Genomic DNA, 72,089 nt, shown 5'->3' with positions numbered 1-72,089 from the left:
GTTGAGGCGTCTGTTTCTCAATGCTCTTCTTTTCGAAAACAAGGACATTTCTAAGTGACCCCAAACTTTTGAACGGTGGTGTATACAGTGGGGAGAACAAGTATTTGATACACTGCCGATTTTGCAGGTTTTCCTACTTACAAAGCATGTAGAGGTCTGTAATTTTTATCATAGGTACACTTCAACTGTGAGAGACGAAATCTAAAACAAAAATCCAGAAAATCACATTGTATGATTTTTAAGTAATTAATTTGCATTTTATTGCATGACATAAGTATTTGATCACTTACCAACCAGTAAGAATTCCGGCTCTCACAGACCTGTTAGTTTTTCTTTAAGAAGCCCTCCTGTTCTCCACTCATCATCTGTATTAACTGCACCTGTTTGAACTCGTTACCTGTATAAAAGACACCTGTCCACACATTCAATCAAACAGACTCCAACCTCTCCACAATAGCCAAGACCAGAGAGCTGTGTAAGGACATCAGGGATAAAATTGTAGACCTGCACAAGGCTGGGATGGGCTACAGGACAATAGGCAAGCAGCTTGGTGAGAAGGCAACAACTGTTGGCGCAATTATTAGAAAATGGAAGAAGTTCAAGATGACGGTCAATCACCCTCGGTCTGGGGCTCCATGCAAGATCTCACCTCGTGGGGCATCAATGATCATGAGGAAGGTGAGGGATCAGCCCAGAACTACACAGCAGGACCTGGTCAATGACCTGAAGAGAGCTGGGACCACAGTCTCAAAGAAAACCATTAGTAACACACTATGCCGTCATGGATTAAAATCCTGCAGCGCACGCAAGGTCCCCCTGCTCAAGCCAGCGCATGTCCAGGCCCGTCTGAAGTTTGCCAATGACCACCTGGATGATCCAGAGGAGGAATGGGAGATGGTCATGTGGTCTGATGAAACAAAAATAGAGCTTCTTGGTCTAAACTCCACTCGCCGTGTTTGGAGGAAGAAGAAGGATGAGTACAACCCCAAGAACACCATCCCAACCGTGAAGAATGGAGGTGGAAACATCATTCTTTGGGGATGCTTTTCTGCAAAGGGGACAGGGCGACTGCACCGTATTGAGGGGAGGATGGATGGGGCCATGTATCGCGAGATCTTGGCCAACAACCTCTTTCCCTCAGTAAGAGCATTGAAGATGGGTCGTGGCTGGGTCTTCCAGCATGACAACGACCCGAAACACACAGCCAGGGCAACTAAGGAGTGGCTCCGTAAGAAGCATCTCAAGGTCCTGGAGTGGCCTAGCCAGTCTCCAGACCTGAACCCAATAGAAAATATTTGGAGGGAGCTGAAAGTCTGTATTGCCCAGCGACAGCCCCAAAACCTGAAGGATCTGGAGAAGGTCTGTATGGAGGAGTGGGCCAAAATCCCTGCTGCAGTGTGTGCAAACCTGGTCAAGACCTACAGGAAACGTGTGATCTCTGTAATTGCAAACAAAGGTTTCTGTACCAAATATTAAGTTCTGCTTTTCTGATGTATCAAATACTTATGTCATGCAATAAAATGCAAATTAATTACTTAAAAATCATACAATGTGATTTTCTGGATTTTTGTTTTAGATTCCGTCTCTCACAGTTGAAGTGTACCTATGATAAAAATTACAGACCTCTACATGCTTTGTAAGTAGGAAAACCTGCAAAATCGGCAGTGTATCAAATACTTTTTCTCCCCACTGTATATATATTTTTTATCCAAGCACAGGAGCCTGCTCTCAATGTTCAAAATACACCAGAGAGCATAATTTAGCCACAGAGAATCAATAGTTTCTAAAAATATATATACTGTTATAACAAGCACATACAGGTAACTGCCAAAATAAAGGAAACATCAACAAAATGTCTTAAAAGGGTGTTTGGCCACTATGAGCTGCCAGAACAGCTTGAATGCGCCTTGGCATAGATTTTACAAGTGGACCTAAACCATGCCAGGAAAATTCACCCCACACCATAACATATTATTTGTATCCCTCATTTACTCAAGTGTTTCCTTTATTTTGGCAGTTAGGTTGCCTACAGTCGGGAAGGCCGCAATTTGGCCTGCATGCACGCCAAATCTACAGCTTGTTGCATTGTGGTCATAGACAAATAATCTATAGAAGGGTTTTGGAACCACTTACCAGTGGCATGTATTCGTGGATGCCAAGGGAAGCCAGGATTCCACCCAAAAATTACCAAGAATAACATTTAAAAAATCATAATTGATCTTTCTTCTCTCTGTGTTTCATAATTGTCCTTCAATTCGCAAGAGGCTGAACGTATATTACAGGAGAAAGCATCAGAGTGAGCGAAACAGCGCCCCTCTGTCTCTCTATGTGTAGGCCATCTATTTGATGCTGTCTAGTCCAAATGAGTATGACATTGTTGCCGCCCGTAGTGTTGAAGGCAAGGGAAGCCAGCGAGCATTTTGCCTCCCTTAAAAAAAATGTTTGAGCTAAACTGAGCGAGCTCTAATGTGAATGGTCCTGGGGCACCCAAAAATGTGTCAAGGGAAGCCAGCTTGGATTTTTTATTCTACCTTTATTTAACCAGGTAAGCCAGTTGAGAACAAGTTCTCATTTACAACTGCGATCTGGCCAAGATAAAGCAAAGTAGTGCGATAAAAACAACAAACACAGAGTTACGTATGGAATAAACAAAACGTACAGTCAATAACACAATAGAAAATCTATACACAGCGTGTGCAAATGTAGTAAGTTATGGAGGTAAGGCAATAAATAGGCCATAGTGCAAAATAATTACAATTTAGTATTAACACTGTAGTGATAGATGTGCAGAAGATGATGTGCAAATAGAGATACTGGGGTGCAAATTTGCAAAATAAATAACAATGTAAATAACAATATGGGGATGAGGTAGTTGGGTGGGCTAATTACAGATGGGCTGTGTAGAATTTTTTTTTTTATAATGTATGCACTCACTAACTGTAAGTCGCTCTGGATAACAGCGTCTGCTAAATGACTAAAATGTAAAATGTAAATGTTCAGGTGCAGTGATCGGTAAGCTGCTCTGACAACTGACGCTTAAAGATAGTGAGGGAGATAAGTGTCTCCAGCTTCAGAGATTTTTGCAGTTTGTTCCAGTCATTTGCAGCAGAGAACTGGAAGGAATGGCGCCCAAAGGAGGTGTTGGCTTTGGGGATGGCCAGTGAGATATACCTGCTGGAACACATACTATGGGTGGGTGTTGCTATGGTGACCAATGAGCTAAGATAAGGCAGGGATTTGCCTAGAAGAGATTTATAGATGACCTGGAGCCAGTGGGTTTGGCGACGAATATGCCAGCCAACGAGAGCGTACAGGTCACAATGGTGGGTAGTATATGGGGCTTTGGTGACAAAATGGATAGCACTATGATAGACTACATCCAATTTGCTGAGTAGAGTGTTGGAAGCTATTTTGTAAATGACATCGCCGAAGTCAAGGATCGGTAGGATAGTCAATTTTACGAGGGCATGTTTAGCAGCATGAGTGAAGGAGGCTTTGTTGCGAAATAGGAAGCCGATTCTAGATTTAACTTTGTGTGAGTCTGGAAGGAGAGTTTACGGTCTAACCAGACACCTAGGTATTTGTAGTTGTCCACATATTCTAAGTCAGACCCGCCGAGCGTAGTGATTCTACTCGGGCGGGCGGGTGCAAGCAGCGTTCGATTGAAGAGCATGCATTTAGTTTTACTAGCGTTTAAGAGCAGTTGGAGGCTACGGAAGGAGTGTTGTATGGCATTGAAGCTTGTTTGGAAGTTTGTTAACACAGTGTCCAATGAAGGGCCAGATGTATACAAAATGGTGTCGTCTGCGTAGAGGTGGATCTGAGAGTCACCAGCAGCAAGAGCGACATCATTGATATACACGGAGAATAGAGTCGGCCCGAGAATTGAACCCTGTGGCACCCCCATAGAGACTGCCAGAGGTCCAGACAACAGGCCCCCCGATTTGACACATTGAACTCTATCTGAGAAGTAGTTGGTGAACCAGGTGAGGCATTCATTTGAGAAACCAAGGCTATTTAGTCTGCCAATAAGAATGCGGTGATTGACAGAGTCAAAGGCCTTGGCCAGGTCGATAAAGACGGCTGCACAGTACTGTCTTTTATCGATCGCGGTTATTATATCGTTTAGGACATTGAGCGTGGCTGAGGTGCACCCATGACCAGCTCGGAAACCAGATTGCATAGCGGAGATGGTACGGTGGGATTCGAAATGGTTGGTGATTTGTTTGTTAACTTGGCTTTCAAATACTTTCGAAAGGCAGGGCAGGATGGATATAGGTCTATAACAGTTTGGATCTAGAGTGTCACCCCCTTTTGAAGAGGTTGATGACCGCGGCAGCTTTCCAATCTCTGGGGATCTCAGATGATACGAAAGAGAGGTTGAACAGGCTAGTAATAGGGGTTGCGACAATTTCGGTGGCTAATTTTAGAAAGAAAGGGTCCAGATTGTCTAGCCCAGCTGATTTGTAGGGGTCCAGCTTTTGCAGCTCTTTCAGAACATCAGCTGTCTGAATTTGTATGAAGGAGAAGCAGGGGGGGGCATGGGCAAGTTGCAGCGGAGGGTGCAGAGCTGGTGGCCGGGGTAGTTGTAGCCAGGTGGAAAGCATGGCCAGCCGTAGCAAATTGCTTGTTGAAATTCTCGATTATTGTAGATTTATCGGTGGTGATGGTGTTTCCTAGCCTCAGTGCAGTGGGCAGCTGGGAGGAGGTGCTCTTATTCTCCATGGACTTTACAGTGTCCCAAAACTTTTTGGAGTTAGTGCTACAGGATGCAAATTTCTGTTTGAAAAAGCTAGCCTTTGCTTTCCTAACTGCTTGTGTATATTGGTTCCTAACTTCCCTGAAAAGTTGCATATCGCGGGGGCTATTCGATGCTAATGCAGTATGCCACAGGATGTTTCTGTGCTGGTCAAGGGCAGTCAAGTCTGAGGAGAACCAGGGGCTATATCTGTTCTTAGTTCTGATTTTTTTGAATGGGGCATGTTTATTTAAGATTGAGAGGAAAGCACTTTTAAAGAACAATCAGGCGTCCTCTACTGACGGAATGAGATCGATATCCATCCAGCATACCCGGGCCAGGTCAATTAGGAAGGCCTGCTCGCTAAAGTGTTTTATGGAGCGTTTGACAGTGATGAGGGGTGGTCGTTTGCCCGCGGACCCGTTACGGACGCAGGCAATGAGGCAGTGATCGTTGAGATCCTGGTTGAAGATAGCGGAGGTGTATTTAGAGGGTAAGTTAGTCAGGATGATATCTATGAGGGTGCCCATGTTTACGGATTTAGGGTTGTACCTGGTAGGTTCCTCGATAATTTGTATGAGATTGAGGGCATCTAGTTTGGATTGTAGGATGGCCGGGGTGTTAAGCATATTCCAGTTTAGGTCACCAAGCAGTACAAACTCTGAGGATAGATGTGGGGCAATCAATTCACATATGGTGTCCAGGGCACAGCTGGGGGCTGAGGGGGGTCTGTAGCAAGCGGCAACAGTGAGAGACTTATTTCTGGAAAGATGTATTTTTAGAAGTAGGAGCTCAAACTGTTTGGGCACAGACCTGGATAGTATGATAGATCTCTACAGTAGATTGCAACTCCACCCCCTTTGGCAGTTCTATCTAGACGGAAAATGTTGTAGTTGGGGATGGACATTTCTGAATTTTTGGTGGCCTTCCTAAGCCAGGATTCAGACACTGCTAGAACATCAGGGTTGGCGGAGTGTGCTAACGCAGTGAATAACTCAAACTTAGGAAGGAGGCTTCTGATGTTAACATGCAGAAAACCAAGGCTTTTACGGTTACAGAAGTCAACAAATGATAACTCCTGGGGAGTAGGAGTGATACTGGGGGCTGCAGGGCCTGGGTTAGCCTCTACATCACCAGAGGAACAGAGGAGGACTAGAATAAGGATACGGCTAAAGGCTTTAAGAACTGGTCTTCTAGTGCGTTGGGTACAGAGAATAAAGGGGGCAGATTTCCGGGCGTTGTAGAATAGATTCAGGGCATTATGTAAAGACAAGGATATGGAAGGATATGAGTACAGTGGAGGTAAACCTAAGCGTTGGGTAACAATGAAAGAGATAGCATCACTGGAGGCACCGATTGAGCCGGTCTCAGCGTGTATGTGGGGTGGAATAAAGGAGCTATTTGAGGCAGTTTGAGAATGACTTGGGGTTCTATATTGAAATTGTATAATAAGAACTAACTGGAACAGCAATAGGCATGGCATATTGACATGGGAGAGAGGCATAAAGCAATCACAGGTGTTATTAGAGAGAGCTAAGACAACAACTGGTAATGGCGATGAAAGCTTGGGCTGAGGCTAAACAGATAAACAGGACAGGGTACCGTGTAAAGGAACAGTCCAGCAGGCATCAGCTGTTCAGCTGAGTGATCATAAGGTCCAGTGAACAGCAATATGTGAGTCCGAGAGCAGTTCGAATTGGTGCTAAAGCACAGCGAGCAGGAAGCACGGCTGTTGTTTGCGTGTGCTAGCGGGCCGGGGCTAGCAGATGGATCTTCGTGGTCGTCGCAACGGGAAGCCTGTTGAAACCACAGTTGATTACGTCGGCAGACCAGTCGTGATGGATCGGCGGGGCTCCGTGTCGACTCTAGGAGGTCCCGTCCGGTTGACAGAGAGGTAGATAGCCGGGAGATGTGCCTAACTCGAGGCTAGCTCAAGGCTGATTAGCCAACAACATCCATTTGGTTGCAGCTAGCTAGTTGCGATGATAAGATGTTAAAGGTCCAGTGATTTTGTGATTCCGGCAGAAAATCTGATACGTTCTGGGTCGATAACGCGCTGTGCAGACAGTGCAGAAAATAAGTATTTGGTCAATAACAAAAGTTTCTCAATACTTTGTTATATACCCTTTGTTGGCAATGACACAGGTCAAACGTTTTCTGTAAGTCTTCACAAGGTTTTCACACACTGTTGCTGGTATTTTGGCCCATTCCTCCATGCAGATCTCCTCTAGAGCAGGGATGTTTTGGGGCTGTCGCTGGGCAACACAGACATTCAACTCCCTCCAAAGATTTTCTATGGGGTTGAGATCTGGAGACTGGCTAGGCCACTCCAGGACCTTGAAATGCTTCTTACGAAGCCACTCCTTCTTACGAAGCCACTCCTTCGTTTGGGATCATTGTCATGCTGAAAGACCCAGCCACGTTTCATCTTCAATGCCCTTGCTGATGGAAGGAGGTTTTCACTCAAAATCTCACGATACATGGCCCCATTCATTCTTTCCTTTACACGGATCAGTCGTCCTGGTCCCTTTGCAGAAAAACAGCCCCAAAGCATGATGTTTCCACCCCCATGCTTCACAGTTGGTATGGTGTTCTTTGGATGCAACTCAGCATTCTTTGTCCTCCAAACACGACGAGTTGAGTTTTTACCAAAAAGTTCTATTTTGGTTTCATCTGACCATATGACATTCTCCCAATCCTCTTCTGGATCATCCAAATGCACTCTAGCAAACTTCAGACGGGCCTGGACATGTACTGGCTTAAGCAGGGGGACACGTCTGGCACTGCAGGAATACTTATTTTCCACCATAATTTGCAAATAAATTCATTAAAAATCCTACAATGTGATTTTGGTCACACGTGGTCCTCTGTAGCTCAGCTGGTAGAGCACGGCGCTTGTAACGCCAAGGTAGTGGGTTCGATCCCCGGGACCACCCATACACAAAAAAATGTATGCACGCACGACTGTAAGTCGCTTTGGATAAAAGCGTCTGCTAAATGGCATATTATTTATTATTTATTTTCTGGATTTTTTTTTCTCAATTTGTCTGTCATAGTTGACGTGTACCTATGATGAAAATTACAGGCCTCTCTCATCTTTTTAAGTGGGAGAACTTGCATAATTGGTGGCTGACTAAATACTTTTTTCCCCCACTGTAAATACCAAAAACTACCTTTTACTTTTGGACGAAATCTGTTCCTGCATCAGTTCTGCCATATAGGCAATAGGAACTGAAGCAGTCTCATTCCATACTAAACATATGCAAGAGGGCCATAGGCTTCAGAATTGTTTTTATACCTAATAATAATATTTATCAGTGGAGTTGCATACATTCAGAAAACCCTAATGCTGTGCACATACTTAGCAAATTTTTTCTATCTAGAACCTAAAAGGGTTATTTGGCTGTCCCCATATGAGGACCCTTTGAAGAACCCTTTTTGGTTCCAGGTAGAACCCTTTTGGTTCCAGGTAGAACCTTTTTGGGTTCCCTGTAGAATCCTTTTCACAGAGGGTTTTACAGTGGCTTGCGAAATAATTCACCCCCCTTAGCATTTTTCCTAATTTGTTGCCTTACAACAAATTAAAATTGATATTTTGGGGGGTTTGTATCTCTGGGGCTTTTCAGAACAGGTGTATATATACTGAGATCATGTGACAGATCATGTGACACTTAGATTGCACACAGGTGGACTTTATTTAACTAATTATGTGACTTCTGAAGGTAATTGGTTGCACCAGATCTTATTTGGGGGCTTTATAGCAAAGGGGGTGAATACATATACACGCACCATTTTTCCGTTATTTTTTTCATTTCACTTCACCAATTTGGACTGTTTTGTGTATGTCCATTTTATTTAAAAAATATATTTTACCTTTATTTAACTAGGCAAGTCAGTTAAGAACAAATTATTATTTACAATGACGGCCTACACCGGCCAAACCCGGGACGACGCTGGGCCAATTGTGCGCCGCCCTATGGGACTCCCAATCACGGCCGGTTGTGATACAGCCTGAAATCGAACCAGGGGGTCTGAGATGCAGTGCCTTAGACCGCTGCGCCACTCGGGAGCATGAAATCCAAATAAAAATCCATTTAAATTACAGGTTGTAATGCAACAAAATAGGAAAAACGCCAAGGGGGATGGATACTTTTGCAAGGCACTGTACATGGAACCCAAATGGGTTCTACCTGGAAACAAAAAGGGTGCTCCTAAGGGAATAGCCAAAGAGACCGTTTGGAACACTTTTTTCTAAGAGTGTACTACTGTGTGTTGTGTGTACATTCATGAGCTCTAATGAATGTGCTTTTAGAGGTAAAAGAGTGGACACGTCACGTGATCATTATAAAAGAGATGCAGTAGTGCCAAGGGGGCATGAACTATAATCCAAGATGTAGTGATAACACACACACCTCCCCCACGCACCAGAGTGTTCTTTTGCTCTTTAAGTTCAAGAGCGGTGCTATGGGTTTCATTCCATGGTGGGATGCCACTTTATTACACTGTTCCCATGAAAGATGGTGGTCCACTAATATGTGTGTGAGGAAGAAAAGACCAGTGAACAAAGCAGGGCTCTCCTCTTTGACTCTATATGGATAAATACCCCAAGGTGCCAAAGGAAATGAGGTCACTCTGTAATATCCACAGCAGCTGATTGCAGAGCGGCCACATTTAACTTGAGGCTTCATCTGCATAAGATAAGATAAAGCCACCTAGTATTTCCACTAGCCACTGGCTTCTGTAATGGTTGATGCTTGTCAGTTATGCAGTGCCAGACCAGAACAGTAACGTAAGTTACCAATACGCAAGAATGTAATTGTCTTGGAACATGTGTTGCAAACATGCAGGATAGGTAGCCAAACTTTATCTATGGCTCTAAAGCAATACTGTTATGGATCATCATCTTTGTTTGTAACATAGACACGGACAGGGAGATGAAAGGGGTGAGGGGTTTAGGTCTACTGTTAGTATGGGTGGAATCAACCAGTCTTACAAAGCAACCCAATGAGATGTGTACTCTTTTAGGATATAATTGTTTGGATGAATAAGTTTACAAGTCAGGGAATGCATGTGTATGGGCTACATTTCACCTCCTGCCTAGATCAGAGTTGTCTTTCAGCGACTTCACTGCCATCTTGTGGATAATTGTTTGTGTTTTAGTACAGACGGGACATCCCCAGCTGACAGCAGAGATCGGAGTCAAGCATAGAATCCTCAAGACCCAGATCAAGACCTAGACCTGACTAAGACCCAGACCTGACCAAGACCAGACTTGACCAAGACCAGACCAAGACACAGCCTCTTGAGACAGAGAGACCTACAAGACCCTCTTTATCAAGACCAAGACCAGTTCAATTGTGGAAAGACAAGACCCAGACTTAGACCTAGAGAGACCCAGCCTGATATCAAGACCAAGACTCTTGACCAGCATGGCCATTTATAGTAGAAACACGGTCAAGATTAGTGAAAAGGGGTGACATCCTCAGTTCCAAAAGCTCACCAGGCTGTTGTTCATCTTACTAACAAAGAGGTGTAATGGGTTTGCACTCAAAAAGATGTCGCATAAAGCTTACTAAATTACTCAATGTTTTTAATTATTTTCACTGCATCAGGGATAGCGTACACAGATGTTTCGGCTTTACAGCCTTCTTCAGTGTGTAGGTACAATTTTCTTTGAATTCAAAACAGTATTTGTAAAGAACAACAGATGAGCAGCAGGTGCTTCTAATCAGGGTTGCCACTCATCTGCCAATCAGGGATGTGGCTTTTCTGGTCTACCTGTATACAAATTAGTCACAAAGAAATACAGAATGATAGGGTATGGGAGCAGGCACGAAGGGCAACTCACAAATCAATCATCTTGCTGCCACAAGGGGACACTGTTTCACAATACAATGTGATGGTGCAACTAGCAGTTCAACCTCTTGAAAATCTGATTCACTCTCTCAGACAGTGATTTATTCTCATGGTAACACCAACACACCTTGCATCCTGTTAGTGTATTTGAATAATGATATGGGATTATGGGTATAGTCTAAACAAAATTGTTTAAAGCTGCAGTTAAATGTTTTTTTAAGTGGCCAACCCTGGTTTTAGAGGGCTGCGGTGGAGACAACTTTTGTTCCTGCTCAGCACTACTAACAATTTATTGAAATAATCCACTAACCATGGTCAATTGATCATTTATTCAGATGTTTTAAAGCTGGATTGGAACAAAAGACTGCACACACTGTGGTTCCTCTGGTCCTGGTTTATCCACCTCTGCTGTAGAGCAAGGAGTTACTGCTCCTGGAGTGAGGGAGCAAAGGGGGTAGAGTAGAAAGAGAGACAGAAGAAATGGATATAGACAGAGCATCGAGAAAGGGTGGAGAGAGATTGTGAGGGAGAGAGAGAATGAGGTATCTCATCCCTCAGTGGGAAGACCATGTAACCCCTGAAGGAGCCCTAAAGGAAATTCAATAGAAGCATATTGGGCTGTCTGTGCATCTCTCTCCACCCTGTGGGACCCTGTGCACATTACACAGGCATCACACACACACACACACACACACACACACACTAGTCAGTCCCACGTGGAGGTCATGTTCTCTTGGGAGCATAATGAGTACCACAGTGCTAGCAAGGCACTCATTTAAACTCTCCATTCATCTCACACATACACACATACTGGGGATGCTATCACTTACTGCTAAAAGAAAGCACAGCAAAGCTGGAACCTTAGTGATGGGGTTGTTCACATGGCAACTAAACAAGTCTCTTGCCCTGTCTTTGCCCCCTTAGAAACCGGTACAACTCCTACTCTCAGATTTAACTCACTGTGTTAGTCTCACTAAAAATCACAGACCATCTTTATACTTTATAACAAGTTTGTTTACTCAAACGAGAGTAGACACTGGTATGGTGTTGTTGATAATGAATTTGAGGTCTAAAAGCAGTTAAATTTCCCTTCAGATTCTAAATCTAATGAGGGCACAGAGACGTGTGACAAAAGAGAAAAAGGAAATATGACTTTGTGCTGAAATGTAAGCCCCTTGTGTTGATCCCTTACCAAGTCTTTGTTTTTGTCTGTGCTCTCTAACCCTGTGTGTTTGCTTAGGAAAATCTTTCCCTGTGAGTGGATCGAAAAAATTATGCCACTAGTTTGCATGTAAGGCCCCATCTGAAATGGAAATGCCATGTAAAGCAAGGAGGAGGATTATGACTATATCTCCCATTGCCTTTTTTATATATCTAAGCATTGCACCTGTGTGACTATATCTATGGTGAAGCCATATATATATAATCAATAGAATAAAGCCAACTATTTACACAATATTTAATGGATCTGGAATATGCCATAGCTGCATGTATGAAGCACAGAAAGAGGCAAAGTATTCTAAGCAAAGATGAGATAATCAAACATTCCAAATGGTCAGCTGTGACCCACTATGGCTGTGGTGGTCCACACACCACAGAGAGTTGCTTGGAATGGAATGTCCATTGTCCATTCTACTCATTCTACTTCTATGACGAGGTTCACTCTCTCTGCATTCTATAAGCCATTAGGCATCTGTCAGGATACAGTCATTTGAATGTCTAATCCTTCTGGATGTGGTTGGAGTGAAGAACTACCCAAGGGTTATGAACCTTATGTCATAGTTACTCCAGACAGGGTCATGTTCAGTAGGCAAGGTGTAGAAACAGTGAAACAGAAAGTTAGGCTACTACCTGAACATGTCCAATAAGAAAGCTTATTTTTGCTTTCAACCAATGACCCTGAATAGCATCTCTGTCTGACAGTATATAGGGCTGCTGTGTATAACTCTTGTTATTATTGTGGCTGTAGTTTTCAATGCAAATCCGCTCCTGCTCATAAACGATGTTAGTTACCATGACAGCATAGATGAAATATGAATTAAAATCTCCACAAACACTTGCACGCAAAACATGTACTACGTAAGAACACACACGCACACATTGAATAGAGATTTGAAATTTGGACCAACATATGACTGTGAAACATAGGCTACCGTCTTCAGATATATTCATATTCAGATGTATTAACACTGTTTTTCAGGGAGTCTTGGGATCCATGGAAACATGTATCATCTAAATGGCTGAGCATCTTGACTGGGCACAAGGCCCCCACAGCAGCCAACAAACAAACAAACATCAGCCATGCAAATTAAGGCATTCATTAGTTAACTCAATGCCTAATCCCCATTAGTCTCCGTTAACTCTCTATAATCCATTTTAGATTACGCTGGCTAGCCTGTCTCTCCATAGGCCCTACATAGTCAACCCCCATGCATTTGACATTGTAAAGCATATAATCACATATCAACACATAATCAACTATATTGTGAATTATTAGCATTTTCTAAATGAGGATTTAACATTGAGGATGTTAAATCAATGACTATTAAATTGCAATTGAACAGGGAAATGGACCCTCATCCAGATACTGTATCTACACTGTTTGTAGGGTATATAGTCATATCTTTGGGCCAGGCTCTGAAACCTGGCACTGCACTATTAGGTAGGCTACTTTCCTGACTTCTGAATGTCTGCAAAGATAACACAGCGATAGGTTAGATAGGCTATTGTATGCAATGCACCCAACTGCTTTTTTTTAGCCTGTCATGTATGTAAACTCACAGGTACAACATTTTGCCTTCATCTCAATGGGTTCAGGGCATCACCTCAAGAAAGCAGCAATATTATAATTTTGGTGCCACTGTGCCGACAGAAAATACAATTTTGTTGAAAGGACTGCGCGCTATCACGCATGCGCAGACATCGGGTACGTGAACAACGGGAAACAACCTATTGATCAACAGCTCAAAAGGGAAAAGAAACGCTGCTTTTTTTTATTTTATTGTGAACGATACCAACGGAAATGGTCATCTGAGTACTTCTAAATCGTTAGAGAAGATAAATAGAAACCACAACGAAAAGCTTTTTGAAGGAAAGTTATTTTAGAAGTGCTGCTGAGAAACCATTTATTTGGCTAGACTGGGTGCGAGGCAAGGGCGTGTTTGAATCTCAGAGGGAGGCTCCCTCCTTGTTTTAGCTTGTGCATGTTATTGCATTGTGTATATTTTGTCTTTTTAACTGTTACACCGTTTTGGGAATTGGCTTGAAGATGGGGTGTACTCTGAGCACGGATGATAAGCAGGCGCAGGAGCGCAGTAAAATGATCGACAGAAATTTACGGGACGACGGGGAAAAAGCAGCACGGGAGGTTAAACTGCTTCTGCTCGGTGAGACCAAGACGGAGTGTCGAACGAATGGTTGAATGAAAAATTCGCTAACCTTGGTTTGTTAGTGCGATTAGATTGCCTTGCTTAACTAGCTATCTACCCAGCTAACGTTAACTAGTTAACAGTTTTATACAGATGGTGTACAAGAGTTTGATAGTGCCAATATTGGCAACTTTTATGAATGGAATGAAAATTAACTAATCCAAATTGCTAGCTAACGTTAGCTTAGCCATTACATTAGCTCGCTAAATAACGTTAGCTACTTAGCGTAGTTAGCCAGTCCTTTTGAGTTAGTCCTACTGGCCATGAATCTAACTACACTAGCTAGATAGGTAACTACCCCTATCCTTATTGGCTAGCTAGATTTTAGCTGGCTAACTAATCCCTAGCCGACTAAACTCAACGATTTACAATGGAGTTGAGTGGCGATTAGTGAGTGGACTGGAGCTCTGACGTCACATGCAATTACGTTTTATCAACTACTACTGATTTCAGCACCCAAAGAACATCCCGCAATTACACAGAACAATGTCGTGTTTAATTGCGGCCTATTCTTTGGGTGCTGAAATCAGTAGTTTTTGATAAAACATTCAATTTATGTGACGTCTGAGCTCCAGTCCATCTACACTAGTTGCTGCTCAACTCCATTGTAAATCGTTGAGTTTAGTCGCCTAGCTAATCTCTCTAGGTATCTCAGCTAGGCGTGACACCTGAGTCACTAATGTTAATGTTAGTCTCAATGATCAGATTAACTAGGTGGCTAACGTTACCTAGCTAGTGAACAAAATTATTTACCTAGCTAATGTTGTTAAATTAGCAAAGTATCCTGTCTTGATTTGCACTGCTTTAGCAAAGCCGTTTGAGCTACTACAGCCAGGTTTTTCTGACTAACACTGATTTATTGAACAAAGGGCTCTCAAATTTTCAGCTGAGTGTGCACAATGGCATGTGAACTCACTCAGATAGTTTGTCAAATTTGTGGATTCGGTTATTTCAGCCACACCTGTTGCTGACAGGTGTATAAAATCGAGCACACAGCCATGCATTCTCCATAGTCAAACATTGGCAGTAGAATGGCCTTATTGAAGAGCTCAGTGACTTTCAATGTGGCACCGTCATAGGGTGCCACCTTTCCAACAAGTCAGTTCGTCAAATGTCTGCCCTGCTAGAGCTGCCCTGGTCAACTGTAAGTGCTGTTATTGTGAAGTGGAAACATCTAGGAGCAACAACTGCTCTGCCGCAAGGTGGTAGGCCACACAAGCTCACAGAACGGGACCGCCAACTGCTGAAGCTTGTAGCACGTAATAATCGTCAGTTGCAACACTCACTACCGAGTTCCAAACTGCCTCTGGAAGCAACGTCAGCACAATAACTGTTCGTCGGGAGCTTCATGAAATGGGTTTCCATGGCCAAGCAGCCACACACAAGCCTAAGATCACCATGCGCAATGCCAAGCGTCAGCTAGAGTGGTGTAAAGCTTGCTGCCATTGGACTCTGGAGCAGTGGAAACGCGTTCTCTGGAGTGATGAATAACGCTTCGCCATCTGGCAGTCTGACGGACAAATCTGGGTTTGCCCATGATTTTGGAGTGAGATGTTCGTAGAGCAGGTGTCCACATACTTTTAGTAATGTAGTATATCTAGCTAGCTAATTCGGCTACAAAACTGCAATTAATTCATCCAATGGTTAAGTAGTCGTATAGCTAGCTAGCTGGACTTGGAATTGCAGTTACAGTAACATAGATAGCTACTAGTATGCGCCATATGACAAATCATAGTAGCTAAAAGTATGAATCCATTCCTTTTTGCTGTAATGATAGTTCTAACTTCACTCAAAAGATTCCCACAGCATAATAATGTGTGTGTTGTCAGTCAACTATCCAAGTTATTTGTGTGATGGTCAGGCTTTTTCATTTATTAGGTTTCTCAATTTGCTTCTCGAATAGACTTATGTTTTGTGTATACTGCTAAAATATTACATACGTTTTGTGTTTTATTTTATCCACAGTTTGTAATTATGTAGTTTTTTTTTCCGTAGGGACAGAAAACAAGATCTTAATTGGTCGTTTTCATTAGAATTGTTTTTTTCCCCTGCCAGTGTTTGAAAGCCAAACCTCAAGTCCAGAGTGGTATATTACGAAGCAAGCTAGATCTACTCAGGCTTTAATAAAGCTAGCCAGCTTCCGTTAGCCTCACATTCCAGGTCAGGCTTCATCCGTACTACAACGGTGGATATTGCTCGGGGCTTGTAACTGCTTGTTGAACGCCGAGCTCTCAAGTGAGACAATGCTAAAACATCAATCCATGAGCGTGTCAGTTCCACATTTTCATTTGTCCCGAAATCAAAATGAAAGAAAGGGTATCTTGCAAATTCAGCAGGCTATGGTGTGAAATAGGCTTTTAGAAGTGCCCTCTTAATTTTTTTTTTACTCAGGTTATCGTTAATGCAGTATTTGGTGTGCTTATCAATGCACAAGCACCTTTTTTCCCCACTCCTATCGCTCCTTCTATCTGTGGAACAGCTTGTTTTGTTCCTTCTACCTGTGGAACAGCTTGTTTGGAACCTCTAACCCTGGCAATTTTACTGTTAAACTCATGGGTACACTAGCAATGGCTGTCAGTCTTGACTTGAATGGGAACTGCCATCTGTTATGTCTATAGTTGGTTGCAGCTGTCGGTTTGCCTTTCACAAATTTCTAAATACAATCGCGCGAAAACGTACAGTTTGGAAGCAAATGCTGTCATTACTAAATGTGTAATGTAATGGGTATTTTAACAGTAATATTATTTTACACACATTTGATTAATAACATATTTAATCCGTTGTTTTTCTCAAGTGAATGGGAATTTGACACAATCTTTGCGACCGGGAGGGTATCCGATTTCATTGGTCCTCAACTCGTGGCTCAGGTACTTCATTCAAGATAAATGGAGTTAGCCTGCCTCGGAACAGGTTAGTTCTGAAGGATTCGTTGCCATAGAAATGTACCTGGATAAAAGGTGAGCCACTTTCGTGGTACCGGTTATCCCGTTTTGAACTCTGAGTTGACCAAAGTTACTTCACCAACTCCTCAAACCTGATTTGTAGTGTAGGGCTCAGGAGTGCTGTCTGTGTGGTGTCTTTACATGCAAACACTCAGCTCCCAGAAAACCTCCATTGGCAACTCAGGTAGTCTAGTTTGAAGTTTTCTTAGTTATATGTACGGGATACGCATGGTATACATCATCCAACGAAATGCTTACTTGCATGTTCCTTCTCGACAATGCAGCAACAATAAGGAATAGTAAAAAAAAAAAAAATAGGAATATGAACAAAGTAAATGGCAGAATAGAATAAAGATTTTAGCATAAGTATAATACGGGAAGGCACAAGTTATGGTACAATATTTACACGCGTATTGGGGATGTGGGGGTCAAGTGTATAAATTGAGCAGTATAATAAGGGTCTGGTAGCAGCAGTTGTGATGTGTGCTAAGGTGCGGAGGATCAGAGCAGGTGGTCAGTCCAGTTCAAGTGTTCAGCAGTCTGATGGCTTGTAGATATCTTTTAATCAGGGGAACCCAATTGAGACCAGTGTCTCATTTACAATGGTGCCCAAAGGACCAAACAAATTCCATCAATACAACAACAAAAAAGATAACTACAAGACAGCTATAAATAAATACATTACATCAGGTTATTACAAGTTATACAAATCAATTGAAACAGTAGCAGACTTCAATTAACTCATTTAACAGAGTTTTAAACTGCCCTATCAGCACCAGGGAATCCAGGTTGTAATTTGTTTTGTAAGGTATTCCATAACTGTGGTGTGTTAAAACTAAAGGCGGATTTACCAAACTGGGAAGTGGGGTATGTTGGAGTTTGTGGATCAGATCTTTGTAAACGAGAAGGGAGTAATGAAGTGATCTATGGGATTTTAGTGAGGTCCAGCCAACCTTCTGATACAGGATGCCGTAAAGCGAAGGGCTCTATGGTAGACGGCATCCAAAGGTTTAAGAGTAGTGGCTGCTGCATTCTGGTAAATGGTGTCACCATAGTCAAGAACTGGCAGGAAGGTTGACTGTACAATCTGCTTCCTGCTGTTCATGGAGAGGCAACATTTATTTCTTAAAAAGAAGTCCACTTTAAATCTTAGCTTTTTAACTAGCATCAGTATGTTTTTTTTAAACATTAGATCTTTATCAATCCAAACGCCCAGATATTTACAGGCGGGAACCCGCTCGATGAGAGAACCATACAATGAGTGAATATGTAGCCCGTCTGACAAATGTTTCAGTGAATTAGAGAATATCTATTTAGTTTTGCCCGCATTATGTACACGTTTTAAATCAACAAGGGGTTTCTGTAACGTAACAAAATCAGATTGCAACTCTAACATAGCTTGGTCAACAATTGGTGCAATGGCATACATAACTTTATCGAATGCATACAGATGAATGTTACAGGATTTAATACATAGACCAATATTATTTATATAAATAGTAAAGAGAACAGGTCCCAAAATTGACCCCTGCAGTACACCTTTCGTAATAGAGGAAACTAGACTTGACACCATCAGAAAGCACACACTGTCCTGTCTGTCAAATAGTTCTTAAACCATTTGCAAGACTCCTTTTCCAGAAACTGTCTAAGCCTGTTGGTGTCAGACGTCATGCTCCGATACCATCTGCCCGACGTTAAGGAAGAGAACAGCTTGTTGCTGGGGTGTGTGAGTTCCTTGATGATGCTGCGTGCCTTCCTCGGGCACCGTTTCGAGTAGATGTCCTGGATGGGTGGAAGCACGGGCTGTCTTCACCAACCGCTGGAGGGCCTTGGGGTCGTGGATGGAGCAATTCCCGTACCAGGCCGTGATCCAACCGGTCAGGCCGCTCTCGATGGTGCAGCGGTAGTATTTGGAGAGGACCCGGGTCGGCATGCCGAACTTCTTCAGCCGCCTTAGGAAGTACAGACGCTGTTATGTCTTCTTGACGAGTGGTGGTGGCGTTGGTCCATGACAAGTCCTTGGTGATGCGGACGCCGAGGAACTTAGAACTTGACTCTCTCTACTACAGTCCCATTGATGTGGATCGGGGAATGAACAATCAACTCCTTTGTTTTGCTGACATTTAGGGAGAGGTTGTTGTCACGACACCACAATGACAGTTCACTTACTTCCTCCCTATAGGCTGCCTCGTCTTTGGTGGTTATCAGGCCTACAACCGTAGTGTTGTCAGCAAACTTCATGATAGTTGGTGTCGTGCAGAGCCATGCGGTCGTGGGTGAAAAGGGAGTACATCAAAGGACTGAGGACACCACTGTGGGGCTCCTGTGTTAAGTCAGTGTGGAAGTGGTGGTGTTGCCAATCCTCACAGCCTGTGGTCTGCCCGTCAGGAAGTCCAGGATCCAGTTGCAGAGGCTGGTGTTCAGACCCAGGGCTCTGATCTAAGTGTCGAGCTTGGAGGGGACAATAGTGTTGAATGCTGAACTGAAGGCAATGAACAGCATTCTCACATAGGTGTTCCTCTTGTCCAGATGTGTTACGGTAGTGTGAATAGCAATGGAAATGGCATCTTCCGTGGATCTGTTGCAGCGGTAGGCAAATTGGAGTGGGGCCAGTGTGCCTGGTATGCTGGCCTTTATGGGCCATGACGAGCTACATTACACACATCTGTTGCAAAAAGTGTAACCCAAAGCCTCTGTAGGAAACTTCATAATATATAATTTGGATACAAACATGGAAGTGTGTCTACCACAGTCTTTCTTCCCTAATCTTGTGATTTAGCCTAAACTTTGGATGGCCGTAAGTATTTTTATTGCATCACACAAACATTGTACAGAACAATGTATACAAATATCACAAAAGACCAAAGAAAATTAAATATACTGAACAAAAATATAAACACAACACGCAAGAATTTCACCGGTTTTACTGAGTTACAATTCATATCAGTCAATTGAAATAAATTCATTAGGCCCTAATATATGGGATTTCACATGACTGGGCAGGGGCACAGCCATTGTTGGGCCTGGGAGGGCATAGGCCCACCCACTCAGAATACATTTTTCCCCACAAAAGGGTGTTATTACAGATAGAAATACTCCTCAGTTTCATCAGCTGTCTGGGTGGCTGGTCTCAGACAATCCCGCAGGTGAAGGAACTGGATGTGGAGGTCCTGGGCTGGCATGGTTACATGTGGTCTGTGGTTGTGAGGCAGGTTGGACATACTGTCAAATTCTCTTATGGTAGAGAAATTAACATTAAATTATCTGGCAACAGCTCTGGTGGACATTCCTGCAGTCGGCATGCCAGTTGCACGTGGCATTGTGTTATGTGACAAAACTACATTTTAGTGGCCTTTTGCCACCAGCACAAGGTGCACCTGTGTAATGGTCATTATGTTTTAATCAGCTTCTTGATATGCCACAACTGTCAGGTGGATGGATTATCTTGGCAAAGGAGAAATGCTCACTAACAGGGATGTAAACAAATTTGTGCACAACATTTGAGAGAGAAGCTTTTTGTGCGTATGGAATATGTATGGGATATTTTATTTCAGCTCATTAAACATGGGACCAACAAGGCCTTCCGAGTGGCGCTGCGGTCAAAGGCACTGCATCGCAGTGCTGAGGCGTCACTACAGCCTCGTGTTCGATCCCAGGCTGTGTCACAGCCGGCTGTGACCGGGAGACCCATGAGGCGGCGCACAATTGGCCCGGGTTAGGGGAGGGTTTGGCTGGCCGGGATTTCGTTGACTCATCGTGCTCTAGCGACTTCTTGTGGCGGGCCGGGCGCCTGCAAGCTGACCGGTTGTCAGTTGGACTGTGTTTCCTCCGACATTGTTGCGGCTGGCTTCCGGGTTAAGCGAGCAGTGTGTCAAGAAGCAGTGCAGCTTGGCAGTGTCGTGTTTCAGAGGACGTATGGCTCTCGACCTTCACCTCTCCCGAGTCCGTAGGGGAGTTGCAGCGATTAGACAGGACAATTGGATACCACGAAAGTTGGGGAGAAAAAGGGGTACAATTTAATAATAATAATAAACACGGGACACTTCACATGTTGCGTTTTATATTTTTGTTCGGTATATAAAATACAACCAGAGACAAGCATATTACACTATAAACAAGTTACATTTTGACAAATACTGTAGACACTTTGATCATTTGCTATTTATACCTTTCAGGGATGTTATAATATTCTAAATCAATTAGAAAAATTTACTTTTTTACCCCCCATGAACTTCATTTATAACTTTGAGTAGATTGTGTCAGTCACCTCCCTCACCCTGTTGGTTGTCCTGTCTCTCCAGTTGGTGGTTGGCGGTTGCTTGGCAACATGCACAGGCTGGTTCACATTACCAGCAGTGAGGTCAACAGTGGGCTAAACAAAAACAACTGGGGCACGATGAACCACTCACCTGACTGCTGTTGGAAGACCTAGGCATTATTAATGAAACTCACCTGGCTCTAAGGCTTGAGGATGAACCAAACTCACCTACAGTGGCTTCAGAAAGTATTCATACCCTTTGACTTATTCCACATTTTGTGTTTTCTCACCCATCTACACACAATGACAAATTGAAAACATGTTTTTAGAAATGTTTGGAAATTTATTGAAAATGAAATACAGAAATATCTCATTTACTTAAGTATTCACACCCGAGTCAATACTTTGTAGAAGCACCTTCGGCAGCAATTACAGCTGAGAGTCTTTCACGGTAAGTCTAAGAGCTTTCCACACGTGGATTGTGCAACATTTGCCCATTTTTCTTTTCAAAATTCTTCAAGCTCTGTCAAATTTGTTGTTGATCATTGCTAGACAACCATATTCAGGTCTTGCCATAGATTTTCAAGTAGAAGTCAAAACTGTTACTCTTCCACTTAGGAACATTCACTGTCTACTTGGTAAGCAACTTCAGTGTAGATTTGGCCTTGTTTTAGGTTATTGTTCTGCTGAAGGGGAATTAATCTCCCAGTGTCTGTTGGAAAGCAGAATGAACCAGGATTTCCTCTAGGATTTTGCTTGTGCTTAGCTCCATTCTGTTTCTTTTTTATCCTGAAAAACTCCCCAGTCCTTAATGATTGCAAGCATACCCATAACATGATGCAGCCACCACTATGCTTAAAAATATGGAGAGTGGTACTCAGTAATGTGTTGTATTGGATTTGCCCCAAACATAGCACTTTGTGTTCAGGAAAAAAGTTAATTGCTTGGCGACATTTTTTGCAGTATTACTTTAGTGCCTTGTTGCAAAATTCACTCTGTCAATTAGGTTAGTATTGTGGAGTACCTACAATGTTGTTGATCCATCCTCAGTTCTCCTATCACAGCCAATAAAGTATTTTAATTCAGTCTGCTTAAAAAAAATAAAATAAAAAGTAAAGCTAATTGTGACTTGTTAAGCACATTTTTAACAAAGGGGTTGAATACTTATTGACTCGACATTTCAGTTTTAATTTTTTATGAATTTGTAAAAAATTCTAAAAACATAATTCCATTTTGACATTAGGGGGTATTGTGTGTAAGCCAGTGACACAAACATTCAATTTAATCCATTTTAAATTCATGCTGCAACACAACAAAATGTGGAAAAAGTCAGGAGTGTGAATACTTTCTGAAGGCACTGTTGCTCTAAGACGGGATGAACCAAACTTACCTGACCGCTGTGAAGCTACCCCAATGAGCCAATGGCATTAAAGCAGCTTTACCCAACCATTGACTTCTCTGCATATTGAGCATGTTCTAGGCCAGGTCTTCTTAATTGCAGTATCAGGGGCCGTATCCACAAAGTGTCTGAGTATAAAAAAAATTGGTCGTAAGTTCTGAGATAAATATAAAAGCTATGCATGAATCCTCTTAGGTTATAAGTTCCATCTAGTCAACAGATATTAAGTAGGCAGCGAGTCAGTGGTTCCTGCGCCATAGACAGGCGATTCCTTTGAATTGTTTTGGGGATCTTTTGTTATGACGGACCCATAAATAATCTAGGCCTACATGCGACAGTATTTTGACAATGATTTCGCATCGGGCCTAATTCACTATATGCCTAAATACTTCTAACCACTAGGCTAATAAATAATAATCTTATTTTTGATTATTTCATTAACCTACATGTTATTTCAATTTATCCCTTTGGAGCACAATATCACTTCTATTTTTAGATGCCTAAATTGGGCATGCCTATACGTTGGGCAATTGAAAGCATCTAGGGCCTATATTAACTTTGATTGTGTTTGGTGAAAATAATAGACGTTTCAAACATTTTCTGCAACATTATTGACAAGTGACTTAATGCCTACTGTGCCAAAGCGATTTAGAGTTAGGGTGACGTGTGTTAATATTATCTAAATTCCGCTTTTAACAACCGTCATACTGTATGATTCAATGCAATATGCATATCGCATTCAAAATATCAGAATTGGTTAAAAGGTTATTAATGCCAACATTAGGCAAGAATTAAGAGTAAGGAAAGTGATCGTGTCAGGCTAATTACAGTGCCTTCGGAAAGTGTTCAGACCCCTTGACTTTTTCCACTGTTACATTACAGCCTTATTCTAAAATTGATTAAATTGTTTTTTTTCCTCATCAATCTACACACGATACCCCATAATGACAAAGTAAAAACAGGTTTAGACATTTTTACTAATTAATTAACAAACTATCACATTTACATAAGTATTCAGACCCTTTACTCAGTACTTTGAGGCCCCTTTGGCAGCGATTACAGCATTGAGTCTTTCTTGGGTATGACGCTACAAGCTTGGCACACCTGTATTTAGGGAGTTTCTCCCATTCTTCTCCGCAGATCCTCTCAAGCTCTGTCAGGTTAGATGGGGCACAGCTATTTTCAGGTCTCTCCAGAGATGTTCGATCGGGTTCAAGTCCAGGCTCTGACTGGGCCACTCAAGGACATTCAGAGACTTGTCCCGAAGCTACTCCTGCGTTGTCTTGGCTGTGTGCTTAGGGTCGTTGTCCTGTTGGAAGGTGAACCTTCGCCCCAGTCTCAGGTCCTGAGCGCTCTGGAGCAGGTTTTCATCATTCCCACAGCATGATTATGCCACCACCATGCTTCACCGCAGGGATGGTGCCAGGTTTCCTCCAGACGTGATGCTTCCGTCTGGCCACTCTACCATGAAGGCCTGATTGGTGGAGTGCTGCAGAGATGGTTGTCCTTCTGGAAGGTTCTCCCAGCTCCACAGAGGAACTCTGGAGCTCTGTCAGAGTGACCATCGGGTTCTTGGTCACCTCCCTGACCAAGGCCCTTCTCCACCAATTGCTCAGTTTGACTGGGCGGCCAGCTCTAGGAAGACTCTTGGTGGTTCCAAACTTCTTCCATTTAAGATTGATCGAGGCCACTGTGTTCTTTGGGACCTTCAATGCTGCAGACATTTTTTGGTACCCTTTCCCAGATCTGTGCCTCAACATAATCCGTTCTTGGAGCTCTACGGACAATTCCTTCGACCTCATGGCTTGGTTTTTGCTCTGACCATGCACTGTCAACTGTGGGACCTTTATATAGACAGGTGTGTGTGTGCCTTTCCAAATCATATCCAATCAATTGAATTGACCAAAGGTGGACTCCAATCAAGATCTAGAAACATCAAGGATGATCAAAGGAAACAGGATGCACCTGAGCTCAATTTCGAGTCCCATAGCAAAGGGTCTGAATACTTATGTAAATTAGGTATCTGTGTTTTATTTGTAATACATTTGCAACAATTTCTAAACTGTTTTCGCTTTGTCATTATGGGGTATTGTGTGTAGATTGCTGAGTTTTTTTATTTAGTTAATCCATTTTAGAATAAGGCTGTAACGTAACAATGTGGAAAAAGTCAAGGTCTGAATACTTTCCGAAGGTACTGTATATCACACGTTTTACAATTGCAACGTTTTATGTACAGTCACATTCACCGTGGTTGTCTAAAGTGTGCTATAGAGTTCACAGCTGGCGACGCCTAATCGTTTTTGGTTATTCTCCATCATTTGAAACAATGTCAATGATTGCCGTCATCACTGTCTTTCCTTTGCGGTACCTCAAACTGTCGCGATTTACCAGCTGAGATACTTTTGAGTTGTTTTTACTCCTGGCTCAGAGTTTGTCTGAACAGTGTCTTAAAACATAATCCTAAAACCTACTCTGAGTTGGGAGTTTTTTTTTGTCAGCAGTTAAAACAATAACAAAGTGTTATCACCGCCACTGTTTTGGTAAAAGGCTGAGGGATGGGGCTGGAGAAATGTAACCACTCTCGAATTCATAGAAAGAGGACCATCCATGATATAAAAATGATAGTTTTAACCATGTTTTGAGGCTAGTGTTTGTTTACATTTACAGTGGGGGAAAAAAGTATTTAGTCAGCCGCCAATTGTGCAAGTTCTCCCACTTAAAAAGATGAGAGAAGCCTGTAATTTCCATCATAGGTACACGTCAACTATGACAGACAAAATGAGAAAAAAAATCCAGAAAATCACATTGTAGGATTTTTTATGAATTGATTTGCAAATTATGGTGGAAAATAAGTATTTGGTCAATAACAAAAGTTTCTCAATACTTTGTTATATACCCTTTGTTGGCAATGACACAGGTCAAACGTTTTCTGTAAGTCTTCACAAGGTTTTCACACACTGTTGCTGGTATTTTGGCCCATTCCTCCATGCAGATCTCCTCTAGAGCAGTGATGTTTTGGGGCTGTCGCTGGGCAACACGGACTTTCAACTCCCTCCAAAGATTTTCTATGGGGTTGAGATCTGGAGACTGGCTAGGCCACCCCAGGACCTTGAAATGCTTCTTACGAAGCCACTCCTTCGTTGCCCGGGCGGTGTGTTTGGGATCATTGTCATGCTGAAAGACCCAGCCACGTTTCATCTTCAATGCCCTTGCTGATGGAAGGAGGTTTTCACTCAAAATCTCACGATACATGGCCCCATTCATTCTTTCCTTTACACGGATCAGTCGTCCTGGTCCCTTTGCAGAAAAACAGCCCCAAAGCATGATGTTTCCACCCCCATGCTTCACAGTAGGTATGGTGTTCTTTGGATGCAACTCAGCATTCTTTGTCCTCCAAACACGACGAGTTGAGTTTTTACCAAAAAGTTCTATTTTGGTTTCATCTGACCATATGACATTCTCCCAATCCTCTTCTGGATCATCCAAATGCACTCTAGCAAACTTCAGACGGGCCTGGACATGTACTGGCTTAAGCAGGTGGACACGTCTGGCACTGCAGGATTTGAGTCCCTGGCGGCGTAGTGTGTTACTGATGGTAGGCTTTGTTACTTTGGTCCCAGCTCTCTGCCGGTCATTCACTAGGTCCCCCCGTGTGGTTCTGGGATTTTTGCTCACCGTTCTTGTGATCATTTTGACCCCACGGGGTGAGATCTTGCGTGGAGCCCCAGATCGAGGGAGATTATCAGTGGTCTTGTATGTTTTCCATTTCCTAATAATTGCTCCCACAGTTGATTTCTTCAAACCAAGCTGCTTACCTATTGCAGATTCAGTCTTCCCAGCCTGGTGCAGGTCTACAATTTTGTTTCTGGTGTCCTTTGACAGCTCTTTGGTCTTGGCCATAGTGGAGTTTGGAGTGTGACTGTTTGAGGTTGTGGACAGGTGTCTTTTATACTGATAACAAGTTCAACGGGTGCCATTAATACAGGTAACGAGTGGAGGACAGAGGAGCCTCTTAAAGAATAAGTTACATGTCTGTGAGAGCCAGAAATCTTGCTTGTTTGTAGGTGACCAAATACTTATTTTCCACCATAATTTGCAAATAAATTCATTAAAAATCCTACAATGTGATTTTCTGGATTTTTTTTCTTCTCAATTTGTCTGTCATAGTTGACGTGTACCTATGATGAAAATTACAGGCCTCTCATCTTTTTAAGTGGGAGAACTTGCACAATTGGTGGCTGACTAAATACTTTTTTTCCCCACTGTACTTTGTTTACAGAGTAAAACAAGCTTATATGTTTTGTTCTGATGTGGTATGACAGTTGAACTAAACTGATGAGGCATTTTATTTGTTATATTCTTCAAGAATTAATGAGTACATATCATTGGAGGCTGCTGAGGGAGGATGACTCATAATGTCTGGAAAGGAGCTAATGGAATGACATCAAACAAATGGAACCCATGTGTTTGTATTTGATACCATTCCACTCCAGCAATTAACACAAGCCTGTCCTCCCCAATTAAGGTGCCACCAACCTCCTGTGGTACATATCATTAATTAATCATTACAAAAATGAATCTAGCAACTGTTGATTGACCCTTTTTAAAACGGGTTTAAATAGGATTCCTATGACCTTTTCTGAGACACTTTGTGGATACTACCCCAGATCTCACAACACCTGGGACACAACATAAAATATTTTAACGAAAAAACAGTCTCATGTCTGCATGTGCAGTCAGTGTTTCTCCTAGATCATTAAAGGCAGGAGCAAATGCCTGTGTGTAATATTCTGAGTGTTTTTTTGTCACAGTGGACCACCCTGTGTTAACTAATATGATAACATTATGGTCGGAGTAGGAGAACTCCATGACAGTAGCTAAAGAAAGGGACTATAGCCGCTAACAAGTAGAATATAAATGCATGCTGGGCCAAGCATGCCCTGAGCTGGTGAAGTGAGCGCTACCGGAGTGAAATTGGAGCGGCCTCTTGGCCGAGGCGCCAGCCTTTGGGAATATCGCTCGGTGCTCCAGTCAACTTGTTAAGGTCTGTAGACTGAGCCTAATAAGGGATTTTTTGTTTAATGTGCATTTAATTCTAAGCAAGTCACAGAATATACGCAATTTATAGACTATAATGATTTAATACTACTAAATGTTTAAATGCTGAGAGCTTTATGTCCCTACCAGACTATTGTGTCGCACTCGCAAATGCTTCACAATGTATTTCTTTGTAGGCTAGAGCCTTGAAATAATAGCCTAAATTCATTTTTGTTCCTTCTTAGGCTCCCTATCTGGCTCCTGCTGTTTAATACGACATGTAGCCTATTTGAAATGATGAGTGCTTCTTACATTCACCTTTTCATGTTTATTAAAATACTTTTCATTCAAATCATATGGCTTGGTTTCAATACTCCAAAACCAAGTGGTAGGTCCAGGTAGTCACAAAAATAGATGGGTGTTAGTAAACATTTTATGAATGGAGCGAATTTGGAGCGGCAGTTTTTTCTTCTGTGAGCGGAGCGGTTTTTAGCGAAGCGGTTGGAAAGGATGTGGAGCGCCAAGCTCCGCGCCATGAGCGATGAGCTGGATTTCCGACCGCTCAACTCCGCTCACATACTCTGATGGGGATGTGTAGAGTATGCGTCATTTGAGATTAGCCTAATTTGAATTTTTATAGCAGGGTTTTTTTTCCTCGCCAACAGTAGCACTTGCATGGGGCATGTGTGGGGGCTTGGCTGGCTAGCTCTGTGAGCAGTTCAGGAGCACTCCACAGGAGAGGGGATGTGGACTAGTGTCGTCGACAGAACACGTGGTTGTCTGTCATCTTAAACCTTTATAACCCATTGATCCACTACGCTTTAAATGGGATATCCTTTGTGTGTGTGTACGCAGTCAGACTCAGTGACTCATAAGCATATTTTTTTCCCCATGCCAGGGATTGCGCTGGGGGTGTCGGCATTAATCCTCAGATGAAATCATCTTCAGATGAGTGTTTTGAGTGGGTGGATCATCACATATTGTGTGTTAGAGCTGTGTAGTGAGTAGTCTCATTGTTTATTGTGCTTAGGGGAGATGTTTCTATTTCACAGATGCTCAGAGGGAAATTCCTCTCCCCTGGGCCTGTGGTGTTCGTGTAGGCCTATAATAATATGTGCAATTTAGCAGACGCTTTTATTCAAAGCGACTTAGTCATGGGTGCATGCATTTTTACGTGTGGGTGGTCCCGGGAATTAAACCCACTATCGTGGCGTTGGAAAGGCCGTTCTCTACCAACTGAGCTACAAGGCCTGCAGTCTTAATAGTCCATCCGGCCAACCCAGTGTGTCTTGGTGTGTGTTTGAGCTCTGACAGACTTCAGTTAAATAGCAACATAATCAGTGAGATTTACTGAGGTGTGTGTGTGGATGACGTGTGTGTGTGTGTGTGTTACCTCTGAGAGAGACGGTTAACTGTGTGTGTTTTCTATAAGAGATTGGTGTGTGTGTTGTCATGTGGGACAGTGAGTTGGAGAGCAGTGCTCTCCAGGGAAACCATGCCCTCAGCAGAGAGTAGGTAATTAAAATGTTGTGTGCTGAGCTTAACACACCAAACAATGCCTCAGAGGATGAAAGGCCACGCCTCAAGGTCTGCTACTTTGCTTTTGGTTGTATCAGAACTGCAAAAGGATGCTTTAGGTCCCTCAAACTCAACTCTGGACCTCGAAGCTAGTTCCACTGTGTGTTTTTTTAAATGTATTGTTCCTCTCTAATCAGGGACTGATTTTTAGACCTGGGACACCAATTAATTATCAGGTAGAACAGGACCCGCAGGCTCCAGACCTCATAGGGTAAGAGTCGAATACCCCTGCTAGGTAATATCTGAACTGCACCAAGATGCGCTATATCTGTGACTGCTTTAGTTAACCTAAGTCAGGGTTTCCCAAACTCGGTCCTGCCCCCCCCCAAACTTTAATACTAAGACGTTTCTCCGCCAACTTTACCATACCTTATATCTGAAAGGTATTGCCGGTATCAAAGCCGAAACTTTTATTTCCGCCTAACTACCTAGTAATCATTTCGGTAAACTTCTGCCTACGGCTCAATATGAAACCGTAATGCTGAGGCCGGTATTAGCACACACTACGCTCTTAAACTCTTGTTGGTTGGTAGGCAGCACCAGTTAACCATCTAAACTTTGAGGCATGTCACTTCTCCCATCTCTTCGCATAGCCCACCACTAAGCATGCACTGTTTTCTTAACCACAACTGAATTACTGTGGGAATAAATGTCACTGAATGACGAAACTATTGGAATAAAGTAGGCTAATGTAATTAAGGCATCAAATTGTTTCATGAGCCGAAATAAAAGATGCCAGAAATGTTCCATATGCACAAAAAGCTTCTTTCTCTCAAATTGTGTGCACAAATGTGTTTCAAATCAAATTTTATTGGTCACATGCGCCGAATACAACAGGTGCAGACATTACAGTGAAATGCTTACTTACAGCCCTTAACCAACAGTGCATCCATTTCAAACAAAAAAAGTAAGAACAAAACAACAACAAAAAAGTGTTGAGAAAAAAAGAGCAGAAGTAAAATAAAGTGACAGTAGGGAGGCTATATATACAGTAAAATAAAGTGACAGTAGGGAGGCTATATATACAGGGGGGTACCGTTGCATAGTCAATGTGCGGGGCACCGGCTAGTTGAGGTAGTTGAGGTAATATGTACATGTGGGTAGAGTTAAAGTGACTATGCATAAATACTTAACAGAGTAGCAGCAGCGTAAAAGGATGGGGTGGGGGGGGCAGTGCAAATATTCCGGGTAGCCATGATTAGCTGTTCAGGAGTCTTATGGCTTGGGGGTAGAAGCTGTTGAGAAGTCTTTGGACCTAGACTTGGCACTCCGGTACCGCTTGCCGTGCGGTAGCAGAGAGAACAGTCTATGACTAGGGTGGCTGGAGTCTTTGACAATTTTGAGGGCCTTCCTCTGACACCGCCTGGTATAGAGGTCCTGGATGGCAGGGAGCTTTGCCCCAGTGATGTACTGGGCCGTACGCACTACCCTCTGTAGTGCCTTGCGGTCAGAGGCCAAGCAGTTGCCATACCAGGCGGTGATGCAACCAGTCAGGATGCTCTCGATGGTGCAGCTGTAGAATTTTTTGAGGATCTGAGGACCCATGCCAAATCTTTTTAGTCTCCTGAGGGGGAATAGGCTTTGTCGTGCCCTCTTCACGACTGTCTTGGTGTGTTTGGACCATGATAGTTCGTTGGTGATGTGGACACCAAGGAACTTGAAGCTCTCAACCTGTTCCACTACAGCCCCGTCGATGAGAATGGGGGCGTGCTCAGTCCTCTTTTTTTTCCTGTAGTCCACAATCATCTCCTTTGTCTTGGTCACGTTGAGGGAGAGGTTGTTGTCCTGGCACCACACGGCCAGATCTCTGACCTCCTCCCCTATAGGCTGTCTCATCGTTGTCGGTGATCAGGCCTACCACTGTTGTGTCGTCGGCAAACTTAATGATGGTGTTGGAGTCGTGCCTGGCCATGCAGTCATGGGTGAACAGAGAGTACAGGAGGGGACTGAGCACGCACCCTGAGGGGCCCCGTGTTGAGGATCAGTGTGGCAGATGTGTTGTTACCTACCCTTACCACCTGGGGCGGCCCGTCAGGAAGTCCAGGATCCAGTTGCAGAGGGAGGTGTTTAGTCCCAGGATCCTTAGCTTAGTGATGAGCTTAGAGGGCACTATGGTGTTGAATGCTGAGCTGTAGTCAATGAATAGCATTCTCACGTAGGTGTTCCTCTTGTCCAGGTGGGAAAGGGCAGTGTGGAGTGCGATAGAGATTGCATCATCTGTGGATCTGTTGGGGCGGTATGCAAATTGGAGTGGGTCTAGGGTTTCTGGGATTATGCTGTTGATGTGAGCCATGACCAGTCTTTCAAAGCACTTCATGGCTACAGACGTCAGTGCTACGGGTCGGTAGTCATTTAGGCAGGTTATCTTAGAGTTCTTGGGCACGGGGACTATGGTGGTCTGCTTGAAACATGTTGGTATTACAGACTCAGTCAGGGACATGTTGAAAATGTCAGTGAAGACACTTGCCAGTTGGTCAGCACATGCTCGGAGTACACGTCCTGGTAATCCGTCTGGCCCTGCGGCCTTGTGAATGTTGACCTGCTTAAAAGTCTTACTCACATCGGCTACGGAGAGCGTGATCACATAGTCGTCCGGAGCAGCTGGTGCTCTCATGCATGCTTCAGTGTTGCTTGCCTCGAGCGAGCATAGAAGTGGTTTAGCTCGTCTGGTAGGCTTGTGTCACTGGGCAGCTCGCGGCTGTGCTTCCCTTTGTAGTCTGTAATAGTTTTCAAGCCCCTGCCACATCCGACGAGCGTCAGAGCCAGTGTAGTATGATTCAATCTTAGACCTGTATTGACTCTTTGCCTGTTTGATGGTTCGTCGGAGGTCATAGCGGGATTTCTTATAAGCGTCCGGGTTAGAGTCCCGTTCCTTGAAAGCGGCAGCTCTACCCTTTAGCTCAGTGCGGATGTTTCCTGTAATCCATGGCTTCTGGTTGGGGTATGTACGTACGGTCACTGTGGGGACGACATCATCGATGCACTTATTGATGAAGCCAGTGACTGATGTGGTGTACTCCTCAATGCTGTCTGAAGAATCCCGGAACATGTTCCAGTCTGTGCTAGCAAAACAGTCCTGTAGCTTAGCATCTGCGTCATCTGACCACTTTTTTTATTAGCCGAATCACTGGTGCTTCCTGCTTCAGTTTTTGCTTATAAGCAGGAATCAGGAGGATAGAGTTATGGTCAGATTTGCCAAATGGAGGGCGAGGGAGAGCTTTGTATGCGTCTCTGTGTGTGGAGTAAAGGTGGTCTAGAGTTTTTTCCCCTCTGGTTGCACATTTAACATGCTGGTAGAAATTAGGTAGAACGGATTTAAGTTTCCCTGCATTAAAGTCCCCGGCTACTAGGAGCGCTGCATCTGGATGAGCGTTTTCCTGTTGATTAATGGCCTTGTACAACTCATTCAGTGCAATCTTAATGCCAGCATTGGTTTGTGGTGGTAAATAGACAGCTATGAAAAATATAGATGAAAACTCTCTTGGTAAATAGTGTGGTCTACAGCTTATCATAAGATACTCTACCTCAGGCGAGCAAAACCTCGAGACTTCCTTAGTATTTGATTTTGTGCACCAGCTGTTGTTTACAAATATACACAGACCGCCGCCCCTTGTCTTACCAGAGTCAGACGTTCTGTCCTGCCGATGTAGCGTATAGCCTGCTAGCTGAATGTTGTCATTGTTGTCGTTCAGCCACGACTCCGTGAAACATAAGATATTACAGTTTTTAATGTCCCGTTGGTAGGATAACCGTAATCTTAAATCGTCAATTTTATTCTCAAAAGTGTGCATCAATCAATGTTTACATCCCTGTTAGTGAGCATTTCTCCTTTGCCAAGATAATCCATCCATCTGACGGGTGTGGTATATCAAGAAGCTGATTAAACTGCATGATCATTACACAGGTGCTGGGGACAATAAAAGGCCACTGTAAAATGTGCAGTTTTGTCACACAACACAATGCCACAGATGTCTCAAGTTTTGAGGGAGCGTGCAATTGGCATGCTGACTGCAAGAATGTCCACCAGAGCTGTTGCCAGAGAACTTAATTTCTCTACCATAAGCCACCTCAATGTAGTTTTAGAGAATTTTGCAGGACGTCCAACCGGCCTCACAACCGCAAACCATGTTTAACCACGCCAGCCCAGGACCTCCACATCCAGCTTCTTCCCCTGCGGGATCGTCTTAGACCAGCCACCGGACAGCTGATGAAACTGTGGGTTTGCACAACCGAAGAATTTCTGCACAAACTGTCAGAAACCGTCTCAAGGAACCTAATCTACATGCTCGTCATCCTCGCCAGAGTCTTGACCTGACTGCAGTTCGGCATCGTAACCGACTTCAGTGGGCAAATGCTCACCTTCGATGGCCACTGGCACACTGGAGAAGTGTGCTCTTCACGGCTGAATCCCGGCTTCAACTGTACCGGGCAGACGGTATATACGGCGTCATGTGGGCGAGTGCTTTGCTGATGTCAATGTTGTGAACAGAGTGACCCATGGTAACGGTGGATATTATGATATGGGCAGGCAATTTGAATGCACAGAGATACCGTGACGAGATCCTGAGGCCCATTTTTGTGCCAGTCATCCGACGCCATCACCTCATGTTTCTGCATGATAATGCATGGCCCCTTGTCGCAAAGATCTGTACACAATTCCTGGAAGCTGAAAATGTTCCATGGCCTGCATACTCAGACATGTCACCCCATTGAGCATGTTGGGGATGCTCTGGATTGACGTGTAAGACAGCGTGTTCCAGTTCCCGCTAATATCCAGCAACGTCGCACAGCCATTGAAGAGGAGTGGGACCACATTCCACAGGTCACAATCAACAGCCTGATCAACTCTATGCGAAGGAGATGTCGCGCTGCATGAGGCAAATGGTGGTCACACCAGATGCTGACTGTTTTTCTGATCCACGCCCCTACCTTTTTTATTTTTTTAGGTATCTGTGACCAACAGATGCATATCTGTATTCCCAGTCTTGTGAAATCCATAGATTAGGGCCTAATGATTTTTTTAGTTTTATATTGACTGATTTCCTTATGAACTGTTACTCAGTAAAAAAGTTTTTTATATTTTTGTTCAGTGTAGTTTAACAAGTGGATTATTTTGCTCTTCAGTTGCTTAGTAGCCTAGGCCTACTCACGACCAAAAGGCTGTGACTTCACTGACTTTTCTCAATCAATGTGATTTTTGTTTCACTGAATCGCCGTCTGTATAGGCTATTAGGTTAATTGGTCTCTGGCTGGGCAGATAAGTAGTGGTATAGCTCATCTATTCGTTTGCTCACGAATAGTCCTAAAGCAATGGGACTCCCTAAATCTTTCTCAGATTATTACCAATCCCACAAGGTATGACTCCAAACACCCATAAAAGGCTACTCTCCTTGATGTTATCCTCACAAATAATCCCGGTAGGTATCAGTCTGGTGTTTTCTGGAATGACTTTAGGGATCACTGTTTTACAGTCTGTGTTCGTAATGGCTGCTCAGTGAAACGACCTGTCCTGATTTGTCATAGACGCTTGCTAAAAAACTTTAATGAGCAAGCCTTCCTTCATGACCTGGCCTCTGTAAATTGTTATAGAATCAACTTGATCCCCTCTGTCGAAGACGCTTGGACCTTATTTTTTGATATTTTTAGTGGTATTGTTAATAAACGCGCTCCCATAAAGAAGGTTATGGATGTGTCACTGCAACCTTAAAGGTCCTAAATGATGTCACCATTGCCCTTGATTCTAAGCAATGTTGTGCTGCTATTTTTATTGACTTGGCCAAAGCTTTTGATACTGTAGACCATTCCATTCTTGTGGGCCGGCTAAGGAGTATTGGTGTCTTTGGCCTGGTTTGCTAACTACCTCTCTGAGTGCAGTGTGTAAAGTCAGAACATCTGCTGTCTCAGCCACTGCCTGTCACCAAGGAAGTACCCCAAGGCTCGATATTAGGCCCCACGCTCTTCTCAATTTACATCAACAACACAGCTCCGGCAGTAGGAAGCTCTCTCATCCATTTATATGCAGATGATAGTCTTATGCTCAGCTGGCCCCTCCCTGGATTGTGTTAAACGCTCTACAACAAAGCTTTCTTAGTGTCCAACAAGCTTTCTCTGCCCTTAACCTTGTTCTGAACACCTCCAAAACAAAGGTAATGTGGTTTGGCAAGAAGAATGCCCCTCTCCCCACCGGTGTGATTACTACCTCCTGAGGGTTTAGAGCTTGAGGTAGTCACCTCATACAAGTACTTGGGAGTATGGCTAGACTGTACACTGTCCTTCTCTCGGCACATATCAAAGCTGCAGGCTAAGGTTAAATCTAGACTTGGTTTCCTCTATCGTAATCGCTCCTCTTTCACACCAGCTGCCAAACTAACCCTGATTCAGATGACCATCCTACCCATGCAGGTAAGGGTGCTCTCTAGCGGCTAGATGTTCTTTACCATTCGGCCATCAGATTTGCCACCAATGCTCCTTATAGGACACATCACTGCACTCTATACTCCTCTGTAAACTAGTCATCTCTGTATACCTGTCGCAAGACCCACTGGTTGAAGCTTATTTATAAAATCCTCTTAGGCCTCACTCCCCCCTATCTGAGATACCTACTGCAGCCCTCATCCTCCACGTACAACACCCGTTCTGCCAGTCACATTCTGTTAAAGGTTCCCAAAGCGCACACATCCCTGGGTCGCTCCTCTTCAGTTCGCTGCAGCTAGCGACTGGAACGAGTTGCAAAAAACACTCAAACTGGACAGTTATCTCCATCTCTTCATTCAAAGACTCAATCATGGACACTCTTACTGACAGTTGTGGCTGCTTCTCGTGATGTATTGTTGTCTTTACCTTCTTGCCATTTGTGCTGTTGTCTGTGCCCAATAATGTTTGTACCATGTTTTGTGCTTCTCCCATGTTTTGTGCTTCTACCATGTTGTGCTGCTGCCATGTTGTCATGTTGTGTTGCAACCATGCTGTGTTGTCATGTGTTGCTGCCATGCAGTTTTGTTGTCTTAGGTCTCTCTTTATGTAGTGTTGTCTCTTGTCGTGATGTGTGTTTTGTCCTATATATTTTTTTAAAATCCCACATCCCCACAGGAGGCCTTTTGCCAGGCGGTCATTGTAAATAAGAATTTGTTCTTAACTGACTTGCCTAGTTAAATAAAGGTACAATTAAAAAATTATTATAATAATCTGTCACTAATCAGAAACATTTAGCATCCAATAATGTAGCCCAAATTAAGTGTAGGCCTATTATTTTGCTCGATCGCTTATAGGCAACTCCAAAAGCCTGCAGAGGTTGTACATGAGACTCGCATGCTTTTGAAAATATGATTGCTATTATTTTCTAGCAGTATCATGATGAAGATATTCTCAATGTAAGACCCTATGCCTGCTCCCTTACAAAGTGGAGTGAGGGTAGGGAAGAGAGGAAACGTGGTTCAAAAAAGCATGGGCTTGAGCTCTGTTTCCAAATATATATATTTTTTATATGACAGCAGTTCCACATGTTCCTGTGACACACAAATATTATTTGTATGTTATTCTGTTATATTCCATTATATTCTTACTACAAAATATGTGTGTTTACTGTGATCGGGGTATGTGTGTCTTGTCTCTTTTTAATGAACTATTTATTTAATTAATTTGGACATAAAATAATTCAACTCAAAATGCCATTCTATTGTTTTGGAAATAAATGTTATTAGTCTTATAATGTTTTAGGACCTGCCTAAACAAATTAGTAATGGATTTCTTTTTTATGGTGAATATTCACTGGATTTATTAAAATAGATGCTCACCCACATCTGCACACCACTACTACCACTCATCACCGGCCTGCGCACAGGAGATATAAAAGGCATATGCAGGCGAGAATGTGGTAAAACTGAGCCAGTTTGTAAGGGGGTCATATAAACCATTTTTACAGGCAAAATACCGTAAATCCTATGTTAAAGCAGTTAAGGTCTCTGCAACGCCGGAGCTATAATCTCATTGGTGGGAGGATCCAGTTGATTAATCCAATTTAAACTAATGCCTGGCTAACTCTCCTGTTCGAGCAGATCAGACACTTGGTTTCCCAACGTTGTATAGCTATTAGCTACTCAGTATCTGGACAGGTAACTCTCATAGGGCCTTGTGCAAAACGTGAGTTAGGCCTACATGTCTGGATCACAAGTTAGGATCCAGCCCAATAGCTCAAGTCAAAACAGCCATGAATAAATGTGTAATGTGTTGAATGTGTAATGTCTGCATATCACTCACTAATTGGCCTCTTCCCTTCTCTTTCCCTCTCTCTCTCTCTCTCAGGTGCTGGGGAGTCAGGGAAGAGTACAATTGTCAAACAGATGAAGTAAGTTTCTCGTTATGTACTCAAAGTATTGGGACATTGACACATCATATATTGTCATTTTGTAGTCACTTTTATTGTAAATAAGAATATAATATGTTTCCAAACACTTCTACATTCATGCTACCATGATTACAGATAATCCTGAATGAATCATGAATAATGAGTGAGAAAGTTAGACGCACAAATATCATACCCTCCAAAAATGCTAACCTCCACTGTTATTGTAATGGTGAGAGGTTAGCATGTCTTTGGGGTATGATATGTGTGTCTAACTTTCTCACTCATCATTATTCAAGATTCATTCAGGATGATCCGTTATCATGATAGCATCCACATTAATGTAGAAGTGTTTAGAAACGTATTCTTACTTACAATAAAAGTGACTCCAAACTGACACAATGTACCATTAATTTCTATTGGGCACAAAATAATCTGAAAACCAACAGCAAATGCATCCAGCAAGTTTGTAGACTCACAAGCTTGATGTAATCATTGCGTGCTATGAATATGGGACCAAATACTAAACTTTTGACTTCTTTAATACACAAGTGAATGTCCCAATACTTTTGGTCCCCTAAAATGGGGAGACTATGTACAAAAAGTGCTGTCATTTCTAAAAAGTTCACCCGATATGGATAAAAATACCCTTAAATTAAAGCTGACAGTCTGCACCTTAATAACCTCATAGTCATTGTATAATTTTCAAATCCAAGGTGCTAGAGTACAGAGCCAAAACAACAACAAAATTCACTGTCCCAATACTTTTGGAGCTCACTGTAAATGGTTTACGGAAGCTTTTACTTTACATTTAAGTCATTTAGCAGACGCTCTTATCCAGAGTGACTTACAGTTAGTGAGTGCATACATTATTTAATTTTTCATACTGGCCCCCCGTGGGAATCGAACCCACAACCCTGGCGTTGCAAACACCATGATCTACCAACTGAGCTACAGTGGGGAAAAAAAGTATTTAGTCAGCCACCAATTGTGCAAGTTCTCCCACTTAAAAAGATGAGAGAGGCCTGTAATTTTCATCATAGGTACACGTCAACTATGACAGACAAAATGAGGGAAAAAAATCCAGAAAATCACATTGTAGGATCTTTTATGAATTTATTTGCAAATTATGGTGGAAAATAAGTATTTGGTCAATAACAAAAGTTTCTCAATACTTTGTTATATACCCTTTGTTGGCAATGACACAGGTCAAACGTTTTCTGTAAGTCTTCACAAGGTTTTCACACACTGCTGCTGGTATTTTGGCCCATTCCTCCATGCAGATCTCCTCTAGAGCAGTGATGTTTTGGGGCTGTCGCTGGGCAACACGGACTTTCAACTCCCTCCAAAGATTTTCTATGGGGTTGAGATCTGGAGACTCCAGGACCTTGAAATGCTTCTTACGAAGCCACTCCTTCGTTGCCGGCGGTGTGTTTGGGATCATTGTCATGCTGAAAGACCCAGCCACGTTTCATCTTCAATGCCCTTGCTGATGGAAGGAGGTTTTCACTCAAAATCTCACGATACATGGCCCCATTCATTCTTTCCTTTACACGGATCAGTCGTCCTGGTCCCTTTGCAGAAAAAACAGCCCCAAAGTATGATGTTTTCACTCCCATGCTTCACAGTAGGTATGGTGTTCTTTGGATGCAACTCAGCATTCTTTGTCCTCCAAACACGACGAGTTGAGTTTTTACCAAAAAGTTATATTTTGGTTTCATCTGACCATATGACATTCTCCCAATCCTCTTCTGGATGCACTCTAGCAAACTTCAGACGGGCCTGGACATGTACTGGCTTAAGCAGGGGGACACGTCTAGCACTGCAGGATTTGAGTCCCTAGCGGCGTAGTGTGTTACTGATGTTAGGCTTTGTTACTTTGGTCCCAGCTCTCTGCAGGTCATTCACTAGGTCCCCCCGTGTGGTTCTGGGATTTTTGCTCACCGTTCTTGTGATCATTTTGACCCCACGGGGTGAGATCTTGCGTGGAGCCCCAGATCAAGGGAGATTATCAGTGGTCTTGTATGTCTTCCATTTCCTAATAATTGCTCCCACAGTTGATTTCTTCAAACCAAGCTGCTTACCTATTGCAGATTCAGTCTTCCCAGCCTGGTGCAGGTCTACAATTTTGTTTCTGGTGTCATTTGACAGCTCTTTGGTCTTGGCCATAGTGGAGTTTGGAGTGTGACTGTTTGAGGTTGTGGACAGGTGTCTTTTATACTGAAAACAAGTTCAAACAGGTGCCATTAATACAGGTAACGAGTGGAGGACAGAGGAGCCTCTTAAAGAAGAAGTTACAGGTCTGTGAGAGCCAGAAATCTTGCTTGTTTGTAGGTGACCAAATACTTATTTTCCACCATAATTTGCAAATAAATTCATTAAAAATCCTACAATGTGATTTTCTGGATTTTCTTTTCTCAATTTGTCTGTCATAGTTGACGTGTACCTATGATGAAAATTACAGACCTCTCTCATCTTTTTAAGTGGGAGAACTTGCACAATTGGTGGCTGACTAAATACTTTTTTTCCCCACTGTACATCCCTGCCGGCCATTCACTCCCCTACCCTGGACGACGCTGGGCCAATTGTGCGCCGCCCCATGGGTCTCCCGGTCGCGGCCCGCTACGACAGAGCCTGGATTCTAACCAGGATCTCTAGTGGCACAGCTAGCACTGCGATGCAGTGCCTTAGACCACTGCGCCACTCGGGAGGATAGCTTAAATGATCATGTTACTTCCTATGTATCAATCTATCCAATGTCGTTCCATACCACATTTTAAATAACAGGCAATATGCCTTGTTTGATTACTCACGCTTTCTCTCTCTCCTGCTATCCTACTCCTCCCTCTCTGTATCCCTACTTTTCAATTTACCTCTCTTTCTCCCTCCTTCCCCTCTCCCAGGATCATCCATGAGGCAGGCTATTCAGAGGAAGAGTGTAAGCAGTACAAAGCGGTGGTGTACAGCAACACCATCCAGTCCATAATCGCCATCATCAGAGCCATGGGGCGCCTCAAGATCGACTTCTCCGATGCAGCCAGAGCTGTAAGTGGAGTAGGACACTGGGAGCTCTAGACATTGATCCAAGAGCAGTTTGGTGCTTTTAACTCCTTATAGTTGAGGTTAGGATTAGGGCCGGGATGATACCAGTATCGCAATATTTTTCCCATGGCAAAAATTAAAACATGAAGCAGACCAACTCTTTGGTCCTTTAAAAACCTGCTGTGTGTAAAATGGTGTGCTATAGCTTGGAAAATAAATGAATGTGACTCTGGATGATAACATAATGTTTGTTTCCAACATTAGGGCTGTTTTCCTAAAGAAGTTAAATCCGCTTCGTGTTTTGTTTCCTTGCCATGATACTAGCAAGTATCGCGATACTGGTATCGTTCCGGTCCTAGTTAAGAGTTGGTGAAGGCAGGGGGTAGGGTTCGGCTGTAAGAGGCACGGGTAGGGTTGATGGTGGTTATAATGGTGCCCCAGCTCAAAAACAGTCCCAGCGCAACCCCTAGGCCCTACCTAAAAAAGATAAAAAGAAGTGATGCTATCTCATTGATGGAAGAAGTGAATGAGTGGGCAGGGCTATTCAACTGGCGGCTTGCGAGCCAGATCCCACCCATTTATCAATTTAGAATGACCCTTTGATCAATTCTGAACATTAATAATAAAGAAACTGCAAAAAAATGTATTCCTGTAGTCCCGCCCATTAAGTGCTCTCAATCAGTATCACACAACATACCAGTTACAGCAAATAAGAACTGCTAACGGGTACAGGGTCTGTCTGCCCGCCTATTGGCTCTTTCACAGCCTGATACACCAGAGCGTGCTTTACGCTTAACTGAGCGGTGAGTTAAAAAACACCATGGACATCATAAACTTTATTCGATCAACATCTAGCCTTCAACATTGCTTGTTTCGTAGTCTGCTGAGCACCATAATCTACTTTTACATAAATGTTCGGTGACTAAGCAAGAGTGATAATGCTTTCGAGAGCAGCCTATGTGAGCATAGGGAGGATATGCTTTTCTATTTTTTTGTGACATCTTCAATCAATTGAATGGACTTCATTTGGGACTACAGGGGAGGGATAAAACGGTTATTGACATGATTTGAGCTCAAACAAAACGCTCCATTTCCCTACAACTAAACTCAGCAAAAAAAGAAACGTCCTCTGACTGTCAACTGCGTTTATTTTCAGCAAACTTAACATATGTAAATATTTGTATGAACATAACAAGATTCAACAACTGAGACATAAACTGAACAAGTTCCACAGACATGTGACTAATAGAAATTGAATAATGTGTCCCTGAACAAGGGGATGGTCAAAATCAAAAGTAACAGTCAGTATCTGGTGTGGCCACCAGCTGCATTAAGTACTGCAGTGCATCTCCTCCTCATGGACTGCACCAGATTTGCCAGTTCTTGCTGTGAGATGTTACCCCACTCTTCCGCCAAGGCACCTGCAAGTTCCCGGACATTTCTGGGGGATTGGCCCTAGCCCTCACCCTCCGATCCAACAGGTCCCAGACGTGCTCAATGTGATTGAGATCCGGACTCTTTGCTGGCCATGGCAGAACACTGACATTCCTGTCTTGCAGGAAATCACGCACAGAACGAGCAGTATGGCTGGAGGCATTGTCATGCTGGAGGGTCATGTTCGGATGAGCCCGCAGGAAGGGTACCACATGAGGGAGGAGGATGTCTTCCCTGTAACGCACAGAGTTGAGATTGCCTGCAATGACAACAAGCTCAGTCCGATGATGCTGTGACACACCGCCCCAGACCATGACGGACCCTCCACCTCCAAATCGATCCCGCTCCAGAGTACAGGCCTCGGTGTAACGCTCATTCCTTCGACGATAAACGCGAATCCGACCATCACCCCTGGTGAGACAAAACCGCGACTCGTCAGTGAAGAGCACTTTTTGCCAGTCCTGTCTGGTCCAGCGATGGTGGGTTTGTGCCCATAGGCGACGTTGTTGCCAGTGATGTCTGGTGAGGACCTGCCTTACAACAGGCCTACAAGGCCTCAGTCCAGCCTCTCTCAGCCTATTGCGGACAGTCCTGCGCACTGATGGAGGGATTGTGCGTTCCTGGTGTAACTCGGGCAGTTGTTGTTGCCATCCTGTACCTGTCCCGCAGGTGTGATGTTCGGATGTACCGATCCTGTGCAGGTGTTGTTACACGTGGTCTGCCACTGCGAGGACGATCAGCTGTCCGTCCTGTCTCCCTGTAGCGCTGTCTTAGGCGTCTCACAGTACGGACATTGCAATTTATTGCCCTGGCCACATCTGCAGTCCTCATGCCTCCTTGCAGCATACCTAAGGCACGTTCACGCAGATGAGCAGGGACCCTGGACATCTTTCTTTTGGTGTTTTTCAGAGTCAGTAGAAAAGGCCTCTAGTGTCCTAAATTTTCATAACTGTGACCTTAATTGCCTACCGTCTGTAAGCTGTTAGTGTCTTAACGACCGTTCTATAGGTGCATGTTCATTGAATAGTTTATGGTTGATTGAACAAGCATGGGAAACAGTGTTTAATCCCTTTACAATGAAGATCTGTGAAGTTATTTGGATTTTTACGGATTATCTTTGAAAGACGGTCCTGAAAAAGGGACGTTTCTTTTTTTGCCGAGTTTATATTGTCATCATCAGTACAGATCACTCCCGTGATATTGACGTTTTTAGATAAACTCATCAAATCTCGTTGCAAAGATAGCTTTCAGTTTAAGTTTTACATTTACGTCATTTAGCAGACGCTCTTATCCAGAGCGACTTAAAAATTGGGGTCCCCACAGAGGTGGTTCAGTTTGTTATAGGGACCCGTTCTCTACTGATGTGGGGGAAGAGACTTCTCTGCAAAAGCTGGTCAGCTGAGATATGAAAAGCATGAAAGGTTTATGTGTAAAAAAAACTACTTAACAAGACAGAAAATTATGAACTTATAAAGAAATATAAAAAAATAACAGAATATGATGCTGGTCAACTGAGATGTCATGCGTAAAAGGTTTCCTGTGTGTAAATAAAAACAAAAGATGAAGCTGTGTAAAACGGACATGTGATGTGATGCAGGTCAAGTGTCTAAGTACAAATGTGTTCCATTATTTAAACAATTTGATGCACTGAATTAGGCTAATCATAAAGCACTTAAAATGAACTTTTAGCAACATTTAATTTGAATAAAAGTGCTTCATAAGATTATAATTGTTTTTGCATTGTTTTATATATCGGTTTTAGGAAGCGTAATCCCATGTAGAAAATGTCTGGGCCGCCCCAGTTAAAAACCATTTTCAAATGTAGCCCCTGTAAAAATATAGTTGAATAGCCCAAACTTCACCCAGCCAAGGCATCTTAGGTTTAAAACAATCGGGAGAATGTTAGAATAAACCCTACCTTACTGCTTCTGCCTCCTAACCGTTGGTTGTGTCTCATGTCCCCCACCAGGATGATGCTCGTCAGCTGTTTGTGCTGGCGGGATCGGCAGAGGAGGGCTTCATGACCGGCGAGCTAGCCGGAGTCATCCAGCGCCTCTGGAAGGACGGGGGGGTCCAGACCTGCTTCAGCCGGTCACGAGAGTACCAGCTCAACGACTCCGCCGCCTAGTGAGTAGCAAACACTCACCAGAGTTCTGCCCCAAGATTCTTCAACAAGGTGGTGCTGATGAGTCTAACGAGGTGGAGGCCTGGAGGGGGGCAGTGCATTTTTGAACCATTCTATAGCTAGAGGACCCCTGATGAGTGATAAGTACTGTCTTTTTGCTAGCTAGGGCCCTCTACTTTAAGTGCTACCTATCTTCCCAGTGGCCTACTTGGTGTGTGAACTGCTGACTGCTCATAACTTGCAGATGATTGTTGACACATCAACCAGGATTAAGGGGCAGGGCAATTTGTGATTTGTTTTGGGAATCAGTGGCTGTTTAGGAGGGGGAGTGGTTTCTCCTCTCCTAGGCAATCAGCAATAAGCTCTTCACCTCTGCTAAGCAATTAGTGTTAGTACTTCAGTCTCCCCTGGTTTCTCAGCGGCGGTCGTGGCGACAAAAGTAAGACTGTTCTGCCGAGTTGTTCTGTGAAGTTATTTGAGGAAGGCTCCACACCCCTCTCTCACTTGAGTATCTTACCTAGTTATTTTCTGATCTAATTGAGCTCTTTTGCAGCTTTGGCAACTGTGTGTGTTTTCTATACCTGTTCACTCCTCTCCTTGCAGGCTTTATAGACGCTCCCCACGCCTTGGCTGCAACCCTTCTAATTTAGTGTACCCAAGCGCACAACTCACTTGGATTTCCATGTCTCTGGCAGCGTTTGGAACTGCCGATCTGCGGTCAAGAACGCTGAGTTCATCTCAGCCTATGCTGCCATTGTCCCTTGACTTTTTGGCCCTGATGGAGACCTGGATCACCCCAGAGAACACTGCTACTCCAGCTGCTCTCTTCATTTGACTACATTTTCTCTCATAGTCCAAGAACATCTGGTCGGCGCAGTGATGGCACAGGGCTACTCATTTTCTCTTATCTCACTCTCTCACCTGTCCATCTCATTTGAATTCAATGCTGTCACTTCTCCACTCTAAACATTGTCATCTATCGCCCACAGGTGCCCTTGGAGAGTTCCTCAATGAGCTTGATGCCTTGATAAGCTAATTTCTTGACGATGGCTAACCGCTCTTCGTACCCTACGTCTGCCTTCGATTCATTTCTTTTCAACTCTCTCTTTCCTCTTTTGACCTCACCCTTTCCCAATCCCCTCCAACTCACAAGGCAGGCAATACGCTTGACCTCATGTTTACTAGAGGCTGTTCGCCTACTAATCTCACTGCAACCCCCCCTCCAGGTCTCTGATCACTTTGTTTCCTTTTGTCTCCCTTTCCTCCAACCCTAGCCATTCAGCCCTTACCCAGATAGTGATGAATCGTCACAATCTTCGCTCCCACTGCTCTCTCCTCTTCTATCCTATCATCTCTCCCTTCTGCTAAATCCTTCTCCCTCAGTCGGTCACCTCTCCTGATTCTGCCTCTTCGACCCTACTCTCCTCCCTTTCCGCATCCTATGACTCACATTGTCCCCTTTCCTCCCGGCCGGCTCGGCCTTCCCCGCCTGCTCTGTGGCTGAGTGACTCATTGCAAGCTTACAGAACAGGCTGCGGGCAGCTGAGCGAAAATGGAGGAAAACTAAACTTCCGGGGGACTGATCATCCTTTCACTCCCTCCTCTACCTTCTCTTCCTCTGTATCCGCTGCTAAAGACACTTTCTATCACTCTAAATTTCAAGCTTCTGCTTCTAACCCTAGGAAACTCTTTTCCACCTTCTCCTCCCTCCTAAATCCTCCAGCCCTCCCTCCTGCGAACGGCTTTGTCAACCACTTTGAAAAGAAGGTTGACGACATCTGCTCCTCATTCACTCAGCCTATTGAGTCCACTGGTCCCACTCACACAGAACTACCCTACGCCTTGACATCTTTCTCCCCTCTCTGAAGATGAAATCCTGCGATTAGTGATGTCTGGCCACCCCACAACGTGCCCGCTCAACGTCATCCCCTCCTCCCTTCTCCAGACCATCTCTGGAGACCTTCACCCATTCCTCACTTCCCTCATCGACTTATCCCTGACCACTGGCTGTGTCCCCTCTGACTTCAAAATGGCCCGAGTTGCTCCCCTCCTCAAGAAACCAACACTTGACTCGTCTGACGTTAAAAACTATTGACATGCTATCCCTTCTTTCTTTTCTTTCCAAGACACTTGAGCGCGCTGCCTCTGTTCAACTCTCTCATTATCTCTCTCAGAACGATCTTATTGACCCTAACCAGTCATGCTTCAAGACGGGTCACTCAACCGAGACTGCTCTTCATTGTGTCAGGGAGGCTTTCCGCACTGCCAAAGCTGACACTCCCTCCTCTGTTCTCATCCTCCTAGATCTATCCGCTGCCTTTGACACTGTGAACCATCAGATCCACTGTGAACCCTCTCAGGGCTGGGCGTCTCAGGCTCTGCACACTCTTGGATTGCATCCTACCTGGCAGGCCACTCCTACCAGGTGACGTGGAGAGGATCTGTGTCTGCACCACATACTCTCACTACTGGTGTCCACCAGGGCTCGGTTCTATGCCCTCTCCTCTTCTCTCTATACACCAGGTCACTCGGCTCCGTCATATCCTCACATGGTCTCTCCTATCATTTGCTATGTGAATGACACTCAACTACTTCTGTCCTTCCCCCCTTCTGACACCCAGGTGGCGACATGCATATCTGCGTGCCTGGCAGATGCCTCAGCTTGGATGTCGGTACCACGACAAGACGGAGCTGCTCTTCCTCCTGGGGAAGGCCTGCCCGCCCAAAGACCTCTCCATCACTGTTGACAACTCCAGTGTCGCCCACCGAGTGCAAAGAACCTTGGCATGACCCTGGTAGGGCTGACCCTAATTAGTCGACTGGTCAATAGTTTTTTTGTCGCAGTAGCAAATGTATATATTATTTGTATGGCACACGAGACACCTGTCTTATTTGAGCACATCTCAATTAACCAATCCATTGCGGAGGCCGAGACTAATCCATTGCGGAGGCCGCGGGGATGGCACAGGCCAAGAAGAAAAGCAGTGTGGCTAAGATGCACGTCTCTCTCCAGAATGCGCACTCTCCCGCCAATTTGTGCACATTCATTTTTTCCTATCCTATGCTAACACTTGTGAAACCAAGTTTTGGTTTATTTCATTCCATTTACGAGTTTTGTCAATTTAGTCATTGTCTTTTGTTTGGAGCACTCCTGTCAATGTTGAGTAAGGACGCGCACCTGATTATGAATAGAGGTAGGCCTGTAGGCTACATGGCCTGCTCGCAAATGTAGGCATATAAATGTGCTCATTTGGGGATTTGATAGTATTTCTGATTGGCTTAACGCACCACCACTAATACAGCAAACAGTCTGTTTTTACATCCATTGAGAATGACAATAGTTAGGGGAAAAATGTAATGCTCTGATCCAGTGGAAACATCATAAAATAGGCCTACCTGATTACTTCTTATCCCTTGCGCAAATAGCCTACAGTTGTCTGTCCCGAGGTCACTGGCGCTGACAACTCTGAGGGCCCAGACCCAAGTTGATACAATGTTTCAAATTCGTTGCAGACGGGCCATGCATCCAATGTGGTTTATAAGATATTTATTGTTATCAGGATATATTCTACCCGCAGGCTGCAATGTTTTTATTTATTGACATTATAGGCTATTTTTACATAGTTGGCAATATAAGTTACTTTTTAGGTTTGTTTCATTTAAATTTAGATAGAATTTTGATTAACCACCTGACAATGATTTTGAGATTAAGATGTTATAAATTAAAATGAAACTGTTCCACGGAAATGTGCATATGAAAACCAAAACTGGCATGCAGATCGGTAGAAACGGTAAGATAAATTGGCATTCCACAGGAGAAAGATTGCAGACTCCTCGTGTAGCCTATTGCCGGCAACTTCAGGAGCGTAACGGCAGAATCTGCGAAAGCCAGTAGGAGGAGGGGGGTCAGGTTAAGGTTTTTTCTTCTGGTTGTCTTGGTCTCTGGCTTCCTATTGAGTCATTTGTCTTATTTAATCAAACAGTGAACTTAAAGCATCAGACAAGCTCAATGCATATAGTTGATTTTATTAAAACACAAAGGGGTGTGTCTATATATGGAACAATACACTTTTTAAAATCGATTGGTCAAAAGAACAGGGAACCTTCTGTCTACAAATATATTTTTTAGTCGCAGAAAACCGTAGACAACACCCTGTCGTTCTCTGCAAACATCAAAGCAGTGACTCCCTCCTGCAGGTTCATGCTCTACAACAGCCGTAGAGTCCGAACCTACCTCACACAGGAAGCGGCTCAGGTCCTAACCCAGGCACTTGTCATCTCCCGCCTGGACTACTGCAACTCGCTGTTGGCTTGGCTCCTCGCTTGTGCCATCAAACCCCTGCAACTTATCCAGAACACTGCAGCCCGCCTGGTTTTCAACCTTCCCAAGTTCTCCCATGTCACCCCGCTCCTCCGCACACTCAGCTGGCTTCGAGTCGAAGCTTGCATCCACTACAAGACCATGGTGCTTGCCTACGGAGCAGCAAGAGGAACTGCCCCTCCCTACCTTCAGGCTATGCTCAAATCCTACACCCCAACCCGAGCACTCCTTTGGTCTCTTGGCAGCTCCCGCTCAGCCCAAGCTCTTCTCTGTCTTGGCACCTCAATAGTGGAACGAGCTTCCCCCTGAAGCTAGGACAGCAGAGTCCCTTCCCATCTTCAGAAAACACCTGAAACCCTACCTCTTCAAAGAGTATCTTTAAATAATCCCCCTCCTCTCCTGAACCAACACTTGCACTTGATAAGAGAAACTAAAAACACCTGTCACTGACATTTCCTGCAACCTACAGCCTTAAATGATAACAAATAAAGTAGCAAACGGAGATTAAGTGCAAATTAATAATTTCATTTATTTTTAATATTTAAATATTAAAATAAAAAAAGTCACTTAAGTTGATTCGGACAAAGGAAAAAACACTGTTCTGTTAATAAAAACGTGTGCAAAATTGATTTCAGAGCTTTCTTTGAAAGCATCGTCGATGTGAATGGGGGCGTGTTTGGCCCTCCTTTTCCTGCAGTCCACGATCAGCTTCTTTGTCTTGCTCACGTTGAGGGAGGTTGTCCTGGCACCACACTGCCAGGTCTCTGACCTCCTCCCTATAGGCTGTCTCATCGTTGTCGTTGAGCAGGCCTACCACTGTTGTGTCGTCAGCAAACTTAATGATGGTGTTGGAGTCGTGCTTGGCCACGCAGTCGTGGGTGAACAGGGAGTACAGGAGGGGATTAAGCACGCACCCCTGAGGGGCCCCCGTTTTGAGGATCAGCGTGGCAGATGTGTTGTGTTGCCTACCCTTACCACCTGGGGGTGGCCCCTCAGGAAGTCCAGGATCCAGTTGCAGAGGGAGGTGTTTAGTCCCAGGGTCCTTAGCTTAGTGATGAGCTTTGTGGGCACTATGGTGTTAATTGCTGAGCTGTAGTCAATGAACAGCATTCTCACATAGGTGTTCCTTTTGTCAAGTGGGAAAGGGCAGTGTGGAGTGCGATTAAGATTGCATCATCTGTGGATCTGTTGGGGCGGTATGCGAATTGGAGTGGGTCTAGGGTTTTGAGGATGGTGTTGATGTGAGCCATGACCAGCCTTTCAAAGCACTTCATGGCTACCGACGTGAGTGCTACAGGGCGGTAGTCATTTAGGCAGGTTACCTTCACTTTCTTGGGCACAGGGACTATGGTGGTCTGCTTGAAACATGTAGGTATTACAGACTCGGTCAGGGAGAGGTTGAAAATGTCAGTGAAGACACTTGCCAGTTGGTCCGCGCATGCTCTGAGTACATGTCCTGGTATTCCGTCTGGCCCTGAGGCCTTGTGAATGTTGACCTGTTTCAAGGTCTTGCTCACATCGGCTACGGAGAGCGTGATCACACAGTCGTCCGGAACAGGTGATACTCTCATGCATGCTTCAGTGTTGCTTGCCTTGAAGCAGTCCGTAATAGTTTGTAAGCCCTGCCACATCCAACGAGCGTCAGAGCCGGTGTTGTAGGATTAAATCTTAGTCCTGTATTGACGATTTGCCTGTTTGATGGTTCGTCTGAGGGCATAGCGGGATTTCTTATAAGCGTCCGGATTAGTGTCCCGCTTCTTGAAAGTGGCATCTCTAGCCTTAGCTCGGTGCGGATGTTGCCTGTAATCCATGGCTTCTGGTTGGGATATGTACTTATGGTCACTGTGGGGACGACATCGTCGATGCACTTATTGATGTATCCGGTGTCCTGAGGTGGTATACTCCTCAATGCCATTGGATGAATCCCGGAACATATTCCGTTCTGCTCTAGCAAAACAGTCCTGTAGCGTAGCATCGGCGTCATCTGGCCACTTCCGTATTGAGCGAGTCACTGGTACTGCCTGCTTTAGTTTTTGCTTGTAAGCAGGAATCAGGAGGATAGAATTATGGTCAGATTTGCCAAATGGAGGGCGAGGGAGAGCTTTGTATGAGTTATTTTCCCTCTGGTTGCACGTGACCTACTGGTAGAAATTAGGTGAAACAGATTTAAGTTGGGGCGGAAAGTGCAGCACAATGCACACAACACTAAAGGCTTTACCAAGCTAGCTCTCTGGCCACTGTAGCTAGTAACATAATTAAGTCACAATGGATTAGTTTCCATGAAGTTTTTTGTTTTTCCAGGTTTCCTTTTCCCTCTGTATTTTTCAGGGTTTTGCTCTCAAAATCACACATTATTATTATTTTTTACTTGCATATGGTTGTTTTTCTATGTCCACAACAATGCTTAAACCACATCAGGAGACCACTTTTGAGGTCTGGGAAAAATAGAAGACATTTTGATTTTTGTGTGGAGTTACCCTTTTAATGCAAGTGTGCACCAGCAAGAGACCATTGTTTGGTTAGCGATGTTTCTTTAGTGCTCATGTGATTGCAGAGTTTGCTAAACAGATGGCCACTGGATTGATGCAAATAATCATATAATTCTGCCAGGTAGACATAGTCTAGTTAACAAATGAGAAGGTTTTTGGGAAAGCCTTTCCATCTCTACCAGAAGAAGGTTATCATTAGTGTCATCACTAAAGGCTACACAAAGTAGACATACATAATGGTCTGGGGCTGTTTTTCATGGTTCGGGCTAGGCCCCTTAGTTCCAGTGAAGGGAAATCTTAACACTACAGCATACAATGACATTCTAGACAATTCTGTGCTTCCAACTTTGTGGCAACAGTTTGGGGAAGGCCCTTTCCTGTTTCAGTATGACAAGGCCCCCTTGCACAAAGCGAGGTCCATACAGAAATGGTTTGTTGAGATCATTGTGGAAGAACTTGACTGGCCTGCACCGAGCCCTGACCTCAACCCCATCGAACACCTTTGGGATGAATTGAAACGCCGACTGCGAGTCAGGCCTAATCGCCCAACATCACTAATGCTCTTGTGGCTGAATGGAAGCAAGTCCCTGCAGCAATGTTCCTAGATCTAGTGGAAAGCCTTCCCAGAAGAATGGAAGCTGTTATATCAGCAAAGGGGGAACCAACTCTATATTAATGCCCATGATTTTGTAATGAGATGTTTGACGAGCAGGTGTCCACATACGTATGGTCATGTAGTGTATGACGGTGCCACGTTGAAAGTCACAGCTCTTCAGTAAAGCCATTCTACTGCCAATGTTTGTCTATGGAGATTGCATGGCTGTGTGCTCGATTTTATACACCTGTCAGCAACGGGTGTGGCTGAAATAGCCGGAATCCACTAATTTGAAGGGGTTGTCACATAGTTCCTTCAGAAAGTATTCAGACCCCTTGACTTTTTCCATATGTTGTTACGTTACAGCCTTATTCTAAAATGGATTAAATCCTAATTTTCCTCATCAATACCCCATAATGACAAAGCAAAAACAGGTTTGTAGAAATTTTAGCAAATGTATAAAAAGAAACGGATACCTTATTTACATAAGTATTCTGATCCTTTGCTATTTTTTTACATTTTAGTCATTTAGCAGACACTCTTATCCAGAGCGTGAGTGCGTACATTTATTTTTATTTTTAACTCTGAGCCAGTAGTAAAAACAAGAGTAGGTGAACGGATGATCTCCGCATGTGTGGGTCCCACCGTGAAGCATGGAGGAGGAGGTGTGGGGGTGCTTTGCTGGTGACACTGTCTGTGATTTTATTTAGAATTCAAGGCACACTTAACCAGCATGGCTACCACCAGCATTCTGCAGCAATACACCATCTCATCTGGTTTGCGCTTAGTGGGACTACCATTTGTTTTTCAACAGGACAGTGATCCAAAACACACCTCCAGGCTGTGTAAGGGCTATTTGACCAAGAAGGAGAGTGATGGAGTGCTGCATTAGATGACCTGGCCTCCACAATCACCTGACCTCAACCCAATTGAGATGGTTTGGGATGAGTTGGACTGCAGAGTGAAGGAAAAGCAGCCAACAAGAGCTCAGCATATGTGGGAACTCCTTCAAGACTGTTGGAAAAGCATTACAGGTAAAGCTGGTTGAGAGAATGCCAAGAGTGTGCAAAGCTGTCATCAAGGCAAAGGGTGGCTACTTTGAAGAATCTCAAATATAAAATATATTTAGATTTGTTTGACACTTTTTTTGGTTACTACATGATTCCAGTTGTGTTATTTCATAGTTTTGATGTCTTCACTATTATTCTACAGTGTAGAAAATAGTAAAAATAAAGGAAAACCCTTGAATGAGTAGGTGTGTCCAAACTTTTGACTGGTACTGTGTGTATATACAGTGAGGGGGGAAAAAAGTATTTGACCCCTCTGCAAAACATGACTTAGTACTTGGTGGCAAAACCCTTGTTGGCAATCACAGAGGTCAGACGTTTCTTGTAGTTGGCCACCAGGTTTGCACACATCTCCGGAGGGATTTTGTCCCACTCCTCTTTGCAGATCTTCTCCAAGGTTTTGAGGCTGACGTTTGGCAACTCGAACCTTCAGCTCCCTCCACAGATTTTCTATGGGATTAAGGTCTGGAGACTGGCTAGGCCACTCCAGGACCTTAATGTGCTTCTTCTTGAGCCACTCCTTTGTTGCCTTGGCCTTGTGTTTTGGGTCATTGTCATGCTGGAATACCCATCCATGACCCATTTTCAATGCCCTGGCTGAGGGAAGGAGGTTCTCACCCAAGATTTGACGGTACATGGCCCCATCCATCGTCCCTTTGATGCAGTGAAGTTGTCCTGTCCCTTTAGCAGAAAAACACCCCCAAAGCATAATGTTTCCACCTCCATGTTTGACGGTGTTCTTGGGGTCATAGGCAGCATTCCTCCTCCTCCAAACACGGCGAGTTGAGTTGATGCCAAAGAACTCCATTTGGTCTCATCTGACCACAACACTTTCACCCAGTTCTCCTCGGAATCATTCAGATGTTCATTGGCAAACTTCAGACGGGCATGTATATGTGCTTTCTGGAGCAGGGGGACCTTGCGGGCGCTGCAGGATTTCAGTCCTTCACGGCGTAGTATGTTACCAATTGTTTTCTTGGTGACTATGGTCCCAGCTTCCTTGAGATCATTGACAAGATCCTCCCGTGTAGTTCTGGGCTGATTCCTCACCGTTCTCATGATCATTGCAACTCCACGAGGTGAGATCTTGCATGGAGCCCCAGGCCGAGGGAGATTGACAGTTATTTTGTGTTTCTTCCATTTGCAAATAATCGCACCAACTGTTGTCACCTTCTCACCAAGCTGCTTGGCGATGGTCTTGTAGCCCATTCCAGCCTTGTGTAGGTCTACAATCTTGTCCCTGACATCCTTGGAGAGCTCTTTGGTCTTGGCCATGGTGGAGAGTTTGGAATCTGATTGATTGATTGCTTCTGTGGACAGGTGTCTTTTTATACAGGTAACAAGCTGAGATTAGGAGCACTCCCTTTTAAGAGTGTGCTCCTAATCTCAGCTCGTTACCTGTATAAAAGACACCTGGGAGCCAGAAATCTTTCTGATTGAGAGGGGGTCAAATACTTATTTCCCTCAATAAAATGCAAATCAATTTATAACATTTTTGACATGTGTTTTTCTGGATTTTTTTGTTGTCATTCTGTCTCTCACTGTTCAAATAAACCTACCATTAAAATTATAGACTGATCATTTCTTTGTCAGTGGGCAAACGTACAAAATCAGCAGGGGATCAAATACTTTTTCCCTCACTGTGTGTGTGTGTGTGTGTGTGTGTGTATATATATATATATATATATTTTTTTTATTTTTTTATGCGTAATCTCCAACAGTAAAGGGGTCTGGGTCGCTGCATATTCGGCTCCTATTCCCAACCACTGCGGCGTGAGTGCAGTCAACCAGTATAATTAGTGTTTGTGAAGTAAATATAGTTATTATTATTAAAGAATCCTTTCTAGGGCTGGTTCTGCCTTCTGAGATAGATGAGACACTTCTAAAGTGTACATTGATCATTTGTCCTGGCCAGCGTGATAGGCCTACCTCTGGTTTTGTTTAAGCCAAAGGAAAGGAATAGGTTATCCCTCTCGGGGTCAATAACAAGAGGAAAAACAACATAAAGCACTTGCTATTTGAGAATAAAATCAATTAGATTATTTAGGCATTAGGCATCATTATAGTATATTAAAGAGATTGGTTCAACTCTCCATATAATTCTCCAATGAAATAAATGTAAACAGATGCAGGCCTATAACCACTGGAGTAGCCTACAGTTCTGTTGTACTGCATGCAACCACATGTGGGGCGCACTCATTCTGACCCACTGGGGGACAGAGCGGGCAGATCATTAAGAACTGGGTGGTATGACTTGTAACATCAATGCAACATCCGTCTGCTTTGGGCACCAGTAGAGCAAAAGCAAGTGCGTGTTCAGTTGACCTAGCTACATTTCTTGTACATTCCACCTTGGGATTCAGTTAATGGATACATTTCTATATACAGTGGGGAAAACAAGTATTTAGTCAGCCACCAATTGTGCAAGTTCTCCCACTTAAAAAGATGAGAGAGGCCTGTAATTTTCATCATAGGTACACGTCGAATATGACAGACAAAATCAGGAAAAAAAATCCAGAAAATCACATTGTAGGATTTTTAATTTATTTGCAAATTATGGTGGAAAATAAGTATTTGGTCAATAACAAAAGTTTCTCAATACTTTGTTATATACCCTTTGTTGGCAATGACACAGGTCAAACGTTTTCTGTAAGTCTTCACAAGGTTTTCACACACTGTTGCTGGTATTTTGGCCCATTCCTCCATGCAGATCTCCTCTAGAGCAGTGATGTTTTGGGGCTGTTGCTGGGCAACACGGACTTTCAACTCCCTCCAAAGATTTTCTATGGGGTTGAGATCTGGAGACTGGCTAGGCCACTCCAGGACCTTGAAATGCTTCTTACGAAGCCAGTCCTTCGTTGCCCGGGCGGTGTGTTTGGGATCATTGTCATGCTGAAAGACCCAGCCACGTTTAATCTTCAATGCCCTTGCTGATGGAAGGAGGTTTTCACTCAAAATCTCACGATACATGGCCCCATTCATTCTTTCCTTTACACGGATCAGTCGTCCTGGTCCCTTTGCAGAAAAACAGCCCCAAAGCATGATGTTTCCACCCCCATGCTTCACAGTAGGTATGGTGTTCTTTGGATGCAACTCAGCATTCTTTGTCCTCCAAACACGACGAGTTTAGTTTTTACCAAAAAGTTATATTTTGGTTTCATCTGACCATATGACATTCTCCCAATCCTCTTCTGGATCATCCAAATGCACTCTAGCAAACTTCAGACGGGCCTGGACATGTACTGGCTTAAGCAGGGGGACACGTCTGGATTTGAGTCCCCTGGCGGCGTAGTGTGTTACTGATGGTAGGCTTTGTTACTTTGGTCCCAGCTCTCTGCAGGTCATTCACTAGGTCCCCCCGTGTGGTTCTGGGATTTTTGCTCACCGTTCTTGTGATCATTTTGACCCCACGGGGTGAGATCTTGCGTGGAGCCCCAGATCGAGGGAGATTATCAGTGGTCTTGTATGTCTTCCATTTCCTAATAATTGCTCCCACAGTTGATTTCTTCAAACCAAGCTGCTTACCTATTGCAGATTCAGTCTTCCCAGCCTGGTGCAGGTCTACAATTTTGTTTCTGGTGTCCTTTGACAGCTCTTTGGTCTTGGCCATAGTGGAGTTTGGAGTGTGACTGTTTGAGGTTGTGGACAGGTGTCTTTTATACTGATAACAAGTTCAAACAGGTGCCATTAATACAGGTAACGAGTGGAGGACAGAGGAGCCTCTTAAAGAAGAAGTTACAGGTCTGTGAGAGCCAGAAATCATGCTTGTTTGTAGGTGACCAAATACTTATTTTCCACCATAATTTGCAAATAAATTCATAAAAAATCCTACAATGTGATTTTCTGGATTTGTTTTTCTCAATTTGTCTGTCATAGTTGACGTGTACCTATGATGAAAATTACAGGCCTCTCATCTTTTTAAGTGGGAGAACTTGCACAATTGGTGGCTGACTAAATACTTTTTTTCCCCACTGTAATTGTCCAACAAAGAGCTGGAGATGATCATTGAAAGGTGCATAAAGAATGCAGCCCCCATGCACTTACCACAAATTCCTTGTTTTGCTAAGTTTGCCGTATTGTACATTGCTCTCCGTTATAACATTATTTTGTATGGTCACTAGCAGAGAATACATGATCCCAGTAAATACAGGGGAAACACTGTGACGACGCGCTTCCCACGGTTTGTTTTTCTACTATCAGATACTCCGACTATAAAACGCTGTCATTTTCTCAATATTATCCTAGGAGTTGAGAAATAAATAAAACAAGAATGGAAAGCTGGGAACCTATTTTCAATAGAATAGGCCATCAATGCTGTGTTTTTCCCACGGTTGCATTTAGAATTGTTGTGCAATGACTGGGCTTATCATAACACGTTTCTCTCCACGCATCAACCAACTCACTGCCAGAAAGGTGATATTCCAGTAAAACTAGGCTATTTGTGCATTAATCTTCAGAACATTTATTTGGGGCACATTGGCCACAGTGGCTGCAAGGCATGCATTCTTTAGGAGGCCAATATGGCCACTCAATAGGGAATCTAAGGCCATGGCTGTCGATTCCGCAGGGAAATTCGAAGCCTGGTTGGCGCTAAATCACACGTGCACAAATATCAGCTGATACCACGGCAAATCCATGTAGCATAAGTTTGTTTATTTTGATCATATGGAACGACAAGAAACTTTACACAATTGTACACATTTTATACTAAACAAAAATATAAAAGCAACATGCAACAATTTAAAAATATTTTACTGAGTTACAGTTCATATAAGGAAATCAGTCAATGTAAATAAATAAATTAGATCCTAACCTATGGATTTCACATGACTGGGAATACAAATAACCATCTGTTGGTCACAGATACCTTTAAAAAAAGGTAGGGGCGTGGATCAGAAAACCAGTCAGTATCAGGTGTGACCACCATTTGCCTCATGCAGTTCTGCCACAGAGTTGATCAGGCTGTTGATTGTGGAATGTTGTCCCACTCCTTCAATGGCTGTGCGAAGTTTCTGGATATTGGCGGGAACTGGAACGCTCTGTCGTACACGTCGATCCAGAACATCCTCAATGGGTGACATGTCTGGTGAGTATGCAGGCCATGGAAGAACTGGGACATTTTCAGCTTCAAGGAATTGTGTACAGATCCTTGCGACATGGGGCCGTGCATTATCATGCCGAAACATGAAGTGATTGTGGCAGATGAATGGCACAACAATGGGTCTCAGGATTTCATCACGGTATCTCTGTGCTATTTCAGCTCATGAAACATGGGACCAACACTTTACATGTTGCGTTTTTATATTTTTGTTCAGTATACAGTACCAGTCAAGTTTGGACACACCTGCTCATTCAAGGGTTGTTCTTTATTTTTTTCTATTTTCTACATTGTAGAAGAATAGTGAAGACATCAAAACTATGAAATAGTCATGTAGTAACCAAAAAAGTGTTAAACAAATCAATATATGTTATATTTGAGATTCTTCAAATAGCCACCCTTTGCCTTAATGACAGCTTTGCACATTGGCATTCTATCAACCAGCTTCACCTGGAATGCTTTTCAAACAGTCTTGGAGTTCCAACATATGCTTAGCACTTGTTGGCTGCTTTTCCTTCACTCTGCCGTCCGACTCATCCCAAACCATCTCAATAGGGTTGAGGTCTGGTGATTGTGGAGGCCAGGTCATGTGATGCAGCACTCCATCACTCTCCTTCTTGGTAAAATAGCCCTTACACAGCCTGGAGGTGTGTTGGGTCAGTGTCCTGTTGAAAAACAAATGATAGTCCCACTAAGCCCAAACCAGATGGGATGGCGTATCGCTGCAGAATGCTGTGGTAGCCATGCTGGTTAAGTGCGCCTTGAATTCTAAATAAATCACAGACAGTGTCATCAGCAAAGCACCCCCACACCATAACACCACCACCTCCATGCTTTACGGTGGGAACTACACATGCGGAGATCATCCGTTCACCCACACCGCGTCTCACAAAGACACTGCGGTTGGAACCAAAAATCTCCAATTTGGACTCCAGACTAAAGGACAAATTTCCACCGGCCTAATGTCCATTGCTCGTGTTTCTTGGCCCAAGCAGGTCTCTTCTTATTGGTGTCCTTTAGTAGTGGTTTCTTTGCAGCAATTCGACCCATGAAGGCCTGATTCACACAGTCCCCTCTGAACAGTTGATGTTGAGATGTGTCTTTGACTTGAACTCTGTGAAGCATTTATTTGGGCTGCAATTTCTGAGGCTGGTAACTCTAATGAACTTAGCCTCTGCAGTAGAGGGAACTCTGGGTCTTCCATTCCTGTGGTGGTCCTCATGAGAGCCAGTTTCATCATAGCGCTTAATGTTTTTTGCGATTGATTTGCTGAAACGTATTAAGAAGGAAAGAAATGCTACAAATCAACTTTTAACAAGGCACACCTGTTAATTGAAATGCATTCCAGGTGACTACCTCATGAAGGTGGTTGAGGGAATGCCAAGAGTGTGCAAAGCTGTCATCAAGGCAAAGGGCGGATATTTGAAGAATCTCAAATATAAAATATGTTTTGATTTGTTTAACACTTTTCTTTTTTTGGTTACATGATTCCATATGAGTTATTTCATAGTTTTGATGGTTTCACTATTATTCTACAATGTAAAAATAAAGAAAAACCCTTGAATGAGTAGGTGTGTCCAAACTTTTGACTTGTAGTGTATATTAGAAATGCAGGGCATTTTCGGGCTTGAGATTTTTCAGAAGGGAGGTTTTTACATAGTGGCGCAGCGCCCCTCTTACATTCTTTGGGGAGAACCGCGTGCGCGCGGCGCACACACACACACACCACACACACACACACACCCTCCTCATCTCACTCCCACTCTCTCTCCTTCCCCTTTTTCTCTCTCAGTTATCTGAATGACCTGGATAGGATAGCCCACGGAGCGTACGTGCCCACCCAGCAGGATGTGCTGAGGACCAGGGTGAAGACCACCGGCATTGTGGAGACGCACTTCACCTTCAAAGACCTCCACTTCAAGTGAGACAGTCCCCAGTGTACCCACTCTAAGGGTCTATCTCAATAGTCTAAGCCAACTGGGACACCCATTGGGTGTGAGTCACCCTCTAGTCTAGAGAGGGTTCAGGGCTGAAGTTTACTGGCTGTAGTGTTTATGAGTAGTGTGATGGTTTGTGAGAGATGGCAAAATGTAAATGTTTAATGTAGATACAGTGGGGAGAACAAGTATTTGATACACTGCCGATTTTGCAGGTTTTCCTACTTACAAAGCATGTAGAGGTCTGTAATTTTTATCATAGGTACACTTCAACTGTGAGAGACGAAATCTAAAACAAAAATCCAGAAAATCACATTGTATGATTTTTAAGTAATTAATTTGCATTTTATTGCATGACATAAGTATTTGATCACCTACCAACCAGTAAGAATTCCGGCTCTCACAGACCTGTTAGTTTTCTTTAAGAAGCCCTCCCGTTCTCCACTCATTACCTGTATTAACTGCACCTGTTTGAACTTGTTACCTGTATAAAAGACACCTGTCCACACACTCAATCAAACAGACTCCAACCTCTCCACAATGGCCAAGACCAGAGAGCTGTGTAAGGACATCAGGGATAAAAGTGTAGACCTGCACAAGGCTGGGATGGGCTACAGGACAATAGGCAAGCAGCTTGGTGAGAAGGCAACAACTGTTGGCGCAATTATTAGAAAATGGAAGAAGTTCAAGATGACGGTCAATCACCCTCGGTCTGGGGCTCCATGCAAGATCTCACCTCGTGGGGCATCAATGATCATGAGGAAGGTGAGGGATCAGCCCAGAACTACACGGCAGGACCTGGTCAATGACCTGAAGAGAGCTGGGACCACAGTCTCAAAGAAAACCATTAGTAACACACTACGCCGTCATGGATTAAAATCCTGCAGCGCACGCAAGGTCCCCCTGCTCAAGCCAGCGCATGTCCAGGCCCGTCTGAAGTTTGCCAATGACCATCTGGATGATCCAAAGAAGGGATGGGAGAAGGTCATGTGGTCTGATGAGACAAAAATAGAGCTTTTTGGTCTAAACTCCACTCGCTGTGTTTGGATGAAGAAGAAGGATGAGTACAACCCCAAGAACACCATCCCAACCGTGAAGCATGGAGGTGGAAACATCATTCTTTGGGGATGCTTTTCTGCAAATGAATTACTTAATCATACAATGTGATTTTCTGGATTTTTGTTTTAGATTCCGTCTCTCACAGTTGAAGTGTACCTATGATAAAAATTACAGACCTCTACATGCTTTGTAAGTAGGAAAACCTGCAAATTCGGCAGTGTATCAAATACTTGTTCTCCCCACTGTATGTTTGAAAATACTTTGAGAGTTTTCAAGTGTGTGTTTGCGCATACATACTAACAGTCTGTATTTGTATTTTCTCCCCAGGATGTTTGACGTGGGGGGTCAGAGGTCTGAGAGGAAGAAGTGGATCCACTGCTTTGAGGGAGTCACCGCCATCATCTTCTGTGTGGCGCTCAGTGACTACGACCTGGTGCTGGCCGAGGACGAGGAGATGGTGAGATTCATCCCTCCCTCACCCTCATTCTATCTCTGCTCATCAGTCATTGTTATCGTACACTCTCCCTCTGTCATCCTTGTCCCTTGTTCATTATCATCCTTTCCTCATCCCCGTCCTCCAATCTTTCTCATGCTTCGCACATTTATTGTCATCCCTTACTGGTGGGTAGGAGCGTTGGGCCATTAACCGTAAGGTTGCTGGATCGAATCCCCGAGCTGACAAGGTAAAAATCTGTAATTCTGCCCCTGAGCAAGGCAGTTAACCCACTGTTCCCTGGGCGCCAATGACGTGGATGTCAATTAAGGCAGCCCCCCGCACCGCTCTGATTCAGAGGGGTTTGGTTAAATGCAGAAGACACATTTCAGTTGAATGCATTCAGTTCTACAACTGACTAGGTATCACCCTTTCCCTTTCCTTGTGATCTCTTGTTCTTTCTCGTATAAAACAAGTGTACATTTATTCACATGGATTGAGTTTCACATTTTCCGCCCCTATTGCATCAGAAAGACAAACTACATAACCGTAGCAACTGTTGTGATATTATATTTACCCCTATTATATGGGTTTCTAAAAACCTGTGCTGTGTGTTTTTTTTTTTTTTTTTTGAATAATGTACGTGTATGTTACCCGCAACCGGATGAATTTCCCTTCTTGGGAGAATGGGACTAGCCTAGGGTTGGGCGGTATCCAGATGTTCATATCTTCATGTGGTCCTCTGTAGCTCAGCTGGTAGAGCACGGCGCTTATAACGCCAAGGTAGTGGGTTCGATCCCCGGGACCACCCATACACAAAAAATGTATGCACGCATGACTGTAAGTTGCTTTGGATAAAAGCGTCTGCTAAATGGCATATTATATTATATTATATTATATTCATACTGTCCTTCTCTCTTCTGGGATTTACGGTATTACGGTCTTAGTACACAAGAGGCCGCTAAAAACGGGTAAAAGCCCATTGGGCGTCTATTACCAGAATGCTAACAAAATTAGCACAAGTACTAGCGAGTTTCTATAGAGGCTGCTAGCTAAATATGCAAACGAGCACAAATTGAATAAAACTAATTGCAAAGACAGGCAATCCAGCTCATAAAGTTATACAAGTATAGGCAGTAGCTACCGAATGTCATTTCGGGTGAGTTTGGACAATTTACAAGCAAATGTGAATGGGACACATTGAAAATGAAAGTTGAGGCATGCTTGTCTAAAGGAAGAACAGCACTGCCTCTGGAGCAGCATGTGTACACGCTGTGTCTGTGTGGAGTCTGGAGTCGCTAGGGCAACGGGCCTGCCTGCTCTGCTCGGAGAAGAAGGGGAAGAACAGACTGAGGGGCCGAGATCAGAGAGGAGAAAAAAACGCAAGGAAATCAAGAAAGCAGTGGCAGCTGTACAGATAACTCATCCAAAGCGCTTTGACTACTCAAACACTGCAGAAAGGTAACACTATATGATGCGCCTTATTAATTCAGCTACTTACTTAGCGAACTAGCAAGTTAAACCAAATACACAGCTGGACTCGGCAGCTTCCGCTTTCTCTCATTGTGCTATTTACAAACAAACACGTGACTGGCTCAACTGTTCTGGGGAACTATGATAAGCTTCATAATGTAAAATAATCTCCTAATTTATTGCACAAGTTGACTGCGGGTATTAACTTAAAAAGTAGCTAAAAATGTATTAATAAACTTCAAATAAATTATTTTTGGGAGGGGAAAAAATGCTGTGGCTATTTCCAAATACCCCCGTATATGATATATATACGGTACACCGTCCAAGCCTAGACTAGCCTGCCTGGTCCCAGATCAGTTTGTGCTGTCTTGCCAATACAATGGTCATTCTCACGGCAAGACGGCTCAAACAGATCTGGGACCAGGCTATAATGGGACCACTGGACATGTGTAACTAAAGCATTGTGTGGTTGTCTTTCTGTCCCTCAGAACCGAATGCATGAGAGCATGAAGCTGTTTGACTCCATCTGCAACAACAAGTGGTTCACAGACACCTCCATCATCCTCTTCCTCAACAAGAAGGATCTGTTCGAGGAGAAGATCAAGAAGAGTCCTCTCACTATCTGTTACCCGGAGTACGCAGGTAAGAGACACACACACACACACACACACCATCTGTTACCCTATCTACAAATCATCTTGAATTCCAGATTCTGGTGAATCTGAAGCCTTGCTCAGGTCGATCCACTCGAACGCACAGCGCGTTCCAGGTTGTCTTAATTCCAGCAGTCGCGTTGTGCAGATTATCAGATCTCGCAACACCTGGAAAAGTGTTTAACATCTCAGGAACTCATAATGGTGAAGGAAAAACAAACAGTCCATCCCTAAAAGACCTAATCTTATGAGTATGTCTCTTTCACCCTCTCTCTCTATCTCTATCTCTATCTCTCTCAGGCTCCAACACGTACGAGGAGGCGGCGGCCTACATCCAGTGTCAGTTTGAGGACCTGAACAAGAGGAAGGACACCAAGGAGATCTACACCCACTTCACCTGTGCCACCGACACCAAGAATGTGCAGTTTGTCTTCGACGCAGTCACCGACGTCATCATCAAGAATAACCTGAAGGACTGTGGCCTCTTCTAGGGTAGGCTAAACATAATTTATAACTGGGTGGTTCGAGCCCTGAATGCTGATTGGCTGACAGCTGTGGCATATCAGACCGAATACCACGGGTATGACAAAACGTTTATTCTTAATGCCCTAATTATGTTGGTAACCAGTTTATAATGGCAATAAGGCACCTTGGGGGTTTGTGGTATATGGCCAATATACCACGGCTAAGGGCTGTATCAAGGCACTCCACGATGTGTCATGCGTAAGAACAGCCCTTAGCCGTGGTATATTGGCCATATACCACACCCCCTCGTGACCTTATTGCTTAAATATAACTTAGTGTGTAAAAATGACTGTTGCTTATACACTGATAAAGTTTGATCATAAAGTTACTGGTCCCCTCCCCCATGTCAAACACTTGGAATAAGTACCGCCTTGTAACCAACATCGCAGAAGGCGTGTTCGCAGAAGGGCGTGGTTTACGTAGCTAGTGTACTGGTGCCAAAATTTGACTTCAGCGTGTCAGCAAATATAATTACAGGTTTCCCCTACTCATCTATAGGACCTTCAGAGAGTATTCACACCCCTTGACTTTTTCCACATTTTGTTGTTACAGCCTGAATTTAAAATGGATTACATTTAGATTTTGTCACTGGCCAACACACAAATACCCGATTAATGTCAAAGTGGAATTATTTTTGTTAGACATTTTTACAAATGAATACAAACAATTTAAAGCTGAAATGTCTTGAGTCAATAAGTATTTAACCCCTTTGTTGTGGCAAGACTAAATAAGTTCAGGAGTACAAATCAGCTAAACAAGTCACATAATAAGTTGCATGGACTTTCTGTGTGAAATAATAGGGTTTAACATGATTTTTGAATGACTTTATGTACCCCACACATACAATTGTCTGTAAAGTCCCTCAGTCGAGCAGTGAATTTCAAACACAGATTCAACCACAAAGACCAGGGAGGTTTTCCAATGCCTCGCAAAGAAGGGCATCTATTGGTAGATGGGTAAAATAAAAAGCAGACAATGAATATCCATTTGAGCATGGTGAAGTTATTAATTACACTTTGGATGGTGTATCAATACACCCAGTCACTACAAAGATACAGGTGTCCTCTGTAGCTCAGCTGGTAGAGCACGGCACTTGTAATGCCAAGGTAGTGGGTTCGATCCCCGGGACCACCCATACACAAAAATTTATGCACACATGACTGTAAGTCGCTTTGGATAAAAGCGTCTGCTAAATGGCATATTATTATTATTATTATAACTCAGTTGCCGGAGAGGAAGGGAACCGCTCAGGGATTTTCCCATGAGTCCAATGGTGACTTTAAAACAGTTAGAGTTGAATGGCTGTGATACTAGAAAACTGAGGATGGATCAAGAACTTTGTAGTGTACAATACTAACCTAAATGACAGAGTGAAAAGAAGGAAGCCTGTACAGAATAAAACATATTCCAAAACATGCATCCTGTTTGCAATAAGGCACTAAAGTAAAATGACCAAAAAAATGGCAAAGAAATTAACTATGTCCTGAATACAAACCGTTGTTGGATTTGCCCCCAACATAACACATCAATGTGTACCACTCTTCATATTTTCAAGCATGGTGGTGGCTGCATCATGTTATGGGTATGGTTGTCATCAGCAAGGACTAGGGAGTTTTTTAGGATACAAATAAACAGAATAGAGCTAAGCACATACAAAATCCTAGAGGAAAACCTTGTTCAGTCTGCTTTCCAACAGACACTGGGAGACGAATTCACCTTTCAGCAGGACAGTAATCTAAAACACAAGGCCAAATCTATACATGAGTTGCTTACCAAGATGACATTGAATGTTCCAGAGTGGCCTAGTTACAGTTTTGACTTAAATCGGCATGAAAATCTATGGCAAGACCTGAAAATGGCTGTCTAGCAATGATCAACAACCAACTTGACAGAGCTTGAATAATTTTTTTAAGAATAATGTGCAAATCTTACACATACCCAGAAAAATCACAGCTGTAATCGCTGCCAAATGTGATTCTAACATGTATTGACTCAGGGGTGTGAATATTTATGTAAATTAGATTTTTCTCTTTCATTTTCAATAAATTTGTAAAAAAAATTCTAAAAACATGTTTTCACTTTGTCATAATGGGGTATTGTGTGTAGATGGGTGAGAAAAAAAGACAATGTATTCCATTTAGAATTCAGGCTGTAACACAACAAGTTGTGGAACCATTTATTTGTTAAATTACCCCCTTTTTCTCCCCAATTTCGTGATATCCAATTGGTCGTTACAGTTTTGTCCCATCGCTGCAACTCCCGTACAGACTCGGGAGAGGCGAAGGTCGAGAGCCATGCGTCCTCCAAAACACGACCCTGCAAAGCCACACTGCTTCTTGACACACTGCTCGCTTAACCTGGAAGCCAGCCGCACCAATGTGTCGGAGGAAACACGTACAACTAGCAACCAAAGTCAGCGTGCATGCGCCCGGCCCGCCAAAAGCGGTCGCTAGAGCGCGATGGGACAAGGACATCCCGACCGGCCAAACCCTCCCCTAACCCGACGACGCTGGGCCAATTGTGCGCCACCACATGGATCTCCCAGTCGCGGCCGGCTGTGACACAGCCTGGGATTGAACCCGGGTCTGTAGTGACGCTTCTAGCACCACTCGGGAGGCCATGAATACTTTTCTGAAGGCACTGTAAGGCAAATATACTTATAGGTTTCCGCTTTCATCTGTGTCAGGTGTTCGCTAGTTACTGGCTAGCTAGGTATGCTGAGCACTTATTGGCTGCTTTTCCTTCACTCTGCGGTCCAACTCATCCCAAACCATCTCAATTGGGTTGAGGTCAGGTGATTGTGGAGGCCAGGTCATCTGATGCAGCACTCCATCACTCTCCTTCTTGGTCAAAATAGCCCTTACACAGCCTGGAGGTGTGTTGGGTCATTGTCGATAGTCCCACTAAGTGCAAACCAGATGGGATGGTGTATCGCTGCAGAATGCTGTGGTAGCCATGCTGGTTAAGTGTGCCTTGAATTCTAAATAAATCACAGACCGTGTCACCAGCAAAGCACCATCACACCACCTCCTCCAGGCTTCATGGTGGGAACCTCATATGCAGAGATCATCCGTTCACCTACTCTGCGTCTCACAAAGACACGGAGGTTGGAACCAAGAATCTCAGAATTTGGATTGATCAGACCAAAGGACATATTTCCACCGGTCTAATGCCCATTGCTTGTGTTTCTTGGCCCAAGCAAGTCTCATCTTCTTATTGGTGTCCTTTAGTAGTGGTTTCTTTGCAGCAATTCGACCATGAAAGCCTGATTTCAAGCTGTCTCCTCTGAACAGTTGATGTTGAGATGTCTGTTACTTGAACTCTGTGATGCATTTATTTGGGCTGCAATCTGAGTTGCAGTTAACTTTAATGAACTTATCCTCTGCAGCAGAGGGACTTCCTTTCCTGTGGCGGTCCTCATGAGAGCCAGTTTCATCATAGCGCTTGATGGTTTTTGCGACTGCACTTAAAGAAACCTTCACATTTCTTGAAATTTTCCATATTGACTGACCTTCATGTCTTAAAGTAATTATGGACTGCTGTTTCTCTTTGCTTATTTGAGCTGTTCTTGCCATAATATGGACTTGGTCTTTTACCAAAATAGGGCTATCTCCTGTATACCACCCCTACCTTGTCACAACTCAACTGATTGGCTCAAACGCATGTTTTTAGAAGGCACATTCCAGGTGACTACCTCATGAAGCTGGTTGAGAGAATGCCAAGGGTGGCTATTTGAAGAATCTCAAATATACCGTATTTTCCGCACTATAAGGCGCACCGGAGTATAAGCCGCAGCAGCTAAATTGAATGATATTGAATGATGCGTACATATATAAGCCGCACTGGACTATAAGCCGCAGGTGTTTTAATGTTTAATTACCATATGTAAGGGTTCGTGCACAGAGGGGATTGTCGGGAAAGAGACAAACTGTCTCGCTCTCGTAATGTCTGTCTGTCTTGCTCTCGTTCTGTCTCTCGTTCTGTCTCTCGTACCACTCTCGGTTCCACTTTTACTTTTGCGCGCTACCTGTCTCACTTTTTTCCGGCCTCCAACTTTTCATGCTGGAGCCTGCCGCTTAAAGGTGGGGGGCGCGGACCGGTCATAGAGCCCATAGAGTTAAAGTTGGTGGACTGTAACCTGTAAAATCCATAGATTTAGGAGGTCTTCTAGTGGCCGTTAGCTGTAAAAATCCATAGATTAGCCGCACCGTTATATAAACCGCAGGGTCGAAAAATTTGAAAAAAGGCGCGGCTTATAGTCCGAAAATTACGGTAAATTACATTTTGATTTGTTTAACACTTTTTTGGTTACTACATGATTCCATATGTGTTATTTCATAGTTTTGATGTCTTCACTATTCTACAATTACATTTTAGTCATTTAGCAGACGCTCTTATCCAGAGCGACTTACAGGAGCAATTAGGGTTAAGTGCCTTGCTTAAGGGCACATCGACAGATTTTTCACCTAGTCGGCTCGGGGATTAGAACCGGCGACCTTTCGGTTACTGGCACAACGCTCTTACCCACTAAGCTACCTGCCGCCCCTTTTACATTTACAATGTAGAAAATAGTAAAAATAAAGAATAACCCTTGAATGAGTAGGTGTGTCCAAACTTTTGACTGGTACTGTATGTAATGTACCCAGACCTCACCTTGCAAAGTTTCAACAAGCTAGCTTGATAAACAGTGCTGACAATTCTATTTGGCTACCTAGCAAAATTATATAGCCAACATTTTGTCTATATTGATGCTGTTACAAAAACCGTTGGATAAACAAATCATTTGTTAAACCGTGATGTATGACAGGATTGGATGATGCATGCCATTTTAATGTTTGTTGCTTTGTGTATCAGCAAATTTGCTTGAAATAATCTCACTTCAACATGTTGCTTGACATAGGCGTTTTCAAAGAACTGTCAGTGAAGGTGAGCTTTCTGCCCACTCAGCCTTTTATCTCCCCGCCCACTCAGTCTTTTCAGACTTCCTGGTAGTTTGACATGCGAGAAAGTTGTAAAAAAAAAAAATGTTTAGCATTTTAATTGGGAAAAATATTGTGGGTGATGTTTCAGTCACTCAAAAGGCTATTTTACATGGGAATCAGAATGACTGTTCAGGACCTTTTTAAGACTTTCTAGAGTCAGGCCTGGACAGATTCTCAATTCCAAATCAACCCCCCCTAACCCAGTGCAGTTGTATGTCTGAAGGGATTGTATAGGCATTATGACAAGGCACCTAGCATATCAGAGGTGTTATCTAAACATTGTGTTTTACCCTCTTTCTGTACAGGCAGTGTGGTGGCCAGCGTGCGCTCAGTGACTTTCTTAGGGACGTCTGTGACTGGATGGGGGCGGATCATGGACACTTTGTAGAGAACGTCTCTTTTAACCTCTTATTAACTTATGTTGATCTCTGAAAGGTTTTAAATGCCTTGTAGAAAACGTTTGTGTAAAATATTTGTACAACTGTCACTGGCTGGAGTTTTTCACTGTTTTTAAAATGTTTTTGTTTTAACCGGTCAAGGTTTTAGTTTTTTTTTTTTTTTCTTTTTTTTTTTTCTTCTCATTTTTCTATTTTTAGGTACTTGTGCCTTTGCATGCCTTAGTTGCAGTGTTTTGTTTTTGTTTGCTAAATTGTAATAGATGTATTTAGATGTCATCATTCAATACACCCTCCCCAAATATTATCTCTATTTGTTTCCAAATATGGTTTCCATGACTGACATCCCATAAATATTGTGTCCATGGAAATGATGGAATAGACCAATTAAGACCAACTTGCTCTTGATAGACCAACTCACTCTGACACTGACATACTGTGAGAGCTGTGTGTGTCTTTGTGTGCATGACTGTATGCTTGTGTGAGTGAGTGCATTTATGTGTGTGTGTGTGTGCGGCATGCATGAATGTGTGGATATAAATACAAAGGGACTCTCTTCTTTTTACTTGTCATCCTCTTTCACAGTCTGGTTTTCTGGAAAATTTACCAAAAAGGCAACTTTATATTTAATGTGACGTCACATGGTTGGGGTGACATTGCGGATGGTAACATTCCTACACCAAATCATTATTTGAAAGACAAACTTTGAAAAGAGGATGACAACTACAGCCTTGTAGCAGACGACAGGACCATAGATATAAAGTGCATAGATGGACAAAGGGAGGTGGATGGGTGGAAGTGCACTGTTATGATGTTGACGATATGTTTCGTAATGGTTTCAGGTTACATATCCCCCTAACCCCCCACCCTTCTGTTTCCATTGGATGGGGACGTTAGTGGACTAATTTCCATTATTTTGCTAATAAAATAAATGCTGTGGTGAAACGACGGCGTCCTTCAACAATGGTGGCCTCAGTTTCTTTCTTGTGACGATTTTGAACTAATATTTATGTATTTTTCTGCCACCTTTTGGCTTGCAACATTGACATATATACAGTGGGGGGAAAAAGTATTTAGTCAGCCACCAATTGTGCAAGTTCTCCCACTTAAAAATATGAGAGAGGCCTGTAATTTTCATCATAGGTACACGTCAACTATGACAGACAAATTGAGGGAAAAAAGTCCAGAAAATCACATTGTAGGATTTTTAATGAATTTATTTGCAAATTATGGTGGAAAATAAGTATTTGGTCACCTACAAACAAGCAAGATTTCTGGCTCTCACAGACCTGTAACTTCTTCTTTAAGAGGCTCCTCTGTCCTCCACTCGTTACCTGAATAATGGCACCTGTTTGAACTTGTTATTAGTATAAAAGACACCTGTCCACAACCTCAAACAGTCACACTCCAAACTCTACTATGGCCAAGACCAAAGAGCTGTCAAAGGACACCAGAAACAAAATTGTAGACCTGCACCAGGCTGGGAAGACTGAATCTGCAATAGGTAAGCAGCTTGGTTTGAAGAAATCAACTGTGGGAGCATTTTAGAAACGGAAGACATACAAGACCACTGATAATCTCCCTCGATCTGGGGCTCCACGCAAGATCTCACCCCGTGGGGTCAAAATGATCACAAGAACGGTGTGCAAAAAATCCCAGAACCACACGGGGGGACCTAGTGAATGACCTGCAGAGAGCTGGGACCAAAGTAACAAAGCCTACCATCAGTAACACACTACGCCGCCAGGGACTCAAATCCTGCAGTGCCAGACGTGTCCCCCTGCTTAAGCCAGTACATGTCCAGGCCCGTCTGAAGTTTGCTAGAGTGCATTTGGATGATCCAGAAGAGGATTGGGAGAATGTCATATGGTCAGATGAAACCAAAATAGAACTTTTTGGTAAAAACTCAACTCGTCGTGTTTGGAGGACAAAGAATGCTGAGTTGCATCCAAAGAACACCATAACTACTGTGAAGCATGGGGGTGGAAACATCATGCTTTGGGGCTGTTTTTCTGCAAAGGGACCAGGACGACTGATCCGTGTAAAGGAAAGAATGAATGGGGCCATGTATCGTGAGATTTTGAGTGAAAACCTCCTTCCATCAGCAAGGGCATTGAAGATGAAACGTGGCTGGGTCTTTCAGCATGACAATGATCCCAAACACACCGCCAGGGCAACGAAGGAGTGGCTTCGTAAGAAGCATTTCAAGGTCCTGGAGTGGCCTAGCCAGTCTCCAGATCTCAACCCCATAGAAAATCTTTGGAGGGAGTTGAATGTCTGTGTTGCCCAGCGACAGCCCCAAAACATCACTGCTCTAGAGGAGATCTGCATGGAGGAATGGGCCAAAATACCAGCAACAGTGTGTGAAAACCTTGTGAAGACTTACAGAAAACGTTTGACCTGTGTCATTGCCAACAAAGGGTATATAACAAAGTATTGAGAAACTTTTGTTATTGACCAAATACTTATTTTCCACCATAATTTGCAAATAAATTCATTAAAAATCCTACAATGTGATTTTCTGGATTTTGTTTTCTCATTTTGTCTGTCATAGTTGACGTGTACCTAAGATGAAAATTACAGGCCTCTCATCTTTTTAAGTGGGAGAACTTGCACAATTGGTGACTGACTAAATACTTTTTTCCCCACTGTACTACATGCCAACACGCAAAAACACTCATGCATACATGTTGTTTTACACGTGCTTATCCACCCAAGCATTGTTCACCTGACAAAACAGGTCAAACTCAAGCCTTCTCGTCTTGTCCTCTCCTTACCTGGGATATCACTCCAGGTATCCATGGCAATGGACTGACTGGAGGTTAATCTAATTTGCAATGGACAATACCTGTGGTAACTTAAATTCTACCAATAAGACATGCAT

At 43.5% G+C, this 72,089-nt stretch overlaps 1 protein-coding gene across 1 annotated transcript; it reads left to right on the top strand.

The window, feature by feature from the left end:
• The first annotated feature begins 13,514 nt into the window (after window positions 1-13,514).
• LOC121532236 (guanine nucleotide-binding protein G(i) subunit alpha-1) lies at window positions 13,515-70,167 on the top strand. The gene is made up of 9 exons (XM_041838057.2): window positions 13,515-13,980; window positions 37,538-37,580; window positions 40,481-40,622; window positions 44,023-44,180; window positions 59,541-59,669; window positions 61,072-61,201; window positions 63,139-63,292; window positions 63,604-63,795; window positions 69,116-70,167. Exons 1-8 carry the CDS (start codon window positions 13,863-13,865, stop codon window positions 63,792-63,794), a joined length of 1,065 nt encoding a protein of 354 aa, XP_041693991.1. The 5' UTR covers window positions 13,515-13,862; the 3' UTR covers window position 63,795; window positions 69,116-70,167.
• The last annotated feature ends 1,922 nt before the right edge of the window (window positions 70,168-72,089 follow it).

This window comes from Coregonus clupeaformis, chromosome 19 (assembly GCF_020615455.1).
Source record: "Coregonus clupeaformis isolate EN_2021a chromosome 19, ASM2061545v1, whole genome shotgun sequence".
Taxonomy (NCBI): Eukaryota; Metazoa; Chordata; class Actinopteri; order Salmoniformes; family Salmonidae; genus Coregonus; species Coregonus clupeaformis.
This window is presented reverse-complemented; position numbering and strand designations above follow the sequence as displayed.

Bases quoted from the DNA above. Each gene is read 5' to 3' on its own strand.
- LOC121532236 (XM_041838057.2), top strand. From the start codon at position 13,863: ATGGGGTGTACTCTGAGCACGGATGATAAGCAGGCGCAGGAGCGCAGT. The intron at 13,981-37,537 runs GTGAGACCAAGA...TCTCTCTCTCAG, and splicing joins GGTTAAACTGCTTCTGCTCG to GTGCTGGGGAGTCAGGGAAG. The intron at 44,181-59,540 runs GTGAGTAGCAAA...TTTCTCTCTCAG, and splicing joins CTCAACGACTCCGCCGCCTA to TTATCTGAATGACCTGGATA.